The 72,089-nt window shown below is 37.2% G+C and overlaps 1 protein-coding gene and 2 non-coding genes across 4 annotated transcripts; 2 read left to right on the forward strand and 1 right to left on the reverse strand.

Annotated features, from left to right (window-relative positions):
- Positions 1-7,116: 7,116 nt before the first annotated feature.
- On the forward strand, positions 7,117-7,224 carry LOC112799279 (small nucleolar RNA R71). The gene has a single exon (XR_003200855.1). It is a non-coding gene; the product is annotated as a small nucleolar RNA R71 (small nucleolar RNA).
- A 23,386-nt stretch (positions 7,225-30,610) lies between these two features.
- On the reverse strand, positions 30,611-32,452 carry LOC112796816 (dof zinc finger protein DOF5.1). 2 transcript variants are annotated; one of them, XM_025839442.3, is made up of 2 exons: positions 32,152-32,452; positions 30,611-31,908 (listed from the first exon to the last, which is right to left on the reverse strand). In XM_025839442.3, the coding sequence occupies exons 1-2, from the start codon at positions 32,206-32,208 to the stop codon at positions 30,901-30,903; spliced, it is 1,065 nt and encodes a 354-aa protein (XP_025695227.1). In that variant the 5' UTR covers positions 32,209-32,452; the 3' UTR covers positions 30,611-30,900. The 2 variants fall into 2 exon arrangements, with proteins under 2 accessions (XP_025695227.1, XP_025695228.1); XM_025839443.3 differs by having other exon boundaries at positions 32,082-32,448.
- A 10,157-nt stretch (positions 32,453-42,609) lies between these two features.
- Positions 42,610-42,717, forward strand: LOC112798675 (small nucleolar RNA R71). Its single transcript, XR_003200275.1, has one exon. It is a non-coding gene; the product is annotated as a small nucleolar RNA R71 (small nucleolar RNA).
- The last annotated feature ends 29,372 nt before the right edge of the window (positions 42,718-72,089 follow it).

Below are 72,089 nucleotides of genomic sequence, written 5' to 3' on the forward strand. Positions count from 1 at the left end.
TATTATTATATTTATTTATTTTTTATTTTATTTAATTAAAAGTAACCGAAAATAATAAAATAAAATAAATAGAAAATAAAATAAAATTTCGAAAACTAAAAGAAAATAAAATCAAAGCAAATTGAAAACTAAATTAATTAATTAATTAAAAAGATTTTGGAATTAGCAATTAAAAAGATATGATTGAAAATTATTTTGAAAAAGATTTGATTGAGAACATATGATTGAAGAAATTAAAAAGATTTGATTTTTGAAAAAGATTTGAAAAGATCAATTTTTGAAATTAGAATTTTGACTTGACTAAAAAAAAGATATGATTTTGAAAATCTTTGACTAATTTAATGCAAAATTTCGAAATTTATGACTAAAATAAGGAAAGTATATTTTTTTGAATTTTGAATTTTAGTGAGGAAAGAGAAAAACAACAAAATGACACTAAACTTAGAAATTTTAGATCAAAACAAAGAGAACAAACAAGAAAACTTTGAATGTCAAGATGAACACCAAGAACACTTTGAAGTTCAAGATGAACACCAAGAACAATTTTTTTTTTAATTTTTAAGTAAATAAAAGCACAAGAGATACCAAACTTAAAATTTTTAGAAAATTCAATACAAATTTTCAAAAAATTAACTGAAAACACAAAGAAGACACCAAACATAGAATTTTTTAAAGATCAAGAAGGGACTAAGAACATGCAAATACGAAAAATTAAAAGAAAACAAAAACATGCAATTGACACCAAACTTAAAATATGAAACTAAACTCAAATAAAAGACTCTAAACCAACAAAAATAAAATATTCCAAATCTAAGCAACAAGATAAACTGTCAATTGTCCAAATTCGAACAATTCTCGGCAACGGCGCCAAAAACTTGGTGCACGAAATTGCAATCACACTCTTGCAATTCCGCACAACTAACCAACAAGTGCACTGGGTCATCCAAGTAATACCTTACGTGAGTAAGGGTCGATCCTACAGAGATTGTCGGCTTGAAGCAATCTATGGTTATCTTGTAACTCTTAGTCAGGATATCAATAATTCTCAGGTTTAATTGTGAAAAGTAAAAGAACATGAAATAAATACTTGTTTTGTAGTAATGGAGAACAAGTTGAGATTTTGGAGATGCTCTATCTTCTGAATCTCTGCTTTCCTACTGTCTTCTTCTTCATGCACGCAAGGCTCCTTCCATGGCAAGCTGTATGTAGGGTTTCACCGTTGTCAGTGGCTACCTCCCATCCTCTCAGTGAAAATGTTCAACGCACTCTGTCACAGCACGGCTATTCAGTTGTCAGTTCTCGATCATGTCGGAATAGAATCCAGTGATTCTTTTGCGTCTGTCACTAACGCCCTACAATCGCGAGTTTGAAGCTCGTCACAGTCATTCAATCCTTGAATCCTACTCAGAATACCACAGACAAGGTTTAGACCTTCCGGATTCTCTTGAATGCCGCCATCAATTCTATCTTACACCACGAAGATTCTGATTAAGGATCCAAGAGATATTCACTCAATCTAAAGTAGAACGGAGGTGGTTGTCAAGCACACGTTCATAGGTGAGAATGATGATGAGTGTCACGGATCATCACATTCATCAAGTTGAGGAACAAGTGATATCTTGGAATAGAAGCAAGCGTGATTGAATGAAAAACAGTAGTAATTGCATTAATCCATCAAGACACAGCAGAGCTCCTCACCCCCAACCATGGGGTTTAGAGACTCATGCCGTAGAAGATACAATATGAAACGTGTATTGTGTCATGAGGTAAAGATACAATGTCAAAATATCCTATTTATAGTGAACTAGTAACCTATGATGTACAGAAATGAGTAAATGACTTAAAAATCCACTTCTGGGGTCCACTTGGTGTGTTCTTGGGTTGAGCATTGAAGCTTCCATGTGTAGAGACTTTTCTTGGAGTTAAACGTCAGCTTTTGTGCCAGTTTGGGCGTTTAACTCCAATTTTTGTGCCAGTTCCGGCGTTAAACGCTGGGAATTCTGAAGCTGATTTGGAACGCCTGTTTGGGCCATCAAATCTCGGGAAAAGTATAGACTATTATATATTTCTGGAAAGCCCTGGATGTCTAATTTCTAACGCAATTGAGAGCGCGCTAATTGGGCTTCTGTAGCTCCAGAAAATCTACTTTGAGTGCAGGGAGGTCAGAATCCAATAGCATATGCAGCCCTTTTCAGCCTCTGAATCAGATTTTTGCTCAGGTCCCTCAATTTCAGCCAGAAATTACCTGAAATCACAAAAACACACACAAACTCATAGTAAAGTCTAGAAAAGTAAATTTTAAATAAAAACTAATAAAAATATAATAAAAACTAACTAAAACATACTAAAAACATACTAAAAACAGTGCCAAAAAGCGTATATATTATCCGCTCATCACAACACCAAACTTAAATTGTTGCTTGTCCCCAAGCAACTGAAAATCAATAGGATAAAAAGAAGAGAATATACAATGAATTCCAAAAACATCTATGAAGATCAGTATTAATTAGATGAGCGGGGCGTTTAGCTTTTTGCCTCTGAACAGTTTTGGCATCTCACTTTATCCTTTGAAGTTCAGAATGATTGGCTTCTATAGGAACTCAGAATCCGGATAGTGTTATTGATTCTCCTAGTTAAGTATGATGATTCTTGAACACAACTACTTTATGAGTCTTGGCCGTGGCCCAAAGCACTTTGTTTTCCAGTATTACTACCGGATACATCCATGCCACAGACACATAACTGGGTGAACCTTTTTGGATTGTGACTCAGCTTTGCTAGAGTCCCCAATTAGAGGTGTCCAGGGTTTGTAAGCACACTCTTTTTGCTTTGGATCATGACTTTAACCGCTCAGTCTCAAGTTTTCACTTAACACCTTCATGCCACAAGCACATGGTTAGGGACAGCTTGGTTTAGCCGCTTAGGCCAGGATGTTATTCCTGTAGGCCCTCCTATCCACTGATGCTCAAAGCCTTGGATCCTTTTTATTATCCTTGCCTTTTGGTTTAAAGGGCTATTGGCTTTTTCTGCTTGCTCTCTTTTTTTTATTTTTTTGAATTCACTGCTTTTTCTTGCTTCAAGAATCATTTTTATGATTTTTTCAGATCCTCAGTAACATGTCTCCTTTTTCATCATTCTTTCAAGAGCCAACAATTTTAACATTCATGAGCAACAAATTCAAAAGACATATGCACTGTTCAAGCATACATTCAGAAATCAAAAGTATTGCCACCACATCAAAATAATTAATCTGTTATAAAATTTAAAATTCATGCAATTCTTCTCTTTTTCAATTAAGAACATTTTTCATTTAAGAAAGGTGATGGATTCATAGGACATTCATAGCTTTAAGACATAGACACTAAGACACTAATGATCATAAGACACAAACATAAATAAAACATAAAGCATAATTTTCAAAAAATAGAAAAATAAAGAACAAGGAGATTAAAGAACGGGTCCACCTTAGTGATGGCGGCTTGTTCTTCCTCTTGAAGATCTTATGGAGTGCTTGAGCTCTTCAATGTCTCTTCCTTGCCTTTGTTGCTCCTCTCTCATGATTCTTTGATCTTCTCTAATTTCATGGAGGAGGATGGAATTTTCTTGGTGTTCCACCCTTAGTTGTCCCATGTTGGAACTCAATTCTCCTAGGGAGGTGTTGATTTGCTCCTAGTAGTTTTGTCCATGAGTGGGATCTCTTGTTTGCTCCATCCTCTTCTTAGTGATGGGCTTGTCCTCATCAATGAGGATGTCTCCCTCTATGTTAATTCCAACTGAATTACAGAGGTGACAAATGAGATGAGGGAAGGCTAACCTTGCCAAGGTAGAGGACTTGTCCGCCACCTTATAAAGCTCTTGGGATATAACCTCATGAACTTCTACTTCCTCTCCAATCATGATGCTATGAATCATGCTAGCCCGGTCTATAGTAGCTTCGGACCGGTTGCTAGTGGGAATGATTGAGCGTTGGATAAACTCCAACCATCCCCTAGCCACGGGCTTGAGGTCATGCCTTCTCAGTTGAACCGGCTTCCCTCTTGAATCTCTCTTCCATTGAGCGCCCTCTTCACACATGTCTATGAGGACTTGGTCCAATCTTTGATCAAAGTTGACCCTTCTAGTGTAGGGGTGTTCATCTCCTTGCATCATGGACAAGTTGAATGCCAACCTTACATTTTCCGGACTAAAATCTAAGCATTTCCCCCGAACCATTGTAAGCCAATTCTTTGGGTCTGGGTTCACACTTTGATCATGGTTCTTGGTGATCCATGCATTGGCATAGAACTCTTGAACCATTAAGATTCTGACTTGTTGGATGGGGTTGGTAAGAACTTCCCAACCTCTTCTTTGGATCTCAAGTCGGATCTCTGGATATTCACTCTTTTTGAGTTTGAAAGGGACCTCGGGGATCACCTTCTTCATGGCCACAACTTCATAGAAGTGGTCTTGATGCACCCTTGAGATGAATTTCTCCATCTCCCATGACTTGGAGGTGGAAGCTTTTGCCTTCCCTTTCCTCTTTCTAGAGGTTTCTCCGGCCTTAGGTGCCATAAATGATTATGGGAAAACAAAAAGTAACACTTTTACCACACTAAACTTAGAAGGTTTGCTCGCCCTCGAGCAAAAGAGGAAAGAAAAGAGTAGAAGAAGAAGAAATAGAGGACATGTAGGGGGCTTTTGTGGTTTGGCTGAGGGGGAAAAGTAGTGTTTAGGTTGTGTAAAAATGAAGGAGTGAAGTAGGGTTTATATAGGGGTGGAGAGAGGGGTAGACTTCGGCCATTATGGGTGGGTTTGGGAGGGAAAGTGGTTTGAATTTGGATGTGGGGTAGGTGGGGTTTTATGAAGGATGGATGTGAGTGGTGAAGAGAATGGTGGGATTTGATAGGTGAGGGTTTTTTTTGGGGAAGAGGTATTGAGGTGATTGGTGAATGGGTGAAAAAGAGAGAGAGTAGTGGGGTAGGTGGGGATCCTGTGGGGTCCACAGATCCTGAGGTGTCAAGGATAGCTCATCCCTGCACCAAGTGGCGTGCAAAATGCCCTTTCTGCCAATCCTGGTGTTAAACGCCGGGCTGCTGCCCTTTTCTGGCGTTAAACACCAATCTTGTTCCCCTTTCTGGCGTTAAACACCAGTCTGGTGCCCCTTTCTGGCGTTAAACACCCAGAATGGTACCAGACTGGGCGTTAAACACCCATTTGCTGCCCTTACTGGCGTTTAAATGCCAGAAAGCTTTTCCTCCAGGGTGTGCTATTCTTCTTTCTGTTTTTCATTCTGTTTTTTCTTTTTCAATTATTTTTGTGACTTCACATGATCATCAACCTATAGAAAACATAAAATAACAATGGAGAATAGATAAATATAAAATTGGGTTGCCTCCCAACAAGCGCTTCTTTAATGTCAGTAGCTTGACAGTGGGCCCTCATGGAGCCTCACAGATGTTCAGAGTAATGTTGCAACCTCCCAACACCAAACTTAGAGTTTGAATGTGGGAGTTCAACACCAAACTTAGAATTTGGTTGTGGCTTCCCAACACCAAACTTAGAGTTTGACTGTGGGGGCTCTGTTTGACTCTGTCTTGAGAGAAGCTCTTCATGCTTCCTCTCCATGGTTATAGAGGGATATCCTTGAGCCTTAAACACAAAGGATTTTTAATTCACTTGAATGATCAATTCTCCTCTGTCAACATCAATCACAGCCTTTGTTGTGGCTAGGAAGGGTCTGCCAAGGATGATGGATTCATCCATGCACTTCCCAGTCTCTAGGACTATGAAATCAGCAGGGATGTAATGGTCTTCAACCTTTACCAGAACATCCTCTACAAGTCCATAAGCTTGTTTTCTTGAATTGTCTGCCATCTCTAGTGAGATTCTTGCAGCTTGTACCTCAAAGATCCCTAGCTTCTCCATTACAGAGAGAGGCATGAGGTTTATGCTTGACCCTAGGTCACACAGAGCCTTCTCGAAGGTCATGGTGCCTAATGTACAAGGTATTGAGAACTTCCTAGGGTCCTGTCTCTTTTGAGGTAATCTCTGCCTAGTCAAGTCATCCAGTTCTTTGGTGAGCAAAGGGGCTTCGTCCTCCCATGTCTCATTACCAAATAACTTGTCATTTAGCTTCATGATTGCTCCAAGGTACTTAGCAACTTGCTCTTCAGTGACATCTTCGTCCTCTTCAGAGGAAGAATACTCATCAGAGCTCATGAATGGCAGAAGTAAATCCAATGGAATCTCTATGGTCTCAGTGTGAGCCTCAGATTCCCATGGTTCCTCATTAGGGAACTCATTGGAGGCCAGTGGACGTCCATTGAGGTCTTACTCAGTGGCGCTCATTTCCTCTTCCTCCTCTCCAAATTCGGCCATGTTGATGGCCTTGCACTCTCCTTTTGGATTCTCTTCTGTATTGCTTGGAAGAGTACTAGGAGGGAGTTCAGTAACTTTCTTACTCAGCTGACCCACTTGTGCCTCCAAGTTTCTAATGCAGGACCTTGTTTCAGTCATGAAACTTTGAGTGGTTTTGATTAGATCAGAGACCATGGTTGCTAAGTCAGAGTGGCTCTGCTTAGAATTCTCTGTCTGTTGCTGAGAAGATGATGGAAAAGGCTTGCCATTGCTAAACCTGTTTCTTCCACCATTATTGTTGTTGAAACCTTGTTGAGGTCTCTGTTGATCCTTCCATGAGAGATTTGGATGATTTCTCCATGAAGGATTATAGGTGTTTCCATAGGGTTCTCCCATGTAATTCACCTCTTCCATTGAAGGGTTCTCAGGATCATAAGCTTCTTCTTCAGATGAAGCATCCTTAGTACTGCCTGGTGCAGCTTGCATTCCAGACATACTTTGAGAAATCATATTGACTTGCTGAGTCAATATTTTGTTCTGAGCCAATATGGCATTCAGAGTATCAATCTCAAGAACTCCTTTCTTCTGATTTGTCCCATTGTTCACAGGATTCCTTTCAGAAGTGTACATGAATTGGTTATTTGCAACCATTTCAATGAGTTCTTGAGCTCCTGCAGGCGTCTTCTTCAAATGAAGAGATCCTCCAGCAGAGCTGTCCAATGACATCTTGGACAGTTCAGACAGACCATCATAGAAGATACCTATGATGCTCCATTCAGAAAGCATGTCAGAAGGACACTTTTTGATCAATTGTTTGTATCTTTCCCAAGCTTCATAGAGGGATTCACCTTCCTTCTGTCTGAAGGTTTGGACTTCCACTCTAAGCTTACTCAATTTTTGAGGTGGAAAGAACTTTGCTAAGGCAGCATTGACTAGCTTTTCCCAAGAGTTCAGGCTTTCTTTAGGTTGTGAGTCCAACCATATCCTAGCTCTATCTCTTACAGCAAAAGGGAATAGCATAAGTCTGTAGACCTCAGGGTCAACCCCATTGGTCTTGACAGTGTCACAGATTTGCAAGAATTCAGCTAAAAATGGATGAGGATCTTCCAATGGAAGTCCATGGAACTTGCAATTATGTTGCATTAGAGAAATTAATTGAGGCTTAAGCTCAAAGTTGTTTGCTTCAAAGGTAGGGATAGAGATGCTTCTCCCATAGAAGTTGGGAGTAGGTGCAGTAAACTCACCCAGCATCTTCCTTGCATTGTTGGCATTGTTGTTGTTTTTGGCTGCCATGTCTTCTTCTTGTTTGAAGATTTCTGTTAGGACCTCTACAGAGAGTAGTGCTTTAGCTTCTCTTAGCTTTCGCTTCAAGGTCCTTTCAGGTTTAGGGTCAGTGGTGGACGAAATTGTGATCCTCAAAGTTGGTCTCTTTGTATTTGTATGAAATCAAAAATACCCCAAAGAGATCATGGTGTGATAAATTGGGATCTGAATAATCCCTGGTGTGATCATAACTCCGTTCAACTTAACCAGCAAGTGTACTGGGTCATCCAAGTAATACCTTACGTGAGTAAGGGTCGATCCCACAGAGATTGTTGGTATGAAGCAAGCTATGGTCACCTTGTAAATCTCAGTTAGGCAGATTAAATTGGTTTATGATGAGTTCGAAAATTAATAATAAATAGAAAATAAAAAAGGGATAGAAATACTTCTGTAAATCAATAGTGGGAATTTCAGATAGGCGTATGGAGATGATGTGCTCCTCTCGTATCTCTACTTTTTTATTACATTCATCCAATCCTTTTTACTCTTTTCCATGGCAAGCTGTATGTAGGGCATCATCATTGTCAATGGCTACATCCCATCCTCTCAGTGAAAATGTTCCTATACTCTGTCATAGCACGGCTAATCATCTGTCGGTTCTCAATCAGGTTGGAATAGAATCCCTTGATTCTTTTGCGTTTGTCATCACGCCCAGCCTTCAGGAGTTTGAAGCTTGTCACAGTCATTCAATCCCAGAATCCTACTCGGAATACCATAGACAAGGTTTAGACTTTCCGGATCCTCATGAATGCCGCCATCTATCTAACTTATACCACGAAGATTCTGTTGGGGAATCTAAGAGATATGCGCCCGGCCTAAAGTAGAACGGAAGTGGTTGTCAGTCACGCGCGTTCATAGGTGAGAATGATGATGAGTGTCACGGATCATCACATTCATCAAGTTGAAGTGCAACGTATATCTTGGAATAAGAATAAAAGAGATTGAATAGAAATTAATAGTAATTGTATTGAAACGTGAGGTGCAGCAGAGCTCCACACCCTTAATCTATGGTGTGCAGAAACTCCACTGTTGAAAATACATAAGTGAAAGGTTCAGGCATGGCCGAATGGCCAGCCCCCTGAATGATCAAGAGACCGAATGATAAAAGACTACAAAGTCAAAAGATTAAACTTTCAAAAGATGTCTAATACAATAGTAACTTATCCTATTTATACTAGACTAGCTACTAGGGTTTACATGAGTAAGTAATTGATGCATAAATCCACTTCCGGGGCCCACTTGGTGTATGCTTTGGCTGAGCTTGATCTATCCACGGGCTGAGGCTTTTCTTGGAGTTGGACTCCAAGTTATAACGTGTTTTGGGCGTTCAACTCCGGATCATGACGTGTTTCTGGCGTTTAACTCCAGACAGCAGCATGTACTTGGCGTTCAACGCCAAGTTACGTCATCAATTTCCGAATAAAATATGAACTATTATATATTGCTGGAAAGCTCTGGATGTCTACTTTTTAACGCCATTAAGAGCGCACCATTTGGAGTTCTGTAGCTCCAGAAAATCCATTTCGAGTGCAGGGAGGTCAGATTCCAACAGCATCAGCAGTCCTTTTGTCAGCCTTTTTCAGAGTTTTGCTCAAGTCCCTCAATTTCAGCCAGAAATTACCTGAAATCATAGAGAAACACACAAACTCATAGTAAAGTCCAGAAATGTGAATTTAACATAAAAACTAATGAAAACATCCCTAAAAGTAGCTTGAACTTACTAAAAACTACCTAAAAACAATGCCAAAAAGCGTATAAATTATCCGCTCATCACAACACCAAACTTAAATTGTTGCTTGTCCCCAAGCAACTGAAAATCAATTAGGATAAAAAGAAGAGAATATACTATAAATTTCAAAATATCAATGAATATTAATTATAATTAGATGAGCGGGGCTTGTGGCTTTTTGCTTCTGAACAGTTTTGGCATCTCACTTTTTCCTTTGAAGTTTAGAATGATTGGCTTCTCTAGGAACTTAGAATTTCGGATAGTGTTATTGACTTTCCTAGTTAAGCATGTTGATTCTTGAACACATCTACTTATGAGTCTTGGCCGTGGCCCTAAGCATTTTGTTTTCTAGTATTACCACCGGATACACAAATGCCACAGACACATGACTGGGTGAACCTTTTCAGATTGTGACTCAGCTTTGCTAGAGTCCCCAGTTAGAGGTGTCCAGAGCTCTTAAGCACACTCTTTTTTTTTTGCTTTGGATCACGACTTTAACCACTCAGTCTCAAGCTTTTCACTTGGACCTTCATGACACAAGCACATGGTTAGGAACAGCTTGATTTAGCCGCTTAGGCCTGGATTTGATTTCCTTGGGCCCTCCTATCCATTGATGCTCAAAGCCTTGGATCCTTTTTACCCTTGCTTTTAGGTTTTAAGGGCTATTGGCTTTTTCTGCTTGCTTTTTCTTTTTCTTTCTATTTTTTCGCCAAATTTTTTTTTTTCGCAAGCTTCTTCTTTTTTTCACTGCTTTTTCTTGCTTCAAGAATCAATTTCATGATTTTTCAGATCATCAATAATATTTTTCTTTGTTCATCATTCTTTCAAGAGCCAACAGTTTTAACATTCATAAACAACAAGATCAAAAATATGCATTGTTCAAGCATTCATTCAGAAAACAAAAAGTATTGTCACCACATCAATATAATTAAACTAAATTCAAGGATAAAATTGAAATTCATGTACTTCTTGTTCTTTTGATTAAAAACATTTTTCATTTAAGAGAGGTGAAGGATTAATGGAATTATTCATAACTTTAAGACATAGTTACTAAACACTAATGATCATGAAGTAGAGACACAAAACATAGATAAACACAACATTCAAAACCGAAAACAGAAAGAAATAAGAACAAGGAATGAATCCACCTTTAGTGGCGTCTTCTTCTTGAAGGTCCAACAATGTCCTTAAGCTCTTCTATGTCCCTTCCTTGCCTTTGTTGCTCCTCCCTCATTGTTCTTTGATCTTCTCTTATTTCATGAAGAATGATGGAGTGCTCATGATGTTCCACCCTTAATTGTTCCACATTGTGGCTCAAATCTTCTAAGGAGGTGTTGAGTTGCTCCCAATAGTTGTTGGGAGGAAAGTGCATCCCTTGAGGCATCTCAGGGATTTCTTGATGATGAGCTTCCTCATGCATCTCTTGAGATCCGTGGAGGGTCTCTCTTGCTTGCTCCATCCTCTTCTTGGTGATGGGCTTAACCTCTTCAATGGAGATGTCTCCTTCTATGATAACTCCAGCTGAGTAACATAGATGGCAAATAAGGTGAGGAAAAGCTAGCCTTGCCATGGTGGAGGGCTTGTCGGCTATTTTGTAGATTTCATTGGAGATGACCTCATGAACTTCTACTTCCTCTCCAATCATGATGCTATGAATCATGATGGCCCGATCCACAGTAACTTCAGATCGGTTGCTAGTGGGAATGATGGAGCGTTGAATGAACTCCAACCATCCTCTAGCCACAGGTTTGAGGTCCAGTCTTCTTAGTTGGACTGGCTTGCCTTTGGAGTCTCTCTTCCATTGAGCTCCTTCCACACATATGCCCATAAGGACTTGGTCCAACCTTTGATTAAAGTTGACCCTTCTAGTGTAGGGGCGTTCATCTCCTTGCATCATGGGCAAGTGAAATGCCAACCTCACATTTTCCGGACTAAAATCTAAGTATTTCCCCCGAACCATTGTAAGATAATTCTTTGGATTCAGGTTTATACTTTGATCATGGTTCCTAGTGATCCATGCATTGGCATAGAACTCTTGAACCATTAAGATTCCGACTTTTTGCATGGGGTTGGTTAAGACTTCCCAACCTCTTCTTCGGATTTCATGTCGGATCTCCGGATACTCATTTTTCTTGAGCTTGAAAGGGACCTCAGGGATCACCTTCTTCTTTGCCACAACATCATAGAAGTGGTCTTGATGGCTTTTGGAGATGAATCTTTCCATCTCCCATGACTCGGAGGTGGAAGCTTTTGTCTTCCCTTTTCCTTTTCTAGAGGATTCTCTGGCCTTAGGTGCCATTGATGGTAATGGAAAAATAAAAAGCTTATGCTTTTACCACACCAAACTTAAAAGATTTCTCGCCCTCGAGCAATAGAAGAAAGAAGATAAGAAGAAGAAGAAGAAGAGAATATGGTAGAGAGGGAGAGATGTAGGTTCGGCCAAGGTGAAGAAGAGGGGGTTGTGTTGTGTGAAAATGAAGTAGAATGGAAGGGTATATATAGGGAGTGTGGGGAGTGAATGTACGGCCATTTAGGGTGGGAATGGGTGGGAAAATGTTTTTGAATTTTTGAAGGTAGGTGGGGTTTATGGGGAAGAGTGGATGGATGTGAGTGGTGAGGGAGGTGATTGGGAAGAGGGATTGAAGTGATTGGTGAAGAGTGTTGGGAAGCGTGACATGGGGAAATCACAAAATAGAATTAGGAGGTAAGGTGGGAATATAGTAAGTGGGGATCCTGTGGGGTCCACAGATCTTGAGGTGTCAAGAAATTCCATCCCTGCACCAAATAGGCGTGTAAATTGCCTTTGCACACCATTCTGGCGTTTAAACGCCGTGTGGTGCACATTCTGGGCGTTCAACGCCCATGTAAAGCATGTTTCTGGCGTTGAACACCAGTTTCATGCTTGTTACTGGCGTTCAACGCCAACTTTTCTTCTCTAGGCACATTCCTGGCGTTCAGCGCCAGAATATTGCTTGTTTCAGGCGTTCAGCGCCAGGTTGATGCTCTGTTCTGGCGTTGAACGCCAGCCAGATGCTCCTTACTGGCGTTGAACGCCAGCCTGTGCTTCCTCCAGGGTGTGATTTTTCTTCTGCTGTTTTTGATTCTGTTTTTAATTTTTATATTTTTTTCGTGACTCCTCATGATCATGTACCTAATAAAACACAAAATAAAAATAGAATAATATAAAATAAAAATTAGATAAAATTGGATTTCCTCCCAACAAGCGCTTCTTTAATGTCAATAGCTTGACAGTGGCTCTCATGGAGCCACAAGGTGATCAGATCAATGTTGGATAGTCCCAACACCAAACTTAGAGTTTGGATATGGGATCTTAACACCAAACTTAGAGTTTGGTTGTGGCCTCACAATACCAAACTTAGAGTTTGACTGTGGGAGCTCTTCTTGACTCTTAACTGAGAGAAGCTCTTCATGCTTACTCTCTTTTGTCACAGAGGGATGGCCATGTGCCTTAAACACAAGGTAGTCCCCATTCAATTGAAGGACTAATTCACCTCTGTTGACATCTATCACAGCTCCTGCTGTGGCTAGGAAAGGTCTTCCAAGGATGATGCATTCATCCTCTTCCTTCCTAGTGTCTAAGATTATGAAATCAGCAGGGATGTAAAGGCCTTCAACCTTTACTAACACGTCCTCTATTATTCCATAAGCTTGTCTCAATGACTTGTCTGCCAATTGTAATGAGAACAAGGCAGGTTGTACCTCAATGATCCCCAGCTTCTCCATTACAGAGAGTGGCATAAGATTTATCCCTGACCCCAGATCACATAGAGCCTTTTCAAAGGTCATGGTGCTTATGGTACAAGGTATTAAGAACTTGCCAGGATCTTGTTTCTTTTGAGGTAGAGTTTGCTGAATCCAAGTATCTAGTTCATTAATGAGCAAGGGAAGTTCACTTTCCCAAGTCTCATTACCAAACAACTTGGCATTCAGCTTCAAGATAGCTCCTAAATATTGAGCAACTTGCTCTCCAGTCACATCTTCATCCTCTTCAGAGGAAGAATAGTCTTCAGAGCTCATGAATGGCAGAAGGAGATTTAATGGAATCTCTATGGTCTCTGTATGAGCCTCAGATTCCTTTGGATCCTTAATATGAATTTTCTTCTTGCTTGAGGGACGTCCCAGGAGGTCTTCCTCACTAGGATTTTCGTCCTCCTCCTCCCTTGTGCATTCGGCCATATTGATTATATCAATGGCCTTGCATTCTCCTTTTGGATTCTCTTCTGTATTGCTTGGGAGAATCCTGGGAGAAGTTTCAATGACTTTCTTACTCAGCTGGCCCACTTGTGCCTCCAGATTTCTGATGGAGGATCTTGTTTCATTCATGAAACTGAAAGTGGCCTTTGACAGATCAGAGACTAGATTGGCTAAATTAGAAGTGTTTTGTTCAAAATTCTTTGTCTGTTGCTAGGAAGATGATGGATATGGCTTGCTATTGCTCAGCCTATTGCGTCCACCATTTTTAAAGCCTTGTTGAGGCTTTTGTTGATCCTTCCATGAGAAATTTGGATGATTTCTCCATGATGGATTATAGGTGTTTCCATAAGGTTCACCCATGTAATTAACCTCTGCCATGGCAGGGTTCTCAGGATCATAAGCTTCTTTAGAAGCTGCCTCTTTAGTACTGTTGGATGCATGTTGCCATCCATTCAGACTTTGAGAGATCATGTTGACCTGTTGAGTCAACACTTTGTTCTGAGCCAGTATGGCATTCAGATCATCAATTTCAAGAACTCCTTTCTTCTGAGGTATCCCATTATTCACGGAGTTCCTCTCAGAAGTGTACATGAATTGGTTGTTTGCAACCATATCAATGAGTTCTTGAGCCTCTTCAGGCGTTTTCTTTAGGTGAATAGATCTACCTGCAGAATGGTCCAATGACATTTTTGAAAATTCAGACAGGCCATAATAGAATATATCTAAGATGGTCCATTCTGAAAACATGTCAGATGGACATCCTTTGGTCAGCTGCTTATATCTTTCCCAAGCTTCATAGAGGGATTCACCATCTTTTTGTTTGAAGGTTTGAACATCCACTCTCAGCTTGCTCAGCTTTTGAGGAGGAAAGAATTTATCCAAGAAGGCAGTGACCAGCTTATCCCAGGAGTCCAGGCTATCCTTGGGTTGTGAATCCAACCATATTCTAGCTCTGTCTCTTACAGCAAAAGGGAAAAGCATGAGTCTGTAGACTTCAGGATCAACTCCATTCGTCTTTACAGTCTCACAGATCTGCAAGAACTCAGTCAAAAACTGATAAGGATCTTCAGATGGAAGTCCATAAAACTTGCAGTTTTGTTGCATTAAGGCAACTATCTACGGTTTCAGCTCAAAGTTATTGGCTCCAATGGCAGGAATGGAGATGCTTCTTCCATCAAATTTGGACGTTGGCTTTGTGAAGTCACCAAGCATTCTCCTTGCATTATTATTATTTTTGGCTGCCATCTCCTTCTCTTGCTCTAATATTTCTGAAAGGTTACCTTTAGATTGTTGTAACTTAGCTTCTCTTAATTTTCTCTTCAGAGTCCTTTCAGGTTCTGGATCAATTTCAACAAGAGTGCCTTTATCCTTGTTCCTGCTCATATGAAAGAGAAGAAAACAAAAAAAAGAAAGAGGAATCCTCTATGTCACAGTATAGAGATTCCTTTATGTTAGTAGAAAAAGAAAGGGTAGAAGAAAGAAAAGTGAAGAATCCAAACTCAAGGGATAGATTGGGTTCGGAATTTTAGATGAAGAGAGGTGAAGAGAGGTGTTAGTAAATAAATAATTAAATAGAATAAGAAAAGAGAGGGGAAATTTCGAAAATAATTTTGAAAAAGGGGTTAGTAATTTTCGAAAATTAGAAATAAGATAAGATTAAAATTAAAATTTAAAACAATTAAAAAGAATTTTTGAAAAAGAGATGAGATATTTTCAAAAATTAGAGAGGGATAGGTAGTTAGTTGGTTTTGAAAAAGATAAGAAACAAACAAAAAGTTAAATAGTAAGTTGAAAAAGATATTAAAATCAAATTTGAAAAGATAAGAAGATAAGAAGTTAGATAAGATATTTTGAAATCAAATTTTGAAAAAGATAAAATTTTTGAAAAAGATAAGATAAAAGATAAAAGATTTAATTTAAAAAAATTTGAAATTACTTACTTCACTAACAAGAAACTACAAGATAAGATTCTAGAACTTAAAGATTGAACCTTTCTTAACAAGAAAGTAACAAACTTCAAATTTTTGAATCAATCACATTAATTGTTAGCTAATTTTCGAAAATTTGATATAAAGATAAGAAAAAGATTTTGAAAATATTTTGAAAAAGATTTTTGAAATTTTCAAAAAATAGAAAAAAAATGAAAAGGATATGATTTTTGAAAAAGATTTTGAAAAGATAAGATTTTTAAAATTGAAAATTTGACTTGACTTGTAAGAAACAACTAATTTTGAAAATTTTTGACTAAGTCAACTCAAATTTTTGAAAATTATGAGAAAATTAAGGAAAAGATATTTTTTTGATTTTTGAAATTTTAAAGATGAGAGAGAAAAACATAAAAATGACCCAAAATATGAAAATTTTGGATCAAACACATAATGCATGCAAGAACACTATGAATGTCAAGATGAACACCAAGAACACTTTGAAGATCATGATGAACATCAAAAACATAATTTTGAAAAATTTTTTATGCAAAGAAAACATGCAAGACACCAAACTTAGAAATCTTTAATGCATGAACTCTAACAAACGAAAAATGCATATGAAAAACAACAAACAACACAAAACAAGAAATCATCAAGATCAAACAAGAAGACTTGTCAAGAACAACTTGAAGATCATGAAGAACACTATGAATGCATGGAATTTCGAAAAATGCAAGAAAAAATTTTTAAAGCATGCACTTGACACCAAACTTAATAATTAACTCAAGACTCAAACAGGAACACAAAATATTTTTTATTTTTATGATTTTATTAATTTTTTTGGAATTTTATTAATTTTTTCGAAAATAAAGTTTGGAAAAACGAAAAAGAAAAGAAAAATTTTGAAAAAGATTTTTGAAAAAGATTTTTGAAAAAAATTTTTGAAAAGAAAATTACCTAATCTGAGCAACAAGATGAACCGTCAGTTGTCCATACTCGAACAATCCCCGGCAACGGCGCCAAAAACATGGTGGACGAAATTGTGATCCTCAAAGTTGGTCTCTTTGTATTTGTATGAAATCAAAAATACCCCAAAGAGATCATGGTGTGATAAATTGGGATCTGAATAATCCCTGGTGTGATCATAACTCCGTTCAACTTAACCAGCAAGTGTACTGGGTCATCCAAGTAATACCTTACGTGAGTAAGGGTCGATCCCACAGAGATTGTTGGTATGAAGCAAGCTATGGTCACCTTGTAAACAGTTAGGCAGATTAAATTGGTTTATGATGAGTTCGAAAATTAATAATAAATAGAAAATAAAAAGGGATAGAAATACTTCTGTAAATCAATAGTGGGAATTTCAGATAAGCGTATGGAGATGCTGTGCTCCTCTCGTATTTCTACTTTTTTATTACATTCATCCAATCCTTCTTACTCCTTTCCATGGCAAGCTGTATGTAGGGCATCACCGTTGTCAATGGCTACATCCCATCATCTCAGTGAAAATGTTCCTATGCTCTGTCACAGCACGGCTAATCATCTGTCGGTTCTCAATCAGGTTGGAATAGAATCCCTTGATTCTTTTGCGTTTGTCATCACGCCCAGCCTTCAAGAGTTTGAAGCTCGTCACAGTCATTCAATCCCAGAATCCTACTCGGAATACCATAGACAAGGTTTAGCCTTTCTGGATCCTCATGAATGCTGCCATCTATCTAACTTATACCACGAAGATTCTGTTGGGGAATCTAAGAGATATGCGCCCGGCCTAAAGTAGAACGGAAGTGGTTGTCAGTCACGCGCGTTCATAGGTGAGAATGATGATGAGTGTCACGGATCATCACATTCATCAAGTTGAAGTGAAACGTATATCTTGGAATAATAATAAAAGAGAACTGAATAGAAATTAATAGTAATTGTATTGAAACTTGAGGTGCAGCAGAGCTCCACACCCTTAATCTATGGTGTGCAGAAACTCCACTGTTGAAAATACATAAGTGAAAGGTTCAGGCATGGCCGAATGGCCAGCCCCCTGAATGATCGAGAGACCGAATGATAAAAGACTACAAAGTCAAAAGATTAAACTTTCAAAAGATGTCTAATACAATAGTAACTTATCCTATTTATACTAGACTAGCTACTAGGGTTTACATGAGTAAGTAATTGATGCATAAATCCACTTCCGGGGCCCACTTGGTGTATGCTTCGGCTGAGCTTGATCTATCCACGAGCTGAGGCTTTTCTTGGAGTTGAACTCCAAGTTATAACGTGTTTTGGGCGTTCAACTCCGGATCATGACGTGTTTCTGGCGTTTAACTCCAGACAGCAGCATGTACTTGGCGTTCAACGCCATGTTACGTCATCAATTTCCGAATAAAGTATGAACTATTATATATTGCTGGAAAGCTCTGGATGTCTACTTTCCAACTCCTTTGAGAGCGCGCCATTTGGAGTTCTGTAACTCCAGAAAATCCATTTCGAGTGCAGGGAGGTCAGATTCCAACAGCATCAGCAGTCCTTTTGTCAGCCTTTTTCAGAGTTTTGCTCAAGTCCCTCAATTTCAGCCAGAAATTACCTGAAATCATAGAAAAACACACAAACTCATAGTAAAGTCCAGAAATGTGAATTTAACATAAAAACTAATGAAAACATCCCTAAAAGTAGCTTGAACTTACTAAAAACTACCTAAAAATAATGCCAAAAAGCGTATAAATTATCCGCTCATCAGTCAGCCTCAACAAGAATGCTTTTGTCCTTGCTCCTGCGCATATGAAAGAGAAGCGAACAAGAAAGTATGGAGTCCTCTATGTCACAGTATAGAGATTCCTTGAGGTGTCAGAGGAAAAGAAGAATAGAAGGAAAAGGTAGAAGAATTCGAACTTATCAAGAGGGATAGAGTTCGAATTATTGATAGTGGAGGAGTGCTAGTCCTTAAATAGAAGCATGTGAGAGGAGGGGAAGAATTTTCGAAAATAAAGTAAAACATTTTAAAATAATTAAAAGAAATTTTGAAAATTTGATGAATGATTTTTGAAAATTAAATTTGGGAAAGAAATAAAGTGATTTTGAAAAAGATTTTGAAATTAGAATTCAAAAAGATATGATTGAAAACTATTTTGAAAAAGATGTGATTAAGAAGATATGATTGAAAAGTTATGGTTTTAAAAAGATATGATTGAGAAACAATTAAAAAGATTTTATTTTTAAAATTAATGACTTGGCTAACAAGAAATTTAAAAGATATGATTCAGAAAAGGCAACACACTTGAAAGTTTTGAATCAAATCATTAATTGTTAGCAAGTATTTTTGAAAATAAAAAGAAATTGATTTTGAAAATATATGGTTTGAAAAAGATTTGATTTTGAAAAATTATGAAAACTGGAAAAAAAAATTTGAATTAAAAACAAAATCTTCCCTCTGCTGTATGTTCTGAATCTTCAATTCTCTGTATTATTGACTTGAGAAGACACACTTTTGAAAAAAAAATTTGGATTTTTAATGAACAATTAAAATGCAACTAAACATGGAAAACTAAGATTAAATCAACAATGCATGCAAGACACCAAACTTAGAAGTTTGTATACTACTGACTATAATAATTTAAAAATGCATGTAAGAAACAACTAAACACACAAAACAAGAGAATTTAAAGATCAGAGCAAGGAAATCATCAAGAACAACTTGAAGATCAATGAAGAACATAATGCATGTAATTTTCGAAAATTAGAAGAATAAAGACATGCAATTGACACCAAACTTAAAATTAGACAATAGATTCAAACAAGAAACATAAAAATATTTTTTATTTTAAGATTTTATAAAAATTTTTGTGCTTTTTCGAAAATTGAGTGGAAAAGAAAAACAAGGGTTCAAAATTCTTAATGAGAATTCCAGGAATCATTGCAATGCTAGTCTAAGACTCCGGTCTAGGAATTAGACATGGCTTCACAGCCAGCCAAGCTTTCAGTGAAAGCTCTGGTCCAAAACACTATACATGGCCAATGGCCAGACAAGCTTTAGCAGATCATTGCTCACAACAGCAACATTGATAGAAATCAACAAGCTATTGTGATGATAAGTTGAAACCTCGGTCCAAAAGATTAGACATGGCTTCACAGCCAGCCATACTTCAACAAATCATCATGAAACTTTAGAATCCATTCTTAAAAACTCTGAAGAAAAAAATAGAAATATTTTTTTTGTATTTTTGAAAAATTTTCAAAAAGTAAAAAGCTTAAACATAAAATAAAATTACCTAATCTAAGCAACAAGATGAACCGTCAGTTGTCCAAACTCAAACAATCCCCGGCAACGGCGTCAAAAAATTGGTGCACGAAATTGTGATCATCAATGGCGCCATCAAAATGGTACGCTCAATTGCAATCTCAACTCTTTATCACAACTTCGCACAACTAAGCAGCAAGTGCACTGGGTCGTCCAAGTAATAAACCTTACGCGAGTAAGGGTCGATCCCACGGAGATTGTTGGTATGAAGCAAGCTATGGTCATCTTGTAAATCTCAGTCATGCGGATTCAAATGGTTATGGAGGATTGATAATTAAAAGATGAATAAAACATAAAATAAAGATAGAGATACTTATGTAATTCATTGGTGAGAATTTCAGATAAGCGTTTGGAGATGCTTTGTCCCTTCCGTCTTTCTGCTTTCCTAATGTCTTCATCCAATCCTTCTTACGCCTTTCCATGGCAAGCTGTATGTTGGGCATCACCGTTGTCAATGGCTACAGTCCCATCCTCTCAGTGAAAATGTTCAACGCGCTCTGTCACAGCACGGCTATTCATCTGTCGGTTCTTGATCATGTCGGAATAGAATCCAATGATTCTTTTGCGTCTGTCACTAATGCCCCACAATCGCATGTTTGAAGCTCGTCACAGTCATTCAATCCCTAAATCCTACTCAAAATACCACAGACAAGGTTTAGACCTTCCGGATTCTCAAGAATGGCCGCCAATGGATTCTAGCTTATACCACGAAGATTCTGATTAAGGAATCCAAGAGATATCCACTCAATCTAAGGTAGAACGGAGGTGGTTGTCAGGCACACGTTCATAGGTGAGAATGATGATGAGTGTCACGGGTCATCACATTCATCATGTTGAGGAAAAAGTGATATCTTAGAACAAGAATAAGCTGAATTGAATAGAAGAACAATAGTAATTACATTAATACTCGAGGTACAGCAAAGCTCCACACCTTAATCTATGGTGTGTAGAAACTCTACCGTTGAAAATACATAAGAACAAGGTCTAGGCATGGCCGAATGGCCAGCCTCCCAAAGAGGGTTCAATCATAAAAACATGATCAAAAGATGATCCGAAGATTGAAAGATTCCCCCCAAATACAATAGCAAAAGGTCCTATTTATAGAGAACTAGTAGCCTAGGGTTTACAGAAATGAGTAAATAACGTAAAAATCCACTTTCGGGCCCACTTGGTGTGTGCTTGGACTGAGCATTGAGGCTTCCATGTGTAGAGACTTTTCTTGGAGTTAAACGCCAGCTTTTGTGCCAGTTTGGGCGTTTAACTCCCACTTTTGTGCCAGTTCCGGCGTTTAACGCCGGGAATTCTGAAGCTGACTTGGAACGCCTATTTGGGCCATCAAATCTCGGGTAAAGTATTAACTATTATATATTGCTGGAAAGCCCTGGATGTCTACTTTCCAAAGCAATTGAGAGCGCGCCAATTGGACCTCTGTAGCTCCAGAAAATTCACTTCGAGTGCAGGGAGGCCAGAATCCAATAGCATCTGCAGCTCTTTTCAGCCTCTGAATCAGATTTTTGCTCAGGTCCCTCAATTTCAGCCAGAAAATACCTGAAATCACAGAAAAACACACAAACTCATAGTAAAGTCCAAAAAAGTGAATTTTAAATAAAAACTAATAAAAATATAATAAAAACTAACTAAAACATACTAAAAGCATACTAAAAACAATGCCAAAAAGCGTATAAATTATACGCTCATCAGTTATCCATCACTTAGTTTTGAATTTTGTTTTGTTTCCCTTGCTGTTTGAATAAAAGTGAGATGTTTGACTTAGGAAAGTAATTGTTCAATGTTGCAAAAGCTAGAATGAAAGTTAGTGGTGGTATGTGTTTGATTCAATTGTTAGCTCATAGAAGAATTGCTACATAATGACATGTTACTTGAAGCTTAAGCTAGGTTGCTGCTATGATCCTTCAATTAATGAAAGTCCCTTGCAAATAAATCAAAACAAAAAGAAAAAAAAAGAAGAAAAGCTAAAAGTTGGCAAAGAAACAAATAATAAGGCTAGACACCAATAGCTTGGACCCTAGGACATATGTCTGTGGTGTTTTTGTACTAGGATATGCTGGACAAGTAAGTTCTAAGGAGTATTTCAAAACTTGGCCACTTAGATCAACTGATTTGGGATTGCCAACTGAAAGTCCACAATAAAGAGCAACCTAGCTACAAAATATTTAGTTATCTAAAGGGATGCTAGGCATCAATGATCCTAGGAAGAAAAAGGTGAGCCATGTGTCTGTGGTGAAGAAATGTTGAGTGAAATTAAGCCAAAGGCCACTGCAACATTTGCCACCAAGCTTTCAATAAGCAATAAGCTCTCTAATGCAAAAGAAAGAAGAAAAAGCTAACAAGGGAAATAAGCAAAAAGTAAGGTATTGTAGCAGCAACCTTGGTGAACCTTTTAGGAGACATTGTTTGTTTTGACAACAAGAAATAAATGAACTACTATTGATCTGCATAAAACCCCATAAACCAAATTCAACTATCTGCCTAATAAGGACATATATACTTCTCTATTTCATTCTATCTTCTCTTATGTTTAGTGCTTGCTTGGGGACAAGCAAGATTTAAGTTTGGTGTTGTGATGACAAGTCATCATATGCCTATTTTTCAAGCTAATTTCACTTATTTCACTAGTTTTTATGCACTTTCTTGCATTCTAAGTAAGTAATTTGGAATGAAAATGCATGGTTTCTTTGAACCAAACAACCACCATTTAATTGATGCTAAATCATGAGGTTTAAGCTAAATTTAATTGTATTTTAATGATTTATAAACCTTGTGAATTTGGTGATACTTTGATTGGTTGTTTTGATTATTTGTAGGTGAAGAAAAGAAGAAAATAAGAAAGTGTGGCTTAAGAAGCGTGACTCAATGAAGAAGAAAGTGTGGCAAAGAAAATGAGGAAGCGTGACGCATGGAAGGTGGAAGCACACTGCTCTCCCCAAGAGCACAATGCTCTCCAAGGGAGCACAACAATGAACCAAGCATGCAAAGCTTCAATGCTCTGCCCTCCCTTGAGAGCGGAGCACAAACTTAAGCCAAGAAACAAGGAAGAGCAAAACATTGCTTTGCTCTCCTTGAGAGCATTATCGGGCTCCATCCAAAACAATTCAAAGAAAAAAGGTTTGCCAATGCTCTCCCCAAGGATCGAACCAAGCACCTAAGGAGGAAGGGGAGCACTACTCACAAGGAAAATAAGCCACACATGGCCAAAAGGCCACCTCCAAGGATCGAAGACAGCACCTTGAGGAAGCAAGGAGCAAGGCGCTACAAGAAACCAAGGAAACTTGCACCAAAAAGCCACCCAGCAAGTTTCAAACTTGGAACCTCCCTTTGGAAGCACCAATGCTCCGCTCCCAAGGAAAGCAGAGCGCAACAATGACACGGCCAGGGGGATTTGAGCGCGCACATTGACTCGGCCAGGGAGGCTTAGAGCGCGCAAGACATGAGCACAAGCCACTGCTCCGCTCTCCACAAGAGCAGGGCAATCTCTTGATGCCTCTCCAAGCCTTGGTGCAACAAGGATCTCCATCATAAGCCACTGATCCGCTCTCCACAAGAGCAGAGCAGCCTCCTAGGAGCAACTTGGGCTGAAATTCAATTAAAAATCCAACTTAATTAATTTCTTCACCAAATTAGAAGCCCATCCAAATTCTAAAATCTAAGAATAGAAAATGTATAAATAGAGGCTAGTTTGATTTAGTTAGGATCTTTACCTTCACTTTTATTTTTTCCCTAGACTCACTTTGAAATTTTCTTTTTGGAGCTTTTACTTTTAAATTTAGATCTTAGAGAATTGGGAAGGAGGATTGATCTATCTTCTTCCTTGTTCTTGCTTGAGCACTTTTTATTTTTCTTGCTTTGGATCTTGGGTGGAGAATTGAAGAACTTCTGTTTCACTCTCACCTTGAGATCTCTTATTTACTTTTTCTGCATAATTGAATTTCAATTTCTGTTTACTACTTCATCTCTTCTTTTCTTCCGCAATTCACTTTTCCATTCTCCTTTGCAATTGTTCTTGTTGGATCAAGGAAGGATTTGAGATCTAGACTTGATATCTAGTCTCTTCCACTCCTGAGATCTTCAACCTTCTTTTAATTTACTGCAATTGAGCTACATCTACTTTCTGTTTTTAATTCCTCAATCACTTTTACTTTTCTATTCAAGATCCACTTTACTTCACTTCATCTTTTACTCTTTTGTTTATTGCAAGTCACTTGTTCTTGTTTAAATTCTGCAATCACAACTCCCAATTTCCTTTTACATTCTCGCAATTTACATTTCTTGCACTTTAAGTTCCTGTAATTTACTTTTCTTGCAATCTAAGTTTCTACAATTTAATTTACTTGTTCTTTAAGATTCCGCATTTTTACTTTCTGTTCTCTTTAATTTACTGCAATTCTTCCCTCTCCCTTTACATTTCAAGCAATTTAGCTTCTGTCAATTACAAACCACTCAAACCAATACTTGATTCGCTTGACTAAATCAACCACTAAACTAAAATTGCTCAATCCTTCAATCCCTGTGGGATTGACCTCACTCATGTGAGTTATTATTACTTGATGCGACCCGGTACACTTGCCGGTGAGTTTTGTGTTGGATCGTTTTCCACACATCAATGTTGCAGGTTCCCATTTTACATATACTCATATACTAGAATATGTGCTTTCCATCAGCACAGTAGCCAATCAAGGAAACAAGATTTGGGTGGTCTAGTATGCTCAATATGTCCAATTCCATGTCCTGATTTTATATCTATACAACATAACCAACATAAAAATAAAAACAATAATCAATCAGATAAATAACAGATTAAATCTTGTTTGCCTACAAAAAAACACAGCTTAATTCTTTAGTTTGAAGCTGGAAATTGAAACAATAATCAATCAGAGGAATATAGCTTGAAGCTGGAAATTGAAACAACCACTATGTTCAAGGAATGCGTATGAACCAAGACATAAATCAAAATATTTCAGTGTGAAACCTATTCTTTTCACTAATTTTTCCTTAAGATACTAAACTAAGTGAAAACCTAAAATTAAAACCCAAACCCCCCCCCCAAAATTCACAGAACCAATTGAAAATTGATACAGTTTGGTGTTTGAAGTTTGGTATGAAAATCTAAAATTCTACAGTTTTAAAAATTTTCTAAGTCTGATAAGGCATGCGTACGTGGACATGTGCACACGATGCGAGCATTGGCCGCTGCCAAGTGTTCTCAAGTACGCAGGCATTATAATGCATACGCGAGCATGTATTTTGAGGTATGCGTACACGAGTTCTTAACAAGCGATGCGAAGAATCCATTTTATTTTGGATACTCGTGTATGCGAGGGAGGTGTCGTGTATGCGACTACCCATTTTTGCACCCTTGCGTACACGGACAGATGGCTTGCATACATGAGACCCCTATTTTACTAAAAACTTGTTTTCTTGCAATTTTAATTGATTCTCTAACTTTCTTAACTTCTTTAAGTGATGTTTAAGACTCCTAACTAGTAATTAGACTTTGAGGCCATTGAGGATGAGTTAAATGAATTAAGAATTAGATATTTCTATTATGAGTTTAGAAGACGGAAACTTAGGTTTCTGAATTTCTGGGATGGAATAATTTGAGTAATTGGAGGAATGTTGAGATGATAATGTATTCAAAAAGTGAATGATTGAGATTTTTTGGGCATGATGAGAATGACTATGATGAATTTGAGGGATTGAGAGTTTATGATGGTTATGACGAGATTGAAACTTTGAATGAAATGATGAACTTGTTGAATATGAAAAGGATGTGATAGACACTATATCTTTAGAATGATAGTGTGCAGGACATTATATTCCTGAATGATAAATTGTAATGATATATTGTGCTGGTAAGTCGTTATATATGCGCCTCGGGCAAGGCGGTGGTGAGTCCCGCTTGTCGAGGTCGCGGCGCCGGCGTAAGGATGGTGGTGAATCCCACTTACGTTGAGTTGCGAGAGCTGGGGTGGTATCTCTCTCGCATAACCTTCTCTACTGCAAAATTGTGTTAGGCACTATATCCTCAAAATGACAGTGTGCCAGGCACTATATCCTCGGAAGTGGCAAGAAGGCTTCATCCGAAAGGATAACTAAACACAAGAATAACTCTTTGTATAGGCTTTAAACAGGTGAACAACTTCTATTACATGTATATGTACAGGTTTTGGCTAAGGTTTTTTTTTATGTGGCTCAAAATCCTCAAAAATGCTCTTTGTTGTTTAGTGTGTGAACTTGATTACTCTGTTCTTACATGTTTATTTCTTTTGCTAGCAGTAGGACATGATACGAAAAAATATTTTTCATAGCAATATGAGATGGGATGGATCTCATACATACATACATACATACATACATACATACATACATACATACATACATATATATATATATATTTTAATTATCTAAATGTAATATGTTAATGTCTTCTATACTTTTTGTAAATAGACTTTACTTAGTATTACATGTAATGGATAAATTACACCTAATTTTGATTTGTGTTCTTTGGACTAAAAACATATCTAGTTTATAATATAAATTTTATGATCTAGGTTTCTTAAATTTATCATTTTTAGACTTATTTTGTGATTATCATAAATTTGAGATACAATTATGCTTTAAAAAAGATATCATAAAATAGAGTAAGCTATATTCACAATTTTAAAATAGAGTGACCATAGATAAACTATGATCACGATAAAAACTGTGGCTATAAATAAGGTTATGGTCATGATTTTAAAGGAGATGACCATAAATAAGTTATGGTCACGGTTTTAAAGTAGGATGACAATAACTTATCTATAGTGAGGCTATAATTACTATTTTTACAAAAGGGTGAACATAGACTAAGTAACCATAAATAAAAAAAAGAACTGTAACTATAGTCTTTGGCTATATTAGAATTGGCCACGATAAAAAAATCGTGACCATAAATAAAAAATTATGACTATAGATTTATAATCAGCCTTTTCACTAGCTATAATCATCATTTTTCACTGTAACTATAAATCTTTATATATATATATATATATATATATATATATATATATATATATATATATATATATATAATGATTTATCCGTATCCGTGTTCGTGTTACTACATCATAAAAGAACACTCTTTATTGAGTTTAGAAACTATGATCACAATGCTCACCACTACTAAAAAAGATGATCTGTGACCATTACGCATTATGAACGTGACGATGATGCTGATCTCGAAGAGCAATATGATATATATCCAGGTTTCTATGTTTATGGCCTTGCATTGGGTCGCCAGCTTGTCGTCTTTTGATGCTCTTTCTCTTCACCACAAGTATATATATATATATATATATATATATATATATATATATATATATATATATATATATATATATATATATATATATATAACATATTTTCTGTTTAAATAAAATGTTTAAATTTTATTTAAAATTTTTAAAAATATAATTATTTATATATTTTTTATTAATTTAATCTTTTAAATAATTAATTCATAACATAATATCAAAATTTATGATTAAAATATCTAAAACTTAATTATTGTTATTCTTAAAGAAGTTATTTATCATAAAAAAAATTAGCCTCTTTTAAAATGAGAACTAATTTATTTGACGAAAAGTTAATTTTTAAAAGTTTTTAGAATAAAAAAAGTTTATTAAAATAAAAAGTGCTGATAAAAATTTGTTTGGAAACAAATTTAAATATTTACTTTTTTGTAATAATATAATAACTAATATATTTTCTGGAGAGTTAGAAGTCACTCAACTCAAGGAGGATTTGTTAAGTTATATTATACAAAATTTTATAATATAGAGTTGGAGGCTAAGATTTGAATCAGCATTGGGTATATAAGTGCTTTAATCATTCATGAATAATATACAACTGTTCGACTCCTTGAATTACTAAAACTTGTGCAGTAAAGGCATATATCTCTAGCTTGGTCCTTTGGCTCTGCAAGCCGAAACAACACAATTATTTTTGGAAAGAAAAACAGCATCTGTGTTTTTGGAGAACTGGAACTGCACAAAAGATTGTATGAGAGGATAATGTGATCAATCCTTTTAATAATGTTTAAAAAATAATAAAAAACTAATTTAAATAATCTGAAGTTATTTTATTTAATATTTATTAATTGATAAATTCTAATCAACTCTCTTTTAATAAGAAATTTGTTATTTTTTGTGACATGTTTCATTATTATTGAAAAAATTTAATTGAGTCAAAATAGTTAATATTAATTATCATCTCTCTATCTTAAGTTTGAATAACCAAATCATCCGGTTAGAGTAAAATAATTTCTTCAAATTACAAAAATTTTCAATTGAATTGTATTTTGCAATTTCACCCTTTTTCCAGCAAAATAAAGAAAATAAAACGAGAGGATTAACCATTAAATCAAATATTTTTTTTTGTCACACTTGTGTATGATTAATAATCCTTTTAATTATTTACTAATGACTGCAAGATATAATTGAAGCCATAAGTTTCACTGTGAATGAAGGAACTTGACAAAAAAAAAAAAAAAAAAACTTCTGAATGATTTGTTTTTCTGCGATACTTATCCGACCAATTTACGATTAAAATTTTATGGTAATCTCGCATGGCTAATCTAATTCAAATCCACATTTATTTATTTGAATTAAAATTTTGTGTAATTCACACACATGTTTTATGTCGAATAGATTAATAACGTTGTTTAAGTAGTTAATGGTTAAACATTCAGAAAAAAAAGAAGTCAATAATTTTATTATAGACGACTATATGGTTATTCAAACTCTATTTAAATTAATATTAATTATAATGACAATTAAATTTTTTAAATAATCATAAAATATATCATAGAAGATAACATATCTTTTATTTAAAAAAAAATAGTTAAACTTTATCTTATTAATTACGGTTAGAATAATTATATAATTTTAGATGTAATATATATATATATATATATATTAATTTAAATAAAATAATTTTAATTATTCTCTCTCCAATTAACAAGTACAAAAAATATAAAAAATATCTCTAAAATAAAATAAGCCAAAATTATCTCTCTCTTTCTACAATTCAACAATTCTTTTTTATATTTATTATTTCTCTGTATATACCTATACACAGCCAAATAGAACACAATAGACAATTGTTTGTTGAAGTAGTAACATTTCACAACAACAATATGACAAGCACAGACTTTTAAGGTTTTGAGAAGGTAGTTAGAGTTTGTCTGAAACTGGGGTCATTCTCCGAATAGTTTTGTCCTACTGATTGGTGAAATAATTGCACTATATGTTATGATTGGCTCTGGAATATGAAGTAATCACTTGCCTAATTAAAATTATTTTTTTAGTTGTTGAGCCAGCTGTTTAATTTTAAAATTGTTATTTGAATTTTTCTTTAATTATTACTCTAAATTATAGAAGAAACAATAAATAATTAGTTGTGTATATACCAATTCTATAAAAAGTATTTATATTAGTTAAATAGATTACTAACTATTTTGTATTTTTTTAAATAGTCTTTATATTTTTCATCCATTCACATTTTAAGATTGTGATTAACAATAAGAATTAAAATATTATCGATAATAAATTTTTATCAATTTAGTAGATTAAAGTTTTAAGAAGAAAGAAATGAAGAAAAAGAAAAAAAATTTAAAGAGCGAATTTAATATTTAATTTTCTATTCAAATACTTTTTCTACAAAGTTTTGATCCACAAGCATACCCTAATTAAATAAATTTTTTTAATCTTGTGTGTGATGATAAAAAGTGGTCTTGGTTAAGAGATAAAATAACTAAAGGGAAAGGTACTTGGTTCTACAACTAAATGGATTTTTGAATAAAAATAACCACTAAGTTGCAAGAAAAATCTTTTTAGCAATATTATATCCTAAATATAATGGTATTAACATCAAGAAAAAGGTCGCAGTCATTATTTTAACTTTCTAAAAGGGAAAAATAACAGAAAATTAATATTATATCACTTATCCATTATGTATATATACATATGATGAAGAATGTGTGTGTATATAATAGATCAAATTAAAGACAACCTCTCTTAAATATTAACTTGACCAAAATTGCTTTACTCGCTGTCACGATGAAATTACAAAATCTCCGAGAGAACAGCAAAAGTAAGAGCTCAATTTGAAATAAAGTAGCGAATGATAATTCAAGAATGTTTATTATGATGTGTGTTCCGCCAAAACATGTTGAAAAGGTGAAAGAAAAATGTGCACTGAAATCAATTATTAAGAATCAGATCTGCTATATGTTAATATTGTTATATGGTTATGATTGCAGCATATTATCCTCCAAATCATCATTGCATGAAATTGAAAGCCCAAAAATTGAATTCTGCAATCCTCACCGTTGGAAGAAAAAGAAAAGTTTCCAATTTCCATACATCACTGACCAGAAAAGAGCGTGGAATGAGAGTCAAATTAACACAACCCAATCAAATAAAATGCGAAAGGACTAAATCATTCGACCTATTACGACATATATATTCTTATTTCATAATTTCACTCTAGCCTTCTCGTACAAATTAAACTAACTAAATTAGTCTCTTATATAGTGACATAAAACACAATACGTTCTGGTATAAAAATAAATGTGCAATATACAGTACATGATATGCTATATATAAAATATTTTATACGAAAAATATATATGACGTTTTGATACGCGGATGACTTGATATGTAGTATGCTACATATTGGTGAGTTTATATAACTATAGTCTATTAGAGATAGCATTAAAATAAACAAAAAAAAAGGTAGAAATAACAACATATAAATATTAATTTAAAGAGGAAAATAAACCAAAGTTAATAAGAAATTAAATAACTAATTAAAACATCCCTAGGGTTTTTTAGTTAACCTCAAAGGAAACAGCACTCGTCCACACATACTCATACTCAAATAAAGCTCTTCATCTCGAGCTTATATAACATACACATCTGAGTTAAGTGAGACTTTAATTTGTCTGGGTAGCAAAAGTCAGTTTAATTTGAAGAAAACAAAAAGAAGAAAGAAACAGAAATCAATTAATTAAACCATAAATAATCCTATGGAGGATTATTGGTAGTATTGGAAGAAGTAAAACCAGAAAGGTGTGTCCAAGAAGCAGGAACAAAATGCTCACTATTACTTGATGAATTATTATTCATCCCCAAAAACTGCCTTGGCAAATTATTATTACTTTCTTCCATCTTCACTACTGAGGCAAAAGTCGACACCTTATTCGGCCGAATAGCACCGCCACCACCACTGCTGCCTCCGCCGTATCCAGAACCCTCACTAGTACTATTTTCAAATTGGTATAGGCCATGTGATGAAGCTTCGAAACCTGTCAAGAAAGAAAATTGTTGTGTTTGTGGAACCCTCCATTGTTCCAAACCTGCAGCTGATAGAAGAGAACTGCCTCCATTGCCGCCACCGGTGACATCACTGCGCAAAGCACTTCCTATGTGAAAATTTAAGTCACCCATTCCTCCCATTGGACCAGAAATTGCGGCGTAGTTTAGGCCTAAATCACCGCCACCAACTCCTGAAAAGTGATCTCCAAGTTGCTGATGATGCATTAATGGAGCCATGAATCTCAGCGACGAGGGCACCGGAGGGCTTAGGCCTGCGATTTCAGAGGCAAAGCTGCCACCAGAGACGGTGGGACCTCCGCGATCAGAGCTCGGTGGTGGTGACTTGGAGCCGTTGTTGCTGGTGGTTGTTCCTTTAGTCCTCTTGTTCCTCCGGCAGCCGCCGCCGACCGGAACATTTCTCAAAGCGCCGCCTCGGGTCCAGTACCTCCGGCAGGTCTTGCAGAAGTGCCGGGGCTGAGAGAGGCTGTAGTTGTTGAAGTAGCAAAACTTTGTGTTGGTAGATTCACATCTTGGACACTTTTGTGCTGGCTCTTGCATGGGTATGTTAGCCATCCTTGCCCTGTCCGCCATCGACCCAGGTCTGATGGAGCTAGTACTGGCTCCATGTTGTTGAGTCGATGGCGGAAGAGGTGGTGGTGGAGGATGAAGAAGTTGAGAGCTTGTGCCACCTGTGTTGTTTTGTTGATGATTTGGTTGCTGAAATCGATATGATAAAACAAAAAAAAAAAAACAAAAAATTAATTGACACAAAAAGATGTGGAGGAAGCAAAGAAATCACAAATCTAAGTATATTCAAGACTCAAGAGTTAGGGTATAAACAAAAGTGACAAGAATATATTTAACTTTTTCCTTTGGTGGTTTATTTTTACCTTTTGGAGCAACAAAGAAATTTTATAGAAGAAATCAAACCATGTTGAAGAAGCCCTTTTTTTTATTTACCTGTTGCTGATGCCAATTGACTGGATCAATATATGCTGGGATGGAAGTATAAACCATTGTTCTTCTTGTTTGGAGCTTTTTCTTTTGTAAAGTTTTGAAGTGTTTTTGGGAGAGAATAGTGGGAATGAAGAATATCACATCAATAAGTTAGAGAGAGAGAGAGAGGTTTGTGAGTGTGTGGTTGAGGTGATCATAGAGATGTGAAAAAGAGAGTGACAAGAAAAGAAAAGAAAAGAAAAGAAGAGAGGGAATTGAATTGAAGGGTTAGGAGCTGAATGAGAAGCAAAAATTAAAGGAGAGTGCTTTTGAGTATTTATATATATAATTATAGTTTCTTTGTCCATTTCCATCTGCCACCCCTATTGCACTCTTTTTGTTTTATTGCTTTCTAGGGTTTTGAGAAGGCGATGTATGTTTCTTAACCCATAAGCTTTATTTTTGATGCTCTGTAAGTAGTGTGCTTATAAAAAGCTATTGTTTATTATATTATTAGTGCCTCTCTCTCTCCCCCTTCTCTTTTGCATGAGATAAAGCAAAGTGTTTGTGTGTGACTGTGTGTCCAATGTGTCAATGTTACAATAGGGAAAGAAATAGAGAGGTATACTAGTATGTATAATAATAATATACATAGTAGAATATAACATGACAAATAATATTTACATAAGTTTTTATATACATCTCTATTACATACTTTTTTATGATATAAAATAATTTTTTTTTATTTTTATCCTATTTTTATTTCCAAAAGTAAAGCATATATAAAAAGTGTATACTAATCATGCATATATAATATTTCTAATATACTATGTATAGATACGGGCCTAAATATACATGCTAGGAATTTAGTGCAGAAGGGCCAACACTAACTTCAATTATGATTTTTCTTAATAAGTAAAAGTTTAGATAAATAAAATTGACAATAATCATTTTTAGTAAGTTGAATTGCAGTTGCTAGTGGTCGTGTGGCTGTCGTGATTATTTCCGGTATTATTGTCGCTTTTATGATGTCCACGTGACCATTGTGTGAATCTTTTGTATTGTAAACATGGAATTTGAGTGTGTTATATATATTCACTACAATCCTTTTTAATTTTGATGCGGTTATATTTTTTTGGTTGTACACGGTATTTTCAACCTCACAAGTCAAGGACTAATGCGAAATTTGAACTCTCGATACTTATTTAAGTGGACGAACGAGCTGACCACTTGATCGACCTAAATTGGTTTGATGCGGTTATATTAAGATCAAATAATTAAGTATAAAAAATATCAGCGTATTATGACAAATATACAGATGCGATAACTATTACAGTTACGGACTGCACGATAAAGGTACTTAAGAATTATTTTCACATAACACTCGAACATTCAACGCCAAATTACTAATTGTCTCGTCCATAGTCTTTAAAAACTTAAAATTAGGATTATATTATAAAATATCTTTGCTACAGTCTATTTCAATATTTGATACAAGGATAATTATCGGATTTTGAGAATTTGGGTTGTAATCCGGATTCGTGCTTTTGTCGAAACTTGAGCCGGGCCAAGAATATCACTTTTTGATAGAATGTTTGAGTAATAGTAACGTAGAAGTGGTTGAATTTTCTGTTATTTACATTGTTTACTGTCGCTCATCGTATATATCTTTGAATAAAAATAAACAGTCTGGTATTAGCTCACGATCGGCCTCTTGTATTGGCATCCTCCGAAATCATCATGGAAATTTGATCGCGGTCTTTAGTATAAATTTGGGTAATTACTCAATTATTTTGGTAGAATTTAGAAAATCTTCTTTCAGTTCTATGTTGCTTTTCAATGAGAATATAGCAATGTTTAAGAGAGACCAGACTCTAGAGTAACTTTGGAGTTTGCTAAAACTATTGAGAAAGTTTAGGGACGAACAAATTTTGTGGTTTTTAGCTATTAATTAGTTATCAATGATGCTTTTAATGGTGTGAGATTGTATCTAATGGTGTAGAATTATTCAATTTCTTTTTGATGATTAAGTAGTGCTGGTCAGAATTTAACAAAAGTGCTGACCCTAGCACTCCTCAAAATTATTTTTACGACTCTCATGTAACTTTTTTTTAGCGCAATTCAAACTTTGCTAGCCAAAGAGTGAAATGCGACTAGAGGTGTTCATAAATCAGATCCGATTTGTATATCCGCGGTATTTATCCGAATTTAATCCAAAAATTGTGGATATAGATCTGATCCGCAAGGCTATCAAATCCGCACACTTATAAGATCAGATTGCGAATTCTATTTATGTATCGTATATCTGCAGATCTGCAAAAATAAATAAATAAATAAATAAATATTTTTCTTATGTTTTATTTCAACTAATAATTATCATATATATCGTATTATTTTAGTTTTATTATTTAAGAAAAATATGTTTAATATTATTTTAAAAATAAACATATTTAAAAGAGTAGAAAATAAGAATTTTATTAATAAGTTTTAATAAAAATAAATTTTTAAAAATATTTTTGTGTTTTACGAATATATCTGATATCCGATTTGATCCGATCTACAAATGTGCAGATCGAATCAAATCCAAGCTTAAAAACTGCGAATATTAGAACCGATAATTTTAGTACCGATCGGATTGAGATTTTGACTATATTCGATCCGATCCGCGTTCATCCTAAATGCGACACTTAATAATGTATTTAAATAAAAAAATAGTTGTGTGAATGAGTTAATTAAATTTAGACACAGCCAAATTCCATTCTTATTTATTTATGTGATTGACTTTCTAGTATGATTTTTCTTCATCTTGGTTGTTGAATATTAAGAGAGTATCTTTTCTTAAAAGAATTTTGTGTTATTTTGTTTTTTGGACGTCAGTTGATTATAAAAGATAATGTGGTTCAGAGTTCAGACAAATAATAATAATAATAATAAATTGAAATTAAAAAAGAAAAGGTGTTCAATCTGTGCTTTAGTGTCCCGACCGAGTGAAACTTTTCTTGATTAGGTCTGTTCCCTTCCCCCCTCTTACTTTTCTGCATGAAAAATATTTATCTCACGCGCCACCAAATGAGAGACCTTGCAAACTATGATGTATGGTAGGTGTGGTAATATAGTTAGGTAGATTTAAGGGTAGGACCCCCCTTTGTGACTTTTTCCGGAGTAGCTTTGTTTGTTGTTGTTTTCATTTTTAATTTTTTTTCCTTTTTAAATGGATAATAGAGGTTAATACCAAAATAAAGGAGCATTTGATGTGTTAGAAGTTAGAATATTTGGGAAATGAAATGTGTGTTATGCTGAAAATATATCAGATCTTCTTCCAAAAATGAATGACTTTTGCTTTGCCTAGGTTTTAATTGATACGTCACTCACGGCCGTAAGTAATTTGGACATATCAATTTCTAAGAAAAAAATTAAATTTAAAATTTATGAAAAATATTAGAAATAAAACCGAAACAAATTATATAATATTAAAAATATTTTTAAAATTTTTTTGAATAATATTAGAGACAAAAAACTAGCTTTACCCTGACTAAAGTTTCTTTAAAGTTTTAATTTATATTCATTTTCTTTTTATGTTTCTTGGAGTGATAACAAAATTTAGATCTCGACACTTCGTATGTGACAAGGAGAAAATATTAAAATATATTGATTAAAGTTATCAATTCGTTATTTAAAAGATTTAATTTTAAAGTATTCTTCGTGTTTTTTGTAAATTTTTTAAATTTTTTATCTGTTTTTACTTGTTTTTCAGTCTTTTCAGTAACCAATTTTTACCAAAATTTAAAATAAAATTGTAGCCACGAAAACCTTATATTTTTCACTTGATTTCAACACAAATTCAACCCCAATTTAAGGGTTAGGATTTTGTATTCAAGCAGCCACAAGAACACAAGTTCATAGCTTGACTTTCATCAAATTTTCACCAAAATTTCAACAAGAATCACTTATATAAACAATCAATTTCAAAACAAAATACAAAAGTGAGAGTATTAAAAACAAAAAGTAATCAAAAGACTCCAAAATGGGATGAAAATCCTCCGCTTTGCCACCATCACGTAACTCACTGAGGTGGGTTACGACCTATATCTGAAAAACAACAACATATGGTATGAGAACCGAATTAGTATGATAACAGTTCCCAATATATATAAGATATAAGGTTCCGGGACGCCGAAGGAAATTCTAGAACTTCACACCAAACAGATATCCAAGCTTAGCAAAATAAATAACTTAAACCACAAACAATAAATATGGTTATCTAAATTTAGGAGTTTTCTAACTAATACTAATCACACTGCTGTATCCTACAGTCTTTGCTAACCTAACCTCCGTGTGATTGGTGCACGAAATTGTGATCATTAATGGCGCCATCAACATGGTATGCTCAATTGCAATCTCAACTCTTTATCACAACTTCGCACAACTAACCAGCAAGTGCACTGGGTCGTCCAAGTAATAAATCTTACACGAGTAAGGGTCGATCCCACGGAGATTGTTGGTATGAAGCAAGCTATGGTCATCTTGTAAATCTCAGTCAGGCAGATTCAAATGGTTATGAATGATTTATGAATAAAGCATAAAATAAAGATAGAGATACTTATGCAATTCATTAGTGAGAATTTCAGATAAGCGTATGGAGATGCTTTGTCCCTTCCGTCTCTCTGCTTTCCTACTGTCTTCATCCAATCCTTCTTACTGCTTTCCATGGCAAGCTGTATGTTGGGCATCACCGTTGTCAATGGCTACAATCCCGTCCTCTTAGTGAAAATGTTCAACGCGCTCTGTCACAGCACGGCTATTCAGCTGTCGGTTCTCGATCATGTCGGAATAGAATCCAGTGATTCTTTTGCGTCTGTCACTAACGTCCCACAATCGCGAGTTTGAAGCTTGTCACAGTCATTCAATCCTTGAATCATACTCAGAATACCACAGACAAGGTTTAGACCTTCCGGATTCTCTTGAATGCCGCCATCAATTCTAGCTTATACCACGAAGATTCTGATTAAGGAACCCAAGAGATATCCACTCAATCTAAGGTAGAACGGAGGTGGTTGTCAGGCACACGTTCATAGGTGAGAATGATGATGAGTGTCACGGATCATCACATTCATCAAGTTGAGGAACAAGTGATATCTTAGAACAAGAATAAGCTGAATTGAATAGAAGAACAATAGTAATTGCATTAATACTCAAGGTACAGTAGAGCTCCACACCTTAATCTATGGTGTGTAGAAACTCCACCGTTGAAAATACATAAGAACAAGGTCTAGGCATGGCCAAGAGGCCAGCCCCATGATCTAAGATAGCATAAGACTGCTCAAAGATAGCTACCCAGTTGTCTAATACAATAGCAAAAGGTCCTATTTGTAGAGAACTAGTAGCTTAGGGTTTACAAAGATGAGTAAATGACATAAAAATCCACTTCCGGGCCCACTTGATGTGTGCTTGGGCTGAGCATTGAAGCATTTTCGTGTAGAGGCTCTTTTTAGAGTTAAACGCCAGCTTTTGTGCCAGTTTGGGCGTTTAACTCCCATTCTTGTGCCAATTCCGGCATTTTACGCCAGAATTCTTGAGCTGACTTAGAATGCCTGTTTGGGCCATCAAATCTCGAGAAAAGTATGAACTATTATACATTTCTGGAAAGCCCAAGATGTCTACTTTCCAACTCAATTGAGAGCGTGCCAATTGGGCTTCTGTAGCTCTAAAAAATCCACTTCGAGTGCAGGGAGGTCAGAATCCAACAACATCTGCAGTCCTTTTCAGCCTCTGAATCAGATTTTTGCTCAGGTCCCTCAATTTCAGCCAGAAAATACCTGAAATCACAGAAAAATACACAAACTCATAGTAAAGTCCAGAAAAGTGAATTTTAACTAAAAACTAATAAAAATATAATAAAAACTAACTAAAACATACTAAAAACATACTAAAAACAATGTCAAAAAGCGTATAAATTATCCGTTCATCACAACACCAAACTTAAATTGTTGCTTGTCCCCAAGCAACTGAAGATCAAATAAGATAAAAAGAAGAGAATATGCAATAAATTCCAAAAACATCTATGAAGATCAGTATTAATTAGATGAGCGGGGCTTTTAGCTTTTTGCCTCTGAACAGTTTTGGCATCTCACTTTATCCTTTGAAATTCAGAATGATGGGCATCTATAGGAACTCAGAATCCAGATAGTGTTATTGATTCTCCTAGTTAAGTATGATGATTCTTGAACATAGCTACTTTATGAGTCTTGGCCGTGGCCCAAAGCACTTTGTCTTCCAGTATTACCACCGGATACATACATGCCACAGACATATAACCGGGTGAACCTTTTCAGATTGTGACTCAGCTTTGCTAGAGTCCCTAATTAGAGGTGTCCAGGGTTCTTAAGCACACTCTTTTTGCCTTGGATCACAACTTTATTATTTCTTTTTCTTTTTTTTTCGTTTTTTTTTCGCATGTACTATCTTTTTTTTGTTCTTAAACAGATAGTGTTATTTCATTTTTTTATGATTTTTCAGATTCTCAGTAACATGTCTCCTTTTTCATCATTCTTTCAAGAGCCCACATTCATGAACAACAAATTCAAAAGACATATGCACTGTTCAAGCATACATTCAGAAGTCAAAGTATTGCCACCACATCAAAATAATTAATCTGTTATAAAATTCAAAGTTCATGCAATTCTTCTCTTTTTCAATTAAGGACATTTTTCATTTAAGAAAGGTGATGGATTCATAGGACATTCATAACTTTAAGGCATAGACACTAAGACACTAATGATCATGAGACACAAACATAGATAAACATAAGCATAATTTTCGAAAAACAGGAAAATAAAGAACAAGGAGATTAAAGAACGGGTCCACCTTAGTGATGGCGGCTTGTTCTTCCTCTTGAAGATCTTATGGAGTGCTTGAGCTCCTCAATGTCTCTTCCTTGTCTTTGTTGCTCCTCTCTCATGATTCTTTGATCTTCTCTAATTTCATGGAGGAGAATGGAATGTTCTTGGTGCTCCACCCTTAGTTGTGCCATGTTGGAACTCAATTCTCCTAGGGAGGTGTTGATTTGCTCCCAATAGTTTTGTGGAGGAAAGTGCATCCCTTGAGGCATCTCAGGGATTTCATGACAAGTGGGATCTCTTGTCCATGAGTGGGATCTCTTGTTTGCTCCATCCTCTTCTTAGTGATGGGCTTGTCCTCATCAATGAGGATGTCTCCCTCTATGTTAATTCCAACTGAATTACAGAGGTGACAAATGAGATGAGGGAAGGCTAACCTTGCCAAGGTAGAGGATTTGTATGCCACCTTATAAAGTTCTTGGGATATAACCTCATGAACTTCTACTTCCTCTCCAATCATGATGCTATGAATCATGATAGCCCGGTCTATAGTAACTTTGGACTGGTTGCTAGTGGGAATGATTGAGCGTTGGATAAACTCCAACCATCCCCTAGCCACGGGCTTGAGGTCATGCCTTCTCAGTTGAACCGACTTCCCTCTTGAATCTCTCTTCCATTGAGCGCCCTCTTCAAAAATGTCTATGAGGACTTGGTCCAACCTTTGATCAAAGTTGACCCTTCTAGTGTAGGGGTGTTCATCTCCTTACATCATGGGCAAGTTGAATGCCAACCTTACATTTTCTGGACTAAAATCTAAGCATTTCCCCCAAACCATTGTAAGCCAATTCTTTGGGTCCGGGTTCACACTTTGATCATGGTTCTTGGTGATCCATGCATTGGCATAGAATTCTTGAACCATTAAGATTCCGACTTGTTGAATGGGGTTGGTAAGAACTTCCCAACCTCTTCTTCGGATCTCATGTCGGATCTCCGGATATTCACTCTTTTTGAGTTTGAAAGGGACCTCGGAGATCACCTTCTTCATGGCCACAACTTCATAGAAGTGGTCTTGATGCACCCTTGAGATGAATCTCTCCATCTCCCATGACTCGGAGGTGGAAGCTTTTGCCTTCCCTTTCCTCTTTCTAGAGGTTTCTCCGGCCTTAGATGCCATAAATGGTTATGGAAAAACAAAAAGCAATGCTTTTACCACACCAAACTTAGAAGGTTTGCTCGTCCTCGAGCAAAAGAAGAAAAAAAAGAGTAGAGGAAGAAGAAATAGAGGAGATGGAGGTGGCTTTGTGGTTCGGCCAAGGGGTGGGTTTGGGAGGGAAAGTGGTTTGAATTTGAATGGTGAGGTAGGTGGGGTTTTATGAAGGATGGATGTGAGTGGTGAAGAGAATAGTGAGATTTGATAGGTGAGGGGTTTTGGGGAAGAGGTGTTGAGGTGATTGGTGAATGTGTGAAGAAGAGAGAGAGTGGTGGGGTAGGTGGGGATCCTGTGGGGTCCACAGATCCTGAGGTGTCAAGGAAAATTCATCCCTGCACCAAGTGGCGAGCAAAAATGCTCCTTCTGCCAATTCTGGTGTTAAACGCGGGGCTGGTGCCCATTTCTGGCGTTTGATGCCAGCTTCTTGCCCCTTCCTGGCGTTTAACGCCAGTCTGGTGCCCCTTTCTGGCGTTAAACGCCCAGAATGGTACCAGACTGGGCGTTAAACGCCCATTTGCTGCCCTTACTGGCGTTTAAACGCCAGCAGGTTTTCCTCTAGGGTGTGCTATTTTTCTTTCTGTTTTTCATTCTGTTTTTGCTTTTTCAATTGATTTTGTGACTTCCCATGATCATCAACCTACAAAAAACATAAAATAACAAAGGAAACATAGATAAATATAACATTGGGTTGCCTTCCAACAAGCGCTTCTTTAATGTCATTAGCTTGACAGTGGGCTCTCATGGAGCCTCATAGATACTCAGAGCAATGTTGGAACCTCCCAACACCAAACTTAGAGTTTGAATGTGGGGGTTCAACACCAAACTTAGAATTTGGTTGTGGCCTCCCAACACCAAACTTAGAGTTTGACTGTGGGGGCTCTATTTGACTTTGTTTTGAGAGAAGCTCTTCATGCTTCCTCTCCATGGTTACAGAGGGATATCCTTGAGCTTTAAACACGAAGGATTCTTCATTCACTTGAATGATCAATTCTCCTCTGTCAACATCAATCACAACCTTTGCTGTGGCTAGGAAGGGTCTGCCAAGGATGATGGATTCATCCATGCACTTCCCAGTCTCTAGGACTATAAAATTAGCAGGGATGTAATGGTTTTCAATCTTTACCAGAACATCCTCTACAAGTCCATAAGCTTGTTTTCTTGAATTGTCTGTCATCTCTAGTGAGATTCTTGCAGCTTGCACCTCAAAGATCCCTAGCTTCTCCATTACAGAGAGAGGCATGATGTTTATGCTTGACCCTAGGTCACACAGAGCCTTCTTGAAGGTCATGGTGCCTATTGTACAAGGTATTGAGAGCTTTCCAGGGTCCTGTCTCTTTTGATGTAATTTCTGCCTAGACAAGTCAGCCAGTTCTTTGGTGAGCAAAGGGGTTTCATCCTCCCAAGTCTCATTACCAAATAACTTGTCATTTAGCTTCATGGTTGCTCCAAGGTACTTAGCAACTTGCTCTTCAGTGACATCTTCATCTTCTTCAGAGGAAAAATACTCATCAGAGCTCATGAATGGCAGAAGTAAATCCAATGGAATCTCTATGGTCTCAGTGTGAGCCTCAGATTCCCATGGTTCCTCATTAGGGAACTCATTGGAGGCCAGTGGACGTCCATTGAGGTCTTACTCAGTGGCGCTCATTTCCTCTTCCTCCTCTCCAAATTCGGCCATGTTGATGGCCTTGCACTCTCCTTTTGGATTCCCTTCTGTATTGCTTGGAAGAGTACTAGGAGGGAGTTCAGTAACTTTCTTACTCAGCTGACCCACTTGTGCCTCCAAGTTTCTAATGGAGGACCTTGTTTCAATCATGAAACTTTGAGTGGTTTTGATTAGATCAGAGACCATGGTTGCTAAGTCAGAGTGGCTCTGCTTAGAATTCTCTGTCTGTTGCTGAGAAGATGATGGAAAAGGCTTGCCATTGCTAAACCTGTTTCTTCCACCATTATTATTGTTGAAACCTTGTTGAGGTCTCTGTTGATCCTTCCATGAGAGATTTGGATGATTTCTCCATGAAGGATTATAGGTGTTTCCATAGGGTTCTCCCATGTAATTCACCTCTTCCATTGAAGGGTTCTCAGGATCATAAGCTTCTTCTTCAGATGAAGCATCCTTAGTACTGCCTGGTGCAGCTTGCATTCCAGACATACTTTGAGAAATCATATTGACTTGCTGAGTCAATATTTTGTTCTGAGCCAATATGGCATTCAGAGTATCAATCTCAAGAACTCCTTTCTTCTGATTCGTCCCATTGTTCACAGGATTCCTTTCAGAAGTGTACATGAATTGGATATTTGCAACCATTTCAGTGAGTTCTTGAGCTTCTGCAAGCGTCTTCTTCAGATGAAGAGATCCTCCAGCAGAGCTGTCTAATGACATCTTGGACAGTTCAGACAGACCATCATAGAAGATACCTATGATGCTCCATTCGGAAAACATGTCGGAAGGACACTTTCTGATCAATTGTTTGTATCTTTCCCAAGCTTCATAGAGGGATTCACCTTCCTTCTGTTTGAAGTTTGGACTTCCACTCTAAGCTTAGTCAATTTTTGAAGTGGAAAGAACTTTGCCAAGAAGGCATTGATTAGCTTTTCCCAAGAGTTTAGGCTTTCTTTAGGTTGTGAGTCCAACCATATCCTAGCTCTGTCTCTTACAGCAAAAGGGAATAGCATAAGTCTGTAGACCTCAGGGTCAACCCCATTGGTCTTAACAGTGTCACAGATTTGCAAGAATTCAGCTAAAAACTGATGAGGATCTTCCAATGGAAGTCCATGGAACTTGCAATTCTGTTGCATTAGAGAAACTAATTGAGGCTTAAGCTCAAAGTTGTTTGCTCCAATGGCAGGGATAGAGATGCTTCTCCCATAGAAGTCGGTAGTAGGTGCAGTAAAGTCACCCAGCACCTTCCTTGCATTGTTGGCATTGTTGTTGTTGTTGGCTGCCATGTCTTCTTCTTGTTTGAAGATTTCTGTTAGGTCCTCTACAAAGAGTAGTGCTTTAGCTTCTCTTAGCTTTCACTTCAAGGTCCTTTCAGGTTCAGGGTGAGCCTCAACAAGAATGCCTTTGTCCTTGCTCCTGCTCATATGAAAGAGAAGAGAACAAGAAAATATGGAATCCTCTATGTCACAGTATAGAGGTTCCTTGAGGTGTCAGAGGAAAAGAAAAATAGAAGGAAGAGGTAGAAGAATTCGAACTTAGAAAGATAGAGTTCGAATTGTACATGTTAGTCCATAAATAGAAGGATGTGAGAAGAGGGGAAGAAATTTTCGAAAATAAATTAAAAAGATTTTGAAAACATTTTGAAAATTGATTGATGATTTTTGAAAACTATGATTGAGAAAGAAGTAAAGTGATTTTTGAAAAAGATTTTGAAATTAGAAATAAAAAAGATATGACTGAAAACTATTTTTGAAAAAGATGTGATTAAGAATATATGATTGAAAAGATATAGTTTTAAAAAGATATGATTGAGAATATATGATTTGGAAAAACAATTTAAAAAGATTGGATTTTTAAAATCAATGACTTGGCTAACAAGAAAAGATATGATTCAAACATTAAACCTTTCTCAATAGAAAAGGCAACATACTTGAAATGTTGAATCAAATTATTAATTGTTAGCAAGTATTTTTGAAAATGGAAAGAAATTAATTTTGAAAAGATATTATTGAAAAGATATGATTTGAAAAAGAATTGATTTTGAAAAATTATGGAAACTTGAAAAAAAAATTTGAATTAAAAACAGAATCTTCCCTCTTATGCCATCCTGGAGTTAAACACCCAGAATGGTATACATTCTGGCGTTTAACGCCCAAAATGCTACCCTTTTGGGCATTAAACACCCAGCCAGGTGCCCTGGCTGGCGTTTAAATGCCAGTTTTCCTTCTTCACTGGGCATTTTGAACGCCCAGCTTTTTCTGTGTAATTCCTCTGCTGTATGTTCTGAATCTTCAATTCTCTGTATTATTGACTTGAGAAGATACAAATTAAAATTTTCTTTTTTGGATTTTTAATGATGAGGAAAAATCAAAATGCAACTAAAATCAAATAAACAATGCTTGCAAGACACCAAACTTAGAAGTTTGTATACTACTGACACTAACAAATTGAGAATGCATATGAGAAACAACAAAACACACAAAATAAGAGAATTTAAAGATCAGAGCAAGTAAATCATCAAGAACAACTTGAAGATCAATGAAGACACATGATAAATGCAAGAAGAACAGAAACATGCAATTGACACCAAACTTAAAATGAGACACTAGACTCAAACAAAAATATTTTTGGTTTTTTTATGATTTTGTAATTTTTTGGATTTTTCGAAAATTATGTGGAAAAAGAAAATAAAGAGATTCAAAATTTTTAATAAGAATTCCAGGAATCATGCAATGTTAGTCTAAAGCTTTAGTCTAAAGGAATTAGACATGGCTAGCCAAGCTTCAGCAGGACATTACATTTAAGAGCTAAATTGATGAAGATCAATCAGCTTTGGTGATGATAAGAACATTACCTTGAAACACTAGAATTCATTCTTAAAAATTCTGAAAAATACCTAATCTAAGCAACAAGATGAACCGTCAGTTGTCCAAACTCAAACAATCCCCAGCAACGGCGCCAAAAACTTGGTGCACGAAATTGTGATCATCAATGGCGCCATCAACATGGTACGCTCAATTGCAATCTTAACTCTTTATCACAACTTCGCACAACTAACCAGCAAGTGCACTGGGTCGTCCAAGTAATAAACCTTACGCGAGTAAGGGTCGATCCCACGGAGATTGTTGGTATGAAGCAAGCTATGGCCATCTTGTAAATCTCAGTCAGGCAGATTCAAATGGTTATGAATGATTTATGAATAAAGCAAAAAATAAAGATAGAGATACTTATGCAATTCATTGGTGAGAATTTCAGATAAGCGTATGGAGATGCTTTGTCCCTTCCGTCTCTCTGCTTTCCTACTGTCTTCATCCAATCCTTCTTACTCCTTTCCATGGCAAGCTGTATGTTGGGCATCACCGTTGGCAAGCTGTATGGCTACAATCCCGTCCTCTCAGTGAAAATGTTCAACGCGCTCTGTCACAGCACGGCTATTCAGCTATCGGTTCTCGATCATGTCGGAATAGAATCCAGTGATTCTTTTGCGTCTGTCACTAACGCCCCACAATCGCGAGTTTGAAGCTTGTCACAGTCATTCAATCCTTGAATCCTACTCAGAATACCACAGACAAGGTTTAGACCTTCCGGATTCTCTTGAATGCCGCCATCAATTCTAGCTTATACCACGAAAATTCTGATTAAGGAACCCAAGAGATATCCACTTAATCTAAGGTAGAATGGAGGTGGTTGTCAGGCACACGTTCATAGGTGAGAATGATGATGAGTGTCACGGATCATCACATTCATCAAGTTGAGGAACAAGTGATATCTTAGAACAAGAATAAGCTGAATTGAATAGAAGAACAATAGTAATTGCATTAATACTCGAGGTACAGCAGAGCTCCACACCTTAATCTATGGTGTGTAGAAACTCCACCGTTGAAAATACATAAGAACAAGGTCTAGGCATGGCCGAGAGGCCAGCCCCATGATCTAAGATAGCATAAGACTGCTCAAAGATAGCTACCCAGATGTCTAATACAATAGCAAAAGGTCCTTTTTGTAGAGAACTAGTAGCTTAGGGTTTACAAAGATGAGTAAATGACATAAAAATCCACTTCCGGGCCCACTTGGTGTGTGCTTGGGCTGAGCATTGAAGCATTTTCGTGTAGAGGCTCTTCTTGGAGTTAAACGCCAGCTTTTGTGCCAGTTTGGGCGTTTAACTCCCATTCTTGTGCCAGTTCCGGCGTTTTACGCCAAAATTCTTGAGATGACTTGGAACGCCTGTTTGGGCCATCAAATCTCGGGCAAAGTATGAACTATTATACATTGCTGGAAAGCCTAGGATGTCTCCTTTCCAACGCAATTGAGAGCGCGCCAATTGGCCTTTCTATATCTCCATAAAATCCACTTCGAGTGCAGGGAGGTCAGAATCCAACAGCATCTGCAGTCCTTTTCAGCCTTTGAATCAGATTTTTGCTCAGGTCCCTTAATTTCAGCCAGAAAATACCTGGAATCACAGAAAAATATACAAACTCATAGTAAAGTCCAGAAAAGTGAATTTTAACTAAAAACTAATAAAAATATAATAAAAACTAACTAAAACATACTAAAAACATACTAAAAATAATGCCAAAAAGCGTATAAATTATCCGCTCATCAGTGATCCCATCGCCACCGCCACCGTCCCCCTAACCTCCTTAACACCAGATAATCTCAGATAATGTAAGCATGTAAAACACAAGTAATATACATATATAGCAGGTAATTTCAACTAGAATTTAGGAATGTTATTCAAATATGCATAACTAAAGTAATCAAAGCAAGCAAGCATACAGAAGATGCATATGATGAATGTATATCCTATTTGGCTCGTGATATCACTTTTCAGTTCAAAATTCCAACCGACACATTTTCGGGGATGTTGCCTTTCTACCACGACTAGGGATATAGTGCCTTGCTCACTCTTGCAGTAGAGAATCTGCCACACCAGAGATATAGTCCCCTGCACACTATTGACCCGTGGATATAGTGCCCGGCATGCTCTTTCGGGTTATAGTGCCTGAGTTCACTCTGGCAGCAGAAAGGTTATGTAAGCGGGGGACTACCACAGTCCTCACACCTCAACGTAGGCGGGAGACCTCCTCGGCCCCTACGTCGGCACCGCTACCTCAGACAAGTGAAAGACTGTCACAACCCTTGCCCGAGGTGCATAGTGACTTACCAATCATAACAATTCAGCAATACAGGATGGCTCATAGCATAATTCTATTTACACTCATTCCAATTCATCATCCATCATCAATATCTCAAGTTCATCATCAACCCAACACACCATTAGTTCACAAGACAAAACCACCCAACTGACATACCAAGCCTAAGTCTCTATCTTCTAAACATTCTAACAGAAAATATCTAGATAAACTCACTTATAGTATTCTCTGTGTTTTAAAGCCTAAAAATAAGTTAAGATACCCTAGATAAGCATTACTGAAGTTTACAAGCTTGCCGAGAAAATAAAACGGTTAAAAACAAGATTTTTATTGAAAAATAGGGCAGTGTGCATACGCATAGGGTTGTGCGTACGCAAACCAAGTAAAATTTTCCCTTTTTGTACGCACACATGAATACGTGCAGACGCCCTCAACAGAATGCACTTCCCAGCTTGTGCGTATGCATGATGTTGTGCGTACGTACAACTTGCAAATTTCACAGAGTGTGTGTGCGCACCAGAGTGTGCAAACGCTCTCAACAGAAGGCATATCCCCATGTGTGCGTGCGCACCAGAGTGTGCATGTGCACGTTTCCTAAAATTTACAAGGTGTGCATGCGCACACAAACCAAAACTCATAATTTCTGCAATATCACATAAATCATATTTTTGACACCAACTTCCAATGATCATATCATTTTCTACAAAATTCCAATTTTCACAAAATCTATACCATTTTAAAGCTCTTTGAATCATCTTTAATTTGAAATAAAATTCAATCAATTTTAAAAAACTATAGCTCAAGATATGATCCATCGAAGTTGGCCCAAAATTTGTTTTTACCAAAAACCTTAAAATCTCAATTTCACCAAATCTCTCAATTCAAAACCAAATTACTCATAACCCAAACAATACCAAACAACACAAAAGTCCGTACCATTCATTCCTCAAACTCAACTATAAAAAACATTCCAATTACACTATTCCACATCATCAAAATCATTATTCATCAACATCTAAATTCAACCTAAATTACATCCAAGCTTCTAAATTCCATCATTATTCAAACATACAACATCCAACCTTTAATATCCTAACTTATCAACTCCTTCAACACTTATCATTAACAATACTCATAGTCATCATCAATCAAAATCAACACCAATACTCATCAAGTTATCCTCATGATCATACTCCCCCACAAACAAGTCACTCAAGCTTCATCATAATTCATATACCACACTTTCTAAAAACTCCATATCATCATTATCATCATCAAACATATCATCACATACAAAAAGTCATACAACCACTTCATTCAAACCTATCTTAAAGGCCACTAGCCTAAGTTTCACAAAATATTACATATTACATAAACAAAACTGAAACCATACCTTGGCCGATTCCAACGCAACTCAAAACACCAAGCTTAGACTCAAAGCTCAAAAACCATCAAGCTCACTCCAACAAACACCAAACCTCAATATAACATTATATAATATACAAAATATCAAACTTAGGGTTCACAAAACAACTAAACACAAGGGTTTAGTGAGACCTTACCTTACCCATCAATATTAGGGGCAAAATTCAACTAAACACTTGGCCTTGATTTGCTACCTGTGCGTACGCAAGTGGCCGTGTGCATGCACACTTCACTTTGCTCTTCTCCTTTGTTTCTTCATACTTTCTCCTCCTTGCATGCTCCTCTTCCATTCTCACCAAGCCATTCCTACCTTATACATCTGAAATCACTCACAAAAATATCAAGGTATCGAATAGAAGGAAAATGGAATAAAATAGGTTAAATTAGGCACAAAAGAACATGTTTTCATAATCAAGCATAATTTAGGAGGAAAGATCAAAAGCATGCCATTTAATGGAATAAGTGTAGGTTTATATGATGAAATCCTCTCAATTCTAACAAAAAATTATCGTAAAATATGAATTCATCAATTCTCCCACACTTAAACACAAGCATGTCCTCATGCTAATCATAATCATAATCAAAGGAGATGAATGAAAGGGCAAACAATTTATTTAATGTACTACCTATATGCATGCAACTAACCTAGATATCACCTACTAAAATCTATTCTACTGAAAGTTGGTAGAAAAAAATCGTGAAATTCCAATCAATCCCAAGAAAGCCTTAGGGTCTAGGCAAAGAGTCAATGCACTATGAAAAATGTCCAAAGAATTGAATTAAGATTTTCGAAACTAACACGCAACTTGCAAGAAGATACAATATAAGAAACAAGAATATAGAATTGAGCGATCGAACCCCTCACCAGATGTGTATTCACTCTATTCGCTCAGTGTTTAGGGCTTAATCACTCAATTTTCCTTTAATCATGTTTTTTAAAGATTTTCATATCATCTAATAATCAACTAATATTTGATACATGAAAAAAATATCATGAGGTCTTTGGAGGGTTATAATGGGGCTAGGGTTAAAGTAGGATTAATATGGTTAAGTGGACTTAGTGAATTAGATCTTTGATTAGCTCAAGTGTCCACCTAATCCTATATCATCTATATACACATAACAAAACAACCTAACTATCATTTATCTCCTATCTCACATCCACTCATGCATTTTCTTTCCAAAATACAAACACATGCATCCTTTTATTTAGCTTTTCATTTCATATGCTATTATGCACAAGATTTTTTTTTCAAAACCAAAATTTTCTTGTTTCCGGAAGCAACAAGAGATGCATATGTCTTGAATAATGAATGCATGAGTAATGACCCATTTTCCAATTTTCACAATCAATATGTCATGTAACTTCATCACCAATGTTTCCCAATAAATTTCCCCCACACTTTGAGTGACACACACTACTCCACCCAAGCTAATCAAAGAAGCAATTCAAGTACATCAATTCTCCCACCCATAAACAAAAGCATGTCCTCATGCTAATCATAATCAAAGGAGATGAATGAAAGGGCAAACAATTTATTTAATGTACTACCTATATGCATGCAACTAACCTAGATATCACCTACTAAAATCTATTCTACTGAAAGTTGGTATAAACAAACCGTGAAATTCCAACCAATCCCAAGCAAGCCTTAGGGCATAGGCAAAGAGTCAATGCACTATGGACAATGTCCAAAGAATTGAATTGAGATTTTCAAAGCTAACAAGCAACTTGCAAGAAGATACAATATAAGAAACAAGAATATAGAATTGAGCGATCGAACCCATCACTGGATGTGTATTCACTCTTTTCGCTCAGTGTTTAGGGATTAATCACTCAATTTTCCTTTAATAATATTTTTCAAATATTTTTTTATCATCTAATAATCAACTAATATTTGATACATGTAAAAAAATATCATGAGGTCTTTGGAGGATTATAATGGAGCTAGGGTTAAGGTAGGATTAATATGGTTAAGTGGACTTAGTGAATTAGATCTTTGATTAGCTCAAGTGTCCACCTAATCCTATATCATATATATACACTTAACAAAACAACCTAACTATCATTTATCTCCTATCTCACATCCACTCATGCATTTTCTTTCCAAAATACAAACACATGCATCCTTTTATTTAGCATTTCATTTCATATGCTATTATGCACAAGATTTTTTTTCAAAACCAAAATTTTCTTGTTTCCAGAAGCAACAAGAGATGCATATGTCTTGAATAATGAACGCATGAGTAATGACCCATTTCCAATTTTCATAATCAATATGCCATGTAACTTCATCACCAATGTTTCCCAATAAATTTCCCCCACACTTTGAGTGACACACACTACTCCATCCAAGCTAATCAAAGAAGTAATTCAAGGACATCAATTCTCCCACACTTAAACACAAGCATGTCCTCATGCTAATCATAATCAAAGGAGATGAATGAAAGAGCAAACAATTTATTTAATGTATTACCTATATGCATGCAACTAACCTAGATATCACCTACTAAAATCTATTCTACTGAAAGTTAGTAGAAACAAATCGTGAAATTCCAATCAATCCCAAGAAAGCCTTAGGGCCTAGGCAAAGAGTCAATGCACTATGAACAATGTACAAAGAATTGAATTGAGATTTTCAAAACTAACAAGCAACTTGTAAGAAGATACAATATAAGAAACAAGAATATAGAATTGAGCGATCGAACCCCTCACTGGATGTGTATTCACTCTATTCACTCAGTGTTTAGGGCTTAATCACTCAATTTTCCTTTAATCATATTTTTCAAAGATTTTCATATCATCTAATAATCAACTAATATTTGATACATGAAAAAAAATATCATGAGGTCTTTGGAGGGTTATAATGGGGTTAGGATTAAGGTAGGATTAATATGGTTAAGTGGACTTAGTAAATTAGATCTTTGATTAGCTCAAGTGTCCACTTAATCCTATATCATCTATATACACATAACGAAACAACCTAACTATCATTTATCTCCTATCTCACATCCACTCATGCATTTTCTTTCCAAAATACAAACATATGCATCCTTTTATTTAGCTTTTCATTTCATATGCTATTATGCACAATGTTTTTTTTTCAAAACCAAAATTTTCTTGTTTCCAGAAGCAACAAGCTATGCATATGTCTTGAACAATGAATGCATGAGTAATGACCCATTTTTTAATTTTCACAATCAATATGCCATGTAACTTCATCACCAATATTTCCCAATAATTTTCCCCCACACTTTGAGTGACACACACTACTCCACCCAAGCTAATCAAAGAAGCAATTCAAGGACATCAATGGTTTTTCACTTTAGAGAGAATAATGTGATTAGAATCCAAACAAAATAGGATTTAAAGGCTCAAAAAGGGGTTACAAAGGTGAATGTAAGGGTTGGCCATATGGTTAGTGAGTTCAATATCAAAAATGGCCCCAATCATACTAAATGCATTCAAATACCAAATACAGGACATATAGATTCATGCAAACCTAAGATCATAATAAAAAGGAGTATAATCACACAAGAATAAACTTTATGGTTCTAAATGTGCAACCATCTATTAGAGCTCAAATCTCACAAGGTATGTTATTCTAGCTCTTTTTTTATGTTCTATGAAAGGAATACTCCAGCAAGTTGAAAAACAATTTTCAATTCAATCAATGGCACACCCTAAGAAAGGTTTCATGAAATGATGTATATCCGCTCTAGTCGCTCAAGTGTATAGGGTTGATTTACTCAATTCTCCTCTAATCATGATTTCTAAGATTTGTTTTTCATCTCACAATCAACAATTATTCAATGCATGGATACATATATCATGAGGTCTTTTCTTAGGTTGTAATGGGGTTAAGGTCAAGGTAGGATGCATATGGTCAAGTGAGCTTGAGATTTGAATCTTTGATCAACTTAAACTTTCCACCTAGCCTATATGACCATCTATACAATTTCAAAGCTAACCTAACTACCCATTCTTCACTTTTTCACACACTCATGCATTTTTTCCCTTGATCATAACTCATATGCATTGATTATTATTGAGCTTCATTTTGGGGCATTTTGTCCCTTTTTTATTGCTTTTCTTTTTTCTTTCTTTTCTATTATTTTTTTCTATTTAATTTTTTCTTTTTTTTCTTTCTTTTTATTTTCTCATTTTTTTTCTTTTTGCAATAAAGTATATACAAAAGTATCAATCCATATAGTTTTACATTTAATTAACACATGAGTATGTACCCAATTTCCACTATTTTTAACAAAAATATAACACACACCTTTTTCCAACCAATGTCTCAAATTTCCCCACACTTGAATGATGCACACACTCACTAGCCTAAGCTAATCAAAGATCCAAATAAAGGACGATTATTGTTTTTCGCTTTAAGGCTTGTAATGTGCTAATATTGAGAACAAAGGGGATTAAAATAGGCTCAAAATTGGCTAACAATGGTTGATAAAAGGTAAGGCTATTTGGGTAAGTGAGCTAAATAAAATGATGGCCTCAATCATATAAATACATGAATACACAAAATAATGGACATAAAGAATCAAATAAATCAAAGATTGCAATCATAGAAAGAGAATAATACACACAAGAAGGAAAATAAAGTGGCTATAAGATGTAACCACCCAATTAGGCTCAAAATCTCACAAGGTTATGTGTTTTTAGCTCAAAACATGATCCTCAATGTATATAATTCAAGCAAGTTCAATGAAAAATTTTTACTCAAATCAATTGGGGTGCCCTATAGATAATTTTCTTGAAAAATATCATTATTTTAACTAAGCTTATGTTGTATATGTATGCAGAATAAGAAAATGCAACTAAGAATACTAGAAGACCTAAAAATATGAAATGCAAAAGTGTTGGGATTAGAAACTTGTCACCCATAAACGCCGACTAATCGGAGGACCTCCCCACACTTAAAAGTTTGCACCGTCCTCAGTGCATCTAAGGATGAACGAGGGGGTACGGCGATTCTCTGTATTGCCACCATCAGCTGGTAGGTCAACCGGTTACTGCATGTTCTTTCTCCCACTTCCATTTTTGCTTAAGATGACTCATCTTGAAAGTAGAAGGCAGGATAGTAAGAAAAGTAAATGCAAAAATAAGGAAGCATAAATTGTTGGAATGAAGTAGATCACTAGAATAAAGTCAGTGACCCAATGTGTGACATGAATAAAAGTGAGTGTGCCTTCTAAGTTGCTGATGATTGGATTTTTGATGGTTTAGAATTTCACTTATGAAATCTCGTTGCAAGTATAGTTTCCAAACCAATAAAAAATCCTTTCATACAAAAGATTGTTTGTCACAAGTAACAAACCCCTAATTTTATAAACCGAAGTATTCAAACCTCGGGTCGTTCTCCCTAGGAATTACAATAAAGTGCCTTGTTATTGGTTAGAAATGTGTTTTGGGGTTTTGGATAAGAAGCATGAAAAGTAAATGGCAATAAAAATAAACTAACAACTATAAAAGGCTCTTGGCAAGGTATGAAAATTAGAAGTCCTATCCTAGTTATCCTTCTCAATTGTGATGAGAATTGTTCATTGCTACCACTTAGTTAACCCTTACTAAATAAAGGAAAGTCAAGTGGATGAATTGAGAGAAGTGAGAGCTTCTCTCTCTAGAAACAACTTCTAAAACTAATCCTAATGAGAGTGAATGAACTACTCTCCCTTTGCTCTTCAATCCTTGGCTTTAAATAGCAGTTTAGGCGCCAAAGTTGGTTGGAATTGGGCCCCACAACCCTTGAGAATTCGTTGGTCACGTTTTCATTAAAAATCATAAACCAGCACCGACGCGTACCCGCACAGCACGCGTACGCGTCCATGGGGTGATTCGCAAGGTGCGCGCAAGCGCTAGGTGCGCGCGCGCGTCCATGGGCGAGTTCAACTTCTTTGCCCTTTCATGATTTCTCTACTTTGCATGCTTTCCTCTTCACTCCTTTGATCCATTCCTAGCCTTTTCAATCTGAAATCACTAACAAACACATCAAGGCATCTAGTGGAATCAAAGGTGAATCAAAATCATCAAGTTAAAGGCCTAAAAAGCATGTTTTCCCATCTAAGCACAAATAAGGAGACAATCACAAAACCATGCTATTTCATTGAATAAATGTGGGTAAAAGGTGATAAAATCTCTTAAAATCAATACAAGATAAACCGTCAAAACGGGGTTTATCAACCTCCCCACACTTAAACTTTAGCATGTCCTCATGCTAAAATAAGAAGGAACTAAGGGGTATGACATTTATTTGAATGCACTAAACTATATGAACCTATCTAAATGCAACTACCTAAAGTGAATGCAAATGCTTAGTTTAAACAAATCAATTCCCAAGAGAACATGTGTAGGCACAAGAGCTAGGACAATAGGGATCAAGTCCAAACCACAATTGTATTGAATTATCAAAAGAAATTCATGCTTGCAAGAATATAAATAATATGAGTGAACACATGTGATTGAACTTTTGAACCCTCACCGGATGTGTATCTGCTCTATTCGCTCAAGTGTTTAGGGTTGATTCTCTCAATTCTCTTCTAATCATGCTTTCCAAAAATTTGATTTTCTTCTAACAATCAACACCTATTCAATGCATGCATACATTCATCATGATGTCTTTCATTTAGGTTGTAATGGGGTTAGGGTCAAGGTAGGATCATTTATGGTTAAGTGGACTAGAGTTTAGATATTGGATTAGCATAGACTTTCCCACCTAACTATATAATAATCCATACAAATTCAAACTACTCTAACTACCCATTCTTCACTTTTTCTTACATATTCATGCATTCTATTCCTTGATTTTTAACACTTATGCATTGATTCCCTTTATTGAGCTTCACTTTAGGGCATTTTGTCCCCTTTGATTGCTTTCTTTTCATTTTCTTCTTTTTTTTTATTTCTCCTTTTATTTCTTTGATTTTCATTTTATTTTTCTCCTCTTTTTATTTTCTTCTTATACTTTCTACAAGGGCATCAATTGCATAAGGTCTTATACATTCAAGCAATACATGAATATATTCCCAATTCCTAAATATAGAAGTGTACTACCCTTTTTATCCCATCCAATGTTCCCAAGCCTTACCAACTTTGAATAATAAACACTCTCACTAGCCTAGGCTAATCAAAGATCCAAACAAGGGACTTTCATTGGTTTTTCGCCTTGGGCTTGTAATGAGCTAAAATGAGAACAAGTTGGTTAAGTGTAGGCTCAAAATTGGCTAACAATGGAGAGTAAAAAAGGTAAGCTATTTGGGTATGTGGGCTAATGAAATAATGGCCTCAATCATACAAATGCATGAATACAAGAAATAAACGGACATAAAGAATCAAGCAAATCAAGGATCACAATCATAGAAAAGGAATAATTGCACACAAGAAGGAAAATAAGTGGTTATAAAATGTAACCACATCAATAGGCTCAAGTCTCACTAGCTTGTGTTCTTAGCTCAATACATGCTTCACAAAGTATAAAATTCAAGCAAGTTCCACCAAATATTTTTCTTCAATCAATTGGGTTGGTGCCCTATAATTAAGTTTCTTGGAAAATCTCAATATTTGACTAAGCATTGTTGTGATTGAAAAATTCAAAAATTTTCCTTAGTTTACCCTTTTCTTTTTTATTTAAAACCAATTTCTTATGCGAAAAGGGTGACTAAGTTTCTGACAATTCAAAAGCACTTTCGATCACAACCATATGCTAAAAAAAAGGAAAATATGCAAAATGGACATAAAGAGAAATCTATCTAAATGCATAACATCTATCATCCAAAACATCTAAAAACCCAAAATAAGCAGTAAAGGTATCCAAAACGAACCAAAATAGTAAGAGTATCCAAAATAAACTCAAAATGCATCAAATATATACAAAGGTATGCAAAGTAAGATAACTAGGAAAGTGGCCAAAATGTTCACCGGTCCTCTAATGATGCTACCGGTGACCTCCCCACACTTAAGATAGAGTCGTCCTCGATGCTAAACTGGAGGATCAGGGGGAGGTACGACCGTAGGTGCTGACTCTGTATGAGGCTGTGGGACCGGCTCCCCATGTGGCTGTGGAGTCTCTGTGGCGTCAGGTGCAGCTGGAGGTGCATCCTGCTGAGTCGGCTCATCAATATCCTCCTCCTGATGATCCTGCTCATTGGAGGCCGGAGAGTTTGGGAGCGGAGGTAACTCGGCGCCCAGGGAGATGAGTGCCTGATCCATCCGATCTAGTCGGCACCTGATGTGGCACTTTTCGCGCTCCAAAAACCGAAACAGACGCTGAACCAGTAGGTAAGTCGGCTCAGGTGCTGAAGAAAGGGCTGTCGAAGAAGATGGGGCTGCTGCTGTAGAAGAGGACAGGGCTTCTAAAGATCCAGCTGTCCCTACCACTGCTCTAGCCCTAGATCGGCGTCTAGCCGGGGGCTTCTCGTGCACCCAACCACCCCAAGGGATAGTAACCTCCTTGTCATCGTCATCTGGGGGTGGTGGTGTCACATCATCATCCAACCAGGGGACCTCAGCCAAGGCGGCCATACTGGTAATCAAGGTGGGAAACGGGAGTAGGCCACGTATATGTGCTCGCCACATACACTGCCAAATAAGTCGAGGAAAATAAACCTCCTTTCCCTCCACAACACAACAATCAAAAATAGCATCTCCATAGGGATCTCAAAAAAGTGAGTGGTGGGTAAGACATAGTGGGCAAATATCATCTGCCAAGTCTTGGCCTCTCTAGTCAGATGAGCAAAGAGCATCCCTTTAGGCTTATTGTTGGTCGCATCCATGACCCAAGTGGCATCTGGTAAACCAATCACGCGCCTGAGCGCCTCATAGTCAGAGTAGGACGAAAGAAGTTGCAATAGAATTCCTTAACCCAAGAAATGTTGATATCTCCGAAATCTCTATCAACAAGGTCCATACCCAACTCTAGGATTTGACTAGTGATGGCTCGTCTCACATCATTGGGAAGGACAAGCTTCTTCTCAGTATTCAGTTTCGTCGTCCGATACTTGGAAAGGCGAAGCTCACAGTAAAGATTTGGAAACTTGGTTGGATCGGTAGAAGGTAGCAACTGATTTTCCTTTTCTTCATCATTCAATGGATTCTTAGCATAATTCTTGTAAATGGAGGGGATAGGGGGTGTAGAATGTTTTCTTTTCTTGGAGGTAGTGGCTATAGCTTTTCCTTTATCCAACATCCTGAAAAATATGATAGAATATAAGGAATAAAACACTTAGCATGTAGCAAGGAAAGCATGTTCAGGATATCAGTTGGCTAATCAAACAATCATGATGTGAACTGAACTTGAAAAGAATTGGTAAACAAGTAAGCATAAGTGAACAAGTAAACCAAGAATGCAATGTTCACTAAAGTTAACAACTCTTACTCATTAAGCAATAAAATCATCATACTTTTGAAAGAATGGTTAAAGAGGGTTAAATGTGAGTAGAAGTTAAATGGTTAAAGAAATGAGTGGGTTAGAAAGATGGATTAGTGGTATGATGATATTTAGGCTCAAATAAAAGAGAAGTTGTGGTTCATATTCACAATGATTGGTGCAAATCCCAGAAGTGAAAAGGAAACAAAAATTAGCCCAAATTTGTAATAGAGTTAAGATGAAAATAGATTTCTTGAAAATTGGGCAGCATCCCGGCTTAAAATTGGACATTCCCAGATAGCAAAGTAGCACAAACAGCAAGAATACAACATCAATCAAGCATAACAGCAATGGGATAGCATTCAGCAACACAAATTGCATAAAATAGCAACCCAAAATCAGCATACAACACCCAAGTAAACAAACAAGAAATATGCACAAACGGAGCACTTATTAGGCCTAGAATCCTTTATCCAGCCCTAGCTACCTAACCACAATTATTTCTATCTAGCCTAACATGCAAGGTTTCAATTCTAACTAACTAACGAAAAACTAACAGTAGCTAATAGTAATCAAAATTTACAGGGGTTGGAGCAGAAACCTGGAGCAGAGTAAAAATGGAAGTAGGGCAGGAAAGTAATGAAGCAGAGGACGTGAACTGGGCAGAGCGCCGCCGCGGAGGGTGGCGGTTACGACGGAGCAACGGCGGTGGTTGTCGAAGAGAGTGAGGGTGAGTGGTTGTGAGAAGGCGAGATGAGAGATGGAGGGGAGTGGGAGAATGAGAAGAAGTGATAATAGGTGAATGGGGTTAGTGGTGTGGCGGCGAATGTGGCCGCTGGTGGTTGTCGAAAAGCGAGAGAGGATGGAGATGGTGGAAGGGGGAGAAGAAGAGAGATGAGAGGTGCGCGACTGCGCAGTGCTCTTTGCGCACTAGGGTTATCTTCTTTTCGGCTCGACGCGGGCGCGCATTGTGCGCGTCCGCGTACATTGATGAAATTAGGGACCTACGCGTGAGCATACAACGCGCTCAAGCGTGGATGGGGAAACTATACAGCAGCGCGTGCGTGTGCAATGCGCGCACGCGTACATTGAGTTGGGCTGGAGGCTTAGAGTGGGCTCGATGCGCGCCCAACTCTCTGGACAAAGGCCTAGAATGGCAGCATCAGCTAGGGGACGCGCACGCGGCAAGTGCGCGTTCGCGTTCGTCGGTGGTGTAACAAAAAGCGCGCAAGCGCGATGCGTGCGCTCGCGTCCTTTCCTCCTTTTGGCATATGGGCGCGCACGTGGCGAGTGCGCGTCCGCACGAGATGAGTTGGGCTGGGGGCTTAAAGTTGGCCCAGATCCAACGCAACTTTCTGGATATTAGCTCAGAAGTTGCAGCAACAGATCGACGTGGACGCAGCAGGTGTGCGTCCGCGTGCACTTCCTTGTAGCTGTATGGACGCGCACGCACGTAGTGCGCATCAGCGTGGGTTATGTTGGGCTCAAGGCATAGTGTTTGCGCAAGAGATGCCCAACTCTCTGGAATTTGGGTGATGATGCAGCTACTCAAGGACGCGTACGCGTACATCGTGCGCGCGCGTCTAACCCCTTTATTTATTTATTTTTTTTATTGCCCTTTAAGCAGAAAAAAAAGTGCTCAGGTGCTCCCTATACTGCTCACAACTCTTTATTCAATCAACCATCATACAATTCACAAAAAATGCAATTTGATATTATTCATCTACTACTAAACACAACATACATGTGACGATGCTAACAATGAAGTTGTACAAACAAATTTATATGAAACATCTACCTACAATGGCAACTCAAATCACTTATTAAGCAAAATTAAAAGAGAATGGAAAGAGTTTACCATGGTGGGGTGTCTCCCACCTAGCACTTTTAGTTTAAGTCCTTAAGTTGGACATGTTGAGAGACTCTTTGTCATGGTGGCTTGTGCTTGTACTCATCCTTGAATCTCCAAGGATCTTTACTTCTCAATTGGTTGACAGAATTTCCAACCATCTTCACCAATCTAGGGTAGAGTTCTACCCAAGATATGAGTCCCCATAGTTGGTCTTCACATAGCGAACCAGGATCCCATATCTTGTTTTCGCACCCGTCTTCGATTTGGTCTTCATACTCTCTCTTTCTGGATGGTTGACATATAGAATTCTCTTTAACATACCAAGCCTTCCGTTGAGACCCTTGTAAAGTGGCATTCTTCCAATCATCGTTCCTATACCTTGAAGCTTTGACCTTAATGAGCCTAATTCCTAACTTGCAACCACTACACAACTCATTCTTGCTTTTAATTCCACAAAGAGCTCTAAGTTGTCCATCCGTTTCAATCAAACCATATTCAAGCGAGGAAGTAAAGCTTAAAGATAGAGATTTTACCCACTTAAATGTTGTATTGGATGGTAACTTGGGAAGGAAGGCTTCCCCACACTTTGACAATGCAAGGTCCACCTCCTTGTGCTCATCAATTTCAACCTTTTCCCTTTTACTTGGCTTGGTGTTGTCGTCAAGAACTTCGGTTTCTTTCCCAATAGGAGGTGATTCAATTTTGGATAGGAATTCATTGATGAATAAATCCATCTCTTGATCAACCTCTTGATATTCTTCAATTTTAATATACACCATGCCAACTTTTTTCTCTTGGTAGCTCTCTTTCAATTCACTCTCTTTCTCATTGCTCACCAAGGGTATGGGAGGTTGTGCACACTCTTCTATAACTTCAACTTCATGTCCAATGGGAGAGGATTCAATGGGAGAGGATTCGATTGTAGATAGAAATTCATCCATGATGGAATCCATCTCTTGATAAGCCTCTTCCAAGTCTCCAACGATGATATGCCTTGGAGGTTGCGCACCCTCCTCAACGTCAATATCAAGCTTCTTGGAAGAGTGCTCCATGATGCTACATTCCCATGGACTTTCAACATCTCCTAAATCTTCGACCACTTCTTCCTTTTCTTTAATGATCCTAGGCTCCTCCAATTGTTCCAACACAAAACTTGGTTCCTTTTTTTCCACCGAATTTTCCAATTTCTCCTTCATACTTTGCTCTTCTTTAGGTTTTTTGCATGTGGCTACGGAAGTACCTTGAGTGTTCAAACATTGGTAGGCTACGGCGTGCACTACCTTAGTCAAGTTGGCCACAAACTCAAGTGTATCCCGCTTCATGGCCTCTTGTCCTTGAAGTAACAAAGTGAGAGAATCGTCTATTGGGGCTTGGGGTGGGTAGGAAGGCTCATCATTTTAGAGAGAGGGTTCATGGTAGGAAGGTGGTTCTTCTTCGTAGAATTGTGGAGATGGTGAGTATTGAGGTGGTTCTTGGTAATAATCATGATAGAGTTGTGGTGGTTCTATAGGTTTTTGCTCATAAAGGTCATAAGAATATGGTATGGGTGATTGGTCATATGGTGGATATGGATTATGGGAAGGTGCTTGGTATGGAGAGGCTTGTGAGTATGGTTGAGGTTCATGTTGAGGATAAGGTTCATAGGCATATGGTGGTGTTTGATTATCACAAAAGGAGTCACCATAGCTATTGAATTGACATGTATTCGGATGAGAGTTATACCTATAAGTGTCCGGAGGTTGTTGCCAATAGGAGTGATCAATTCCTTGAGGCTCCTCCCATCTTGGAGTGTTCCATCCACAATGAGTGTCATCATTGAAGTTCACATTTCCTACAACACAATTAGAACCAAACTCATAGCCAAAGTGAGAATTCATAGTGGAAAAACAAAATAAAACTAACAAAAACTAGAAAACAAGCAAAAGACAATCCTATTCACACTATTCACATATGTACAATAACCAATAACATAACACCATTGCAACTTCCCCGGCAACGGCGCCATTTTGATGATTGGATTTTTGACGGTTTAGAATTTCACTAATGAAATCTCGTTGTAAAGTATAGTTTCTAAACCAAACAATAATCCTTTCATACAAAAAATTGTTTGTCACTAGTACAAACCCCTAAAATTTATAAACCGAAGTATTCAAACCTCGGGTCATTCTCCCTAGGAATTACAATAAAGTGTCTTGTTATTGGTTGTGAGTTATATTTGGGGTTTTTAAGATTTTAGACAAGAAATATAAATGGCAAAGAAAATAGACTAACAACTAGCAAAGCTCTTGGCAAGATATGAGAACTAGAAGTCATATCCTAGTTATCCTCCTCAATTGCGATGACAAATTGTCCATTGCTCCCACTTAGTTAACCTCTAACCATGGAGGAAAGTCAAGTGGATGAATCAATTTGATTCCTCAAGTCCTAATCAACTCCTAAAGGAATGACTAGTTTTAGAGGCATTCAAATCAATTAGCAACTTCTAATTATCAATCAACAAAGGAATTAGATAACTCAAGAGTCACTAATTACTCTACTTAGGCCAAGAGGAACAAAACCTACACTAAAATCCAACCAAGCATTTCATCAAACACTTGGAAGGCATAAAAGGAAAGTATAGTAAATCAACAACAAGAACAAGATCTAACAACAATTATTGCAAAGAACTAACAACAACAATCAAGGAAATCACAATTATCATGAATTACCTCAAATTGCATTATTGAAAGAAAACAAAGGAACAACAATCTATCCAAAACAAGTGAAGAATTACAATTGTTAAAGCACATAACTAGAAAGAGGAAGAGGAGAAGATTAAGAATTGATAAAGGAAAAGTGAATTAAAGCATGAATTAAACCTAGATCTAAGAAGAGAGATTAACCTAAACCTAATCCTAATTCTAGAGAGAAGTGAGAGCTTCTCTCTCTAAAAACTACTCTAAACTAATCCTAATGATGCTAAAAATGATTCCAAGATGTCTTCCCCTTCAATCCTTGATCCTTTTATTCCTTTCTATCAGCAATTGGCGCCAAAATGGGTTCAGAAACCCTTCCAAATCGCCAGGCACGTGTTGCTTTAATGAAGTCATGTGCGGACTGCGACGCGTGCGCGCACGGTACGCGTGCGCGCCCCTGGCCGATTCTGCAATGTCCGCGCGAGCGCCTTGTGCGCGTGCGCGTGCTTGGCCGATTTCACTTCTTTGACTTTCTATGCTTCTCTCCACTTGTATGCTTCCTTCCTTGCTCCCTTTGATCCATGCCTAGCCTATTCCAATCCTGGAATTACTAGCAAACACATCAAGGCATCTTATGGAATCAAAGAGGAATTAGAATTCATCAAAATAAGGCTTAAAAAGTATGTTTTTACACTTAAGCACAAATACGGGAAAGATTACAAAACCATGCTAATTCATAGGTTAAATGCGAGAAAAGGTCATCAAAATACTCTAAATTCAATACAAGATAAACCGTCAAATTGGGGTTTATCAGTTGCGCGCGGTTTAGAACACACACACCAACATAAAAAATTGTGTCACAGTTACACGAAAGGAACATGCACTTCACTCGTTCTAGTGTGCTTGAGGTGCTTTAAACTTGTGGGTTAAGATAACCACACAAGCAATAAAGAAGCAAGAAAGCATTCAAGCCAAAAACATATGGATGCATATGATCATGAAACACAATGCATTAAGATAAATGCTCAACATCCATCAAGAAATTGCCTAATCAAAGGAAAGCGATCAAATCACGTGGTGGCCAAATCATGCAATTCAAAAAAATTAGAATGCTTGAAAGGCAATGTCACATGTACTTGGTATCCACAAAAGTTAAGCTTGAAAAATTCAAAACCAAGTAATAACTTGTAACCTCAACAAGAGAATCCAACAATGAAAATTAACAACAATGATGTTAAATTAACATCTCATCAGTAATCAGCAGTAATTAACAGTAGGCAAGATTAATAATCCAACACTTATAATGGAAAAGAGAAAATAAAATGAAAATTAAACTAACTAACAAACTAATTAACTAACTAACTAAAAAGGAATGGTTATCAACGGTGTTTGAAAGTGTTAGATGAGGGGTAGAAGAAGGAAAGAAGAAAGACGAAGGAAAGAAATGGAGAGAAGATGAGAAAAGAAGTGTGTGAAACAAGGCGATCCACGTGTACGTGTCGAGTGAAGCGTGCGCGTGGGATGGTGAAATGGAAGTGACGCGTACGCGTGTGCCACGCGTACGCGTGAAGTGACGTGTACACATGCCTCGGGGCACAAATTTGGCATGAATGAGGCATAACTCTCGGGTTTTTTGGCTGGGAGGTGGAAATTTGGTATCCACGCGTACGCGTGGTGACGCATGCGCGTGGATGATCAAAAAACTTGGTTCACACGTATGCGTAGGTCACGCGTACGCATGGGTTGGTGCTCTATTTTTCAAAATTTTTCAAAGTTCTTGCACCAAACCAAGCATCCCAAACCTCCAAACAGCTAGCAAAACACCATAAAACCTTATTTAACATACTAGACTACCAAATAAACTCAACTAACCAAACAAAACATGAAATTAAACTACTTTTACCAATATTTTCAAAAGAGAAAATGAAAAGATTTTACCATGGTGGGGTGTCTCCCATCTATCACTTTTATTTATTTTTCTTAAGTTGGACTTATGGGGAGCTCCTCATCAAGGCGTTTTGTACTTGAATCCATCCTTGAACATCCACCAATGCTTGGATTTCCAATCTCCATTCTTCAAAATTAATACCATCAAGTTTTGATGGAGTTCTTCACAAGCTAAGGGCTCCCAAAATTGATCCTGGTGTATTTTCGGATCCCATATCTCGTTCCATCCGGGCGGTAAGCAAGATAAATTCTCAATAAAGTGACCAAACATCCTTCTAGATCCACCTAATTGAGCACTAGTCAAACCCTTGTATTTAACCCTTGAAGTGTCAACCAAAATGAGCCTTGATTTGCAATGCCAACCACGAAACATCCTTCTCTTATGCTTTATCCCACAAAGTTTCCTAAGTTGACCATCCATTTCAAGCAAGCCATATTCGAGTGGGACAATAAAGCTAATAGAAATTAATTTCACCAACTCAAATATAGAAGTAGATGACAACCTAGGCAAAGAAGCTTCCAAGGGTCTTGACAAAGCGTATCCCATCCTCCTTTTTCTAAGGAGCTCCACCTCTTCACAAGATTTCTCAAATTCAACCATTTGTTCATCAATTTTATCTTCTTCACCAATAAAATTTAATGCTTGATCTTCAATTCCAAGGGAACTCAATTCTCGCTACATCCCATCCAATTCTTCATATGGGATATGTTTTGGAGGATGTGCACTTTCCTCCTCAACATCAACTTCAATATTGTTGGAGGGATTTTCCATGACCTTATATTTCCATGGAGACTCCACATCTCCTAAATCTTCAACCATTTCTTCCTTGTCTTCATCAATCGTAGGTTCCTCCAATTGTTCCAACACAAAGCAACATTCCTCATTTTCCACCGAAGTTTCCAATCTCTCCTTCATGCTATGCTCTTCAACCGACTCTCCACATGTGGCCATGGAAATTCCTTGAGTGCTCAAGCATTGGGAGGCTAATCGATTTACCACCTCATTCAAGGCGTCTATGGATTCTAGTGCATTCCTTTGCATTTCTCTTTGTTCTTGAAGTAGAAAAGTGAGATAATCATCAAATGGGGCTTGGGGTGGATAGGAGGGTTTATTATTTTGGAGGAAGGGATCATAATAGGAAGGTGGTTCTTCTTGGTAGGGTTGTGGTGGTTCAACACTCTCCAATTTTTCTACTTGTTGCACATCACACTCCACGGTTGCTCCTCCACAATCATCCTTGAACATGTTTTGCTTGTGACATGAATCCCATGAGTCTATCTTTTGACGGATGGTTGCTTGAAGCCGGTCCATTATTTCCTTGAGGCAATCCATTTCATAAGTAGGATCATATTGCTCTTGGTTGATGGACATGAATATTCTTCCATGGGAGGTTGTGGTCGAAAGTAAAATTCATCTTGTGAGTGAAAATTTGCATACATTGGAGGTGGTTCATCTTGGTAATAGTATGTCATGTCATCATATACCCATTTTTCAAGCTAATTTCACTTGTTTTATTAGTCTTTATGCACTTTCTTGCATCCTAAGTAAGTGATTTGGAGTGAAAATGCATAACTTCTTTAAATCAAGCAATCACCATGAAATTAATGTTAACTCATGAGGTTTAAGCTAATTTTAATTGAATTTTAATTGATTTATAAGCCTTGTGAATTTAGTGATACTTGGAGTGGTTGTTTTGGTTTATTGTAGGTGAAGAAAAGAATAAAAGAGAAAAGCGTGGTCTAAGAAAGCGTGACCAAAGGAGAAGAAAACGTGGTCAAAGGAAGGAGAAGTGTGCCGCATGAAAAGAGGGGAGGCAAGCATTGCCCTCCACAAGGGCACACTGCCCTCTAGGAGGGCAACATAAGAGAACAAAGCATAAAAGGCAACTCTGCCCTGCCCACTACAAGGGCAGAGCACAAATCCGTGCCTTGGAATCAAGAAGAAGAAAATGTTGCCCTGCCCTCCACAAGGGCAGTATCGGGCTCACAAGGGGAGAAAATCAAAGGAAAATGTCTCCCAATGCTTGCCATAAGAGTTGAACACGGGACCATAAGGGAGCAAGGAACTAGGCTCCATTATGGTGCCAAGAAAGCCAAGAAAATGAATAAGCGTGTGTTTCTGCCAGGATTCGAACGTGGGACTTCAGTTTGGAAACACTGCCCTGCCCTCTGCGAGGGCAAGACAGCATTTTGTTGGTGCACAACTCTGGCGCACCAAGGCACCCTTCTGGCGCACCGCAGCATCATCTGGCAGCACCAGCAGCGCACCAATTTTTTCTGCCCTGCCCTCCGCGAGGGCAGGGCAGCATCCTGCGCACCACAGCATCATCCGCCTGCACCATGCACGCACCAAGCACCAAATCCTGCCCTGCCCTCCGCAAGGGCAGGGCAGCCTCCTGGAAGCTATCATTTTTGGGCCAAAAATTGAATTAAAAATCCAATTTAATTCATTTCTTCACCAAATCAAAAGCCCATCCAAATCCAAAAATCCAAGAATAGAAAGTGTATAAATAGGAGCTAGTTTGATGTAATTAGGGACCTTTTAACTTTTCACTTTACTTTTGAATTTTGCACTTTCTTTGAGCTTTGAATTTTTGTAACTTTTCTTGAGAGACTTGACCGAGATTTCAGAGAATTGGGGAGGAGAATTGATCTCTCTTCTTCCTCGTTCTTGCTTGGGCACTTTTTAATTTTCTTGTTTTGATTCTTGGGTGTTAAGAATTGAGGAAATTCTGTCTCAATCTCCACTCAAGAACTCTTAAGTTTCTTTTCTGCATAATTGAATCCATTTACATTTCCTTTACTGCTTCTTCTTCTATTTCTTGTCAATTTCTTTGAGAACTTGGGTCTAGGAAGGCAATTGAGATCTAGGCTCTGCTACCTAGTCTCTTGAGTCCTGAGATCCCAATTTCTTCCTGGTTCTTCTGTGAACCCTGCTGTACTTTCCTTACAATTTCTGTTTGAATTCTCTTTGCTCCCAATTAAATTTCTGCTCTATTAATTGTGGCAATTCAATTTCTCTTTGTTTAGATTCTGCAATCCCAGTCCTCGAATCCCTTTTACATTCAAGCAATTTACATTCCTTGCCATTTAAGTTACTGCAATTTACATTTCTTGCACTTTAAGTTTCAGTCATTTATTTTCTTATTCTTTAAAATTCAGCAAGTTTATTTTCCTGTTCGTTAATTTACTGCAATTCTCCCTTCTCCCTTTACATTCCAAGCAACTTAGCTTCTATTAAATACAACCCACTCAACCAATACTTGATTCGCTTGACTAAATCAACCACTAAACTAAAATTGCTCAATCCTTCAATCCCTGTGGGATCGACCTCACTCATGTGAGTTATTATTACTTGATGCGACCCGGTACACTTGCCGGTGAGTTTTGTGTTGGATCGTTTTCCACACATCAAGTTTTTGGCGCCGTTGCCGCGGATTGAAATAGATTGACAATGATTAAGTGAAGTGAAGATCTAGATTAAGCACTTTTTCTTTATTTTTTTTACTAACATACTAACTGTTTGAGAAATTGCCTCTATTAACTCGCTAACAATTTATCTCAATTAACTACACTCAATTCTCAAACGTGCTGTTGTTTGGTCATCTTTATTGTTTGCGTACGAGTTTCTACAGATAAAGGGTATCATGACATGAAGCCACCACTTATTACACTCATCAAGAACAATTGTTCTTATGACGGAAAACCATGGGAAGATCCTCAGCTGCACATATCCACTTTTCTGAAGACTTGTAATGCAGTCAAAACCGATGGTCCAGATCATGACACTTATAAGATCCTGTTATTCCCTTTCTCATTAAAGGGTGAAGCTGCACAATGGTTTGAAACTTTTCCCCAAGGAAGTATCACTAGTTGGGATGATTTGGTCACCAAATTTCTGGCCAAATTTACCTCATCCAGACAGATCATCCAGTTGAAAGAGGAGGAACATCTATTCACACAAGGGGAGGAAGAACCACTTTTCAAAGCCTGGGAAAGATACAAGAAAGCAACTGATAAAGTGGGGTTCCGAGCTTTTTATGAAGGACTAACCCCAGAAACAAGAAAAGTAGTGGATTACTTCTCAGATGGCCTACTCAAAGCTACAACAACTACCCAAGGAATTGCAAATTTCAATGACAAAGGAGTCATCAACCAACACTCATGCGAGAAACCACAGAATGCAATTTCTGAAAAGGAAGTAATGAAACCTGAAGGAATGAAGGCATCCATGAACCTGAACAATCAAACACAACATCAAACACAGCAACATATGGGGCTGAGGGATGGAAAAGTTGATGGCCTGCAGTCCGCTGCAGTGAATGCCAAATTTCCACCATGGAGACCTCATTCTTATCTAAGAATGGGGGAGGCCCGATATCAAGAACAAAGAAGTTTCAACCAGGGCAAATCCATGACCACAAACAACCAACATCACTTATCCACCAGTGCCAATCAAAGCCAATACTCACAAAACACACACTGCCAGCCTCACTCCAACTAGAGAAGAACTGAAAACCAAAATCACGAACCAAGGAACTTCAATTACAACAACCCCAACTTCTCAAACCAACAAAAACACCATTACAGCAATAACAACCACTACATGCCACCATCACGCCCACTCTTCCAACCTTTAATATCTCATAACCAACCAATCTCACAAGACTCTCAGAGAATCACAGACTTGGAGATCCTAATAGAGAGAATGATGAAACACCAAGAGGAAGCAACAAGGAACCATGAGATGTTAATCAGAGGAATTGAGGAGCAGATAGCTCAACTGGCAAAGTACTTTGCAGAAATGGGTGAGAAGAAACCAAATACTTTCCTCAAAACCATTGAAGACAAACCAACCAACAACGAAGATGCTACAAATAAGGAAGGATGGAAAAGGATCATAGAGGACAATGAGAAAATACTGGACAAAGGAAGTACCAGCCAAGAAGAACATCACAAGGAATTCTTTCAAGGAGAGACAGAGGATAGAACTAAAGAAAAGCAGAAAATCCCCACTGGAAAATTTTCACTAGGGGATCGAGTGATGATCAATATTCAAACCATGAAGGTGTCTCCACAGTTGTCTGATCACTACATTGTGACTAAGATCCTTCCACAAGAATTTATAGAGGTCATCAAAGAGGAAACCGGAAGGAAGTTCACAGTTAAGAAAGACAAGCTAAGGCACTGTGATTTTCAACCTCCATGATCAGCAGAACAGAAGATGTCAAGCTAGTGACAATAAAAGAGCGCTTGTTGGGAGGCAACCCAACCTGAGGTAGTTTTCTTTTCATAGCTTTTTCAATAAAAATGTTGAATAATTGGTATGCACTGCAAGGAGCTAAGTTTGGTGTTGCACACCAAAACAATTTAAGGGAGAATGAAAGATTCTAAGTTTGGTGTTCCACCAAAAAATGTCATTTAAAAACACATTCTCACCTCTTGCATGATGCTAGCTCCAAGCAACCAAACACATTATTCAACTGTTTAATTGCTTTCTAGTTTTAATTTCATTAACCTTTAGCAAGGACACAAGGTTTCACATATGGTTAAAATTGTTGCATAAGAGGCAGTGGCAAACAATTAAGTTTTGTGTTCCCACACCAAAATTAATCCAGGAACCACACTCAGTTTATGCATACTAACCATATAATTAAGGGCTTGAGAAGCAAGCAACTTTGAGAATTATGCAGGACATAAGTCAACACTTGAAGACATTATGCATCTTAACTCAAAGAGAACACAACAGAAGGAAGAATCAAAGGGCTGCAACTTCAAAGGTTGTATCTAAACTTAATCCTTGCTGCTGTGAAATGTTTTGAATCTGGAAACCATTGTATGTCTTGCTAAAGTGTTTATCTAGTTGCAAGTGAAATTGTTTGTTAAAAATGCCAAATCTGCATAATGCTTGTTATCCATCACTTAGCTTGAGATTTTGTCTTGTTTCCCACATGCTTAAATAAAAGAGATTTGTTTGAATTGAAAAGTGAAATATCCAATGTTGCATAAGTAAGAAGGGGAGTTAGTGGTGGTATATGTGTTTGATTAAATGCATAACTCATGAAATAATTGTTGCATAATATCATTCTCATTCAAATGTGAGTTAGCTTGCTGTTACAAAGACTCTTATCAATAATGAAAAAAAGCCCTTGGGAACAAAAACAGAAAGAAAAGGAAGAAGAAAAAGCCAAAGTGGCAAGAAAAACAAAGAATAAAGGTTGGACACCAATAGCTTGGACCCTAGGACATATGCCTGTGGTGTTCTTGTACTAAGTTATGCTTGGATGAGTAAATTCTAAGGGGTATTTTAAAACCCGGTCACTTAGATCAACTGATTTGGGATGGCCAATTGAAAGTCCACAATAAAGAGCAACTTAGATACAGAACTTTTAGTTATCCAAAGAGATGCTGGGCATCAATGATCCTAGGAAGAATTAGTGAGCCATGTGTCTGTGGTAGAAAGATGTTGAGTAAAAGAAAAAAATAAAGCCAAAGGCTACTACTGGAACATTAGACACCAAACCTCTAAAAGAATAATAAGCTTGTTAAGCATTATAAGAAAGAAAAGTTAGCAAGGGAGTAATTAAAAAGTGAGTCTTCTAACAGCAAGATTAACAAGCTTTTGAGGAAAGATGTACATTATGTAACAGCAATAATAGCTGAGTTATCATTGTCTGCATAAAGATCCCATAAATCAAGTTCTGCTATATGCCTAATAAGGATATGTATTCTTTTCTTATTCATTTCAATTGCTCTTAATTTTGATGCTTGCTTGGGGACAAGCAAGATTTAAGTTTGGTTTGTGATGACAAGTCATCATATACCCATTTTCAAGCTAATTTCACTTGTTTTATTAGTCTTTATGCACTTTCTTGCATCCTAAGTAAGTGATTTGGAGTGAAAATGCATAACTTCTTTAAATCAAGCAACCACCATGAAATTAATGTTAACTCATGAGGTTTAAGCTAATTTTAATTGAATTTTAATTGATTTATAAGCCTTGTGAATTTAGTGATACTTGGAGTGGTTGTTTTGGTTTATTGTAGGTGAAGAAAAGAATAAAAGAGAAAAGCGTGGCCTAAGAGAGCGTGACCAAAGGAGAAGAAAACGTGGTCAAAGGAAGGAGAAGTGTGCCGCATGAAAAGAGGGGAGGCAAGCATTGCCCTCCACAAGGGCACACTGCCCTCTAGGAGGGCAACATAAGAGAACAAAGCATAAAAGGCAACTCTGCCCTGCCCACTACAAGGGCAGAGCACAAATCTGTGCCTTGGAATCAAGAAGAAGAAAATGTTGCCCTGCCCTCCACAAGGGCAGTATCGGGCTCATAAGGGGAGAAAATCAAAGGAAAATGTCTCCCAATGCTTGCCATAAGAGTTGAACACGGGACCATGAGGGAGCAAGGAACTAAGCTCCATTATGGTGCCAAGAAAGCCAAGAAATTGAATAAGCGTGTGTTTCTGCCAGGATTCGAACGCGGGACTTCAGTTTGGAAACACTGCCCTGCCCTCCGCGAGGGCAGGGCAACATTTTGTTGGTGCACAACTCTGGCGCACCAAGGCACCCTTCTGGCGCACCGCAGCATCATCTTGCAGCACTAGCAGCGCACCACGGCACATTTCTGGCGCACCAATTTTTTCTGCCCTGCTCTCCGCGAGGGCAGGACAGCATCCTGCGCACCACAGCATCATCCGCCCGCACCATGCACGCACCAAGCACCAAATCCTACCCTGCCCTCCGCAAGGGCAGGGCAGCCTCCTGGAAGCTATCATTTTTGGGCCAAAAATTGAATTAAAAATCCAATTTAATTCATTTCTTCACCAAATC

Source organism: Arachis hypogaea, chromosome 4, assembly GCF_003086295.3.
Source record: "Arachis hypogaea cultivar Tifrunner chromosome 4, arahy.Tifrunner.gnm2.J5K5, whole genome shotgun sequence".
NCBI classification, from domain to species: Eukaryota; Viridiplantae; Streptophyta; class Magnoliopsida; order Fabales; family Fabaceae; genus Arachis; species Arachis hypogaea.

Excerpts from the sequence above, each read along its gene's own strand:
- LOC112796816 (XM_025839442.3), bottom strand. The coding sequence starts at position 32,208 with ATGGTTTATACTTCCATCCCAGCATATATTGATCCAGTCAATTGGCAT. Across the intron at positions 31,909-32,151 it reads TCAATTGGCATCAGCAACAG|CAACCAAATCATCAACAAAA; the intron begins GTAAATAAAAAA and ends TATCGATTTCAG.